The sequence below is a fragment of the Erinaceus europaeus genome, chromosome 8 (assembly GCF_950295315.1).
Source record: "Erinaceus europaeus chromosome 8, mEriEur2.1, whole genome shotgun sequence".
Taxonomy (NCBI): Eukaryota; Metazoa; Chordata; class Mammalia; order Eulipotyphla; family Erinaceidae; genus Erinaceus; species Erinaceus europaeus.
The window spans coordinates 79036168-79108256 of record NC_080169.1 but is presented as its reverse complement, the minus strand read 5'-3'; positions in this window follow the sequence as shown (position 1 = coordinate 79108256).

Sequence of the window (72089 nt, the reverse complement as noted above, 5' to 3'; positions counted from 1 at the left end):
TAGTAATTTAATAATGGCATAAAATATCATAAGATTATAGGTGTATAGTTCTACATAGCTCTCACCCCAAACCTCCTCTTCCCACCCCACCTTCCCCACTCCCCCCCCCCCCGGGAATAATTGTCAGTTTTTACATGGTTTAGAGACAGTCAGCTAGTTTTTATTACAAGTTTAAGTGTTTTGATTCTTTATATTGTACATATGACAAGGCCATCCAATATTTGTCTTTCATAAAAATGTGTGTTGTTTGCTAAGAGACATAAACAAATGTTTAAACATATACAGCAAATGGTCCTTGAACACATGAAAAAAAAATAGAAGGATAAAACTTCTTGACTTTATCTCCACCTTCCCCCACTTTTTCTTTCTTCTTTCTTTCTTTCTTTCTTTCTTTCTTTCTTTCTTTCTTTCTTTCATTCTTTCTTTCATTATTTCTTTCCTTTCTTTTCTTTCTTTCTTTCTTTCTTTCTTTCTTTCTTTCTTTCTTTCCTTCTTCTTTCTTTTTTTAAATGCAGAGCCAGTGTGTAGGAAGTAGCACCATCGTTATGCAAAAGGATTTTCAGCCTGAGACTCCTGGGTTCCTGGCTCAATCTCAGGTAATACCATAAACTAGAACTGAAAATTGCTCCTATAAAAAGAAGAAAGAAAAAAAAAATGTTGGTGGATAAACTCAAAGACTCTCGGATACAGGAGACAACTGAGCTGCCTCCTAGAACTTGATGACTAAATTAGTAATTTATATCTCCAATCATAGGAGAATACACAAATGTAAAATTATTTTATTTAAAGATTAGGCCATTTTTTTTTACTACTTCTATATATGTGTGCAACATTGATAAGAATCTTCTTAAAATAAAACCTTGCCAAGTATAAATGTCCAAGTCCTATCTACACAAAGAATACTGGACTTTTAATTGAAGCCTAGCTACCAAGTACAAATAACACCTACAAAGAAATGTCTGGCAAGTATCTATTACAAAATGTAAATATTACCTAAAGGCTGATGTGTGTTCAGATAAGAAATAACTAATGTCGGTATTTGTGGCATTGTTGTAAAAGCAAATCCTTTTTTGAAACATTGAAAAAACTTTTTTTTTAAACTTTTTACTCAATAAGTAATATTAAATTTCTACCAAAACTAATAATTTGAGCTACCAAACAACAAAATAGATAATTTCTGAAGACAAAAAGTCTACTAATTGAGAAAGGTTTATATAAATGCTTGGTGTTCAGGAGGCTATTAAGAGACCTGTGAGGTAAATTCATATACTATATTAGAACAGGTTTTAAGTAGATTCCAGTACTGACTGATTATTGGGGACAGCTTATCTCTGTATATGAGGATTATCTATGAAGCCACATTCTAGATTCCTTAGGAAAGAATGCATTTCTGTCTTAGCAAATCTGAGATACAGAGGTGGATAACATATTATTTAGTCACTAAATTTCTATTTATTAAAACAAATATTAGTTATCTAAGTCTAGTTAATATTCTAGTTAGCAATAATAAATGATAGCAATAGTTAAAATCAATAGCATTAAGTGTTTATTTTAAGCACTTTACATATATTATGTCGCATAATCTCAAAAGCCCCCTGAAACAAATACCATTATAATTTGTCCTTGTCTCTAGGGCTTCATTGCAGTTTTATGCCTGCACAATTTCATAGTTCCTCTCCTCTAAGGTCAAGAAAATTGTGGAGGTAGTTTAACTCCGGGTTGTCAGACTAGAACAAAAAACAACAACAAAAGGCAGCCTCTTAAGTACTAACCTTGTAATTACTAACAGATGCATTTCCTCACCAGGGGGCATGAATTTTAGATACAGCCTCCAGGCCAGGAGAAACAGCATAATGGTTATGCAAAAAAGACTTTCATGCCTGAGGCTCTGAGTTTCCAGATGCAATCCCTGGTAGCACCATAAACCAGAGCTGAGCAGTGTCTCAGTCTGTCTCATCTCACTTCCTGTCTATCCCTCTCATTAAAATAAAAATAAAATATTAAAAAAAATAAACACAGCCCTAAACAAACAAAGATGTAAATAGTGGACATCAAAGTCAATGGATGCCTTTTTCATGGCATCTTTTGCAATTAAACAGGCGTGCAATTAAACAGTGTTAGATTCAAATCGAAAGGCTGCTACTTATCAACTACAGGTAAGTCATTCAAATTCATGAAACCTCAGTTGGTAAGATAGATAGATTTATTTCAAATTAGCGGCTTGAAGCTTAAGTGTAACTAATATTCTTGGTACATAGAAAGGTTTCAAAAATGTTATTTTAATTATTTCCTCACTTTATTCTTTACTTCAGTCCCATTCTTAAGGTTTCTTAATTTTTCTCAAGTTGCTTAAATTTTCTGCTTAACTCTTTCATCCCTTCACATTTTTTATTGTGTGTGAAGGGGCTCTGAGCTAGCTAGAGTATTGGATTTAGAAGCATGAAGTCTTGAGTGTGATGCCTTTCTTTGCATACACTAGAGTGATGCTTTAGTTCTCATTTCCTTTTTCTCTTTACTATCTCGTGTCAATAAATAAAATGTTCAAGGAGAACTGAACAGAACATCCCTCTGTCATTTACGATATTCTATTTTTTATTGTTTTAACTTTATCTTTTTTATTTCGTAGAGACAAAGAGGAATCAAAAGGTAAAAGGGAGATGAAGAAGAAAAGAAAGAGAAATACCTGCAGCACTGCTTCACCACTTGTGAAACTTTCCTCCTGCAGGTGGGGATCAGGGGCTTGAATCAGGCTCCTTATGCATGATAATTATGTGCTTAACCAGATGTGCCACCACCTGGCCCTTTTAAATTTTTTTTCCCTTCTTACTATGCAATGCTGGGAATATAAATTAGGATCCCAGGTATGACAAACATATACTAACCCTAATCCATCCCCCTTGTTCTCCTTGTACTTTTTTTTTTAAATCATATAGATCCAAATTTCCAAATTTATTTCTTCTCCCCTGTCAGAAAAAAACTGATTAATATTGTTGTCACATTTTTATAATGTAAAAGTCTGATAATTTTAATTACTTCCCAAATGTTGACCTTATACTTGGAAGAGTGTTAAAGTATAAAAAGCAGATGTTAACAACTAAAAATTAGTGTCTCTTCAAATGTGATATACTGTGCAGTCAATGATTGATTCAGTCTTAGGGTGCAGGACTTGCAAGCATAATGCTCCAGGTTTAGTCTCCAGCACATCAAATCTTGTAATGTGCCATCTCTCCTTTTCACAAAATAAATGTTTAAAAAATGGTAAGTTCTAAATGATCATAGTATTCGGAAGCATTAGGGGTGGGGCAAGTGAGGGCAAAACTTTTCTTTCTTTTTTTTTGCCTCCAGGGTTATTTCTGGGGCTTAGTAGGTGCCTGCACCACGAATCCACTGCTCCTAGAGGCTACTTTTTCCCTTTTGTTGCCCTTGTTGTTTTATCGTTATTGTGATTATTATTGTTGTTGTTGCTATTGATGTCATTATTGTTGTCTAGAACAGAGAGAAATGGAGCGAGGAGGGGAAGAAAGAGAGGGGGAGGTAAACACCTGCAGACCTGCTTCACCACCTGTGAAGCGACTCCCTTGCAGGTGGGGAGCCAGGGGCTGGAACCAGGATCTTACTGTAGTCCTTGCGCTTCACCATGTGCGCTTAACCCTACCACCTGACACCCTAGAGCAGAACTTTTTGTCAATGAGATCATGTAATGTTATACATCCTGTGTGAATGTGATTAACAGTGACATAAAGTTCCTAACCTCTTGCTGTTTCCTCGGTTTAACTTTTAAAGAGTCCCCTTTAAGCATAACTTAGTTTGTGACAATGAAGTGACTTAGGATGTATCATGAAAATATGTAAACTATAGATGGATATGGACACTAGAAAACCAAGTGCTCAGGGACTGGCTGGAAAGTTTAGCCCCACTCACCAAATGTTGTGAAAGGAGGGGAGTACATGTTAAACTCTATAAAAAATTTTTGAGCAAGAGTTGATGAGTGCCCGTGTTGGTATATTTATCCATAAATGGGAGAGTAGCACACCCAATTCCATGGGGTCAGAAACGTCTACACTCTGGATTATATGAAGTATGATGCTATCTCCAGATAGTGTCAGAATAAGATAAGTACTTAGTGAATATGAAGACACAGAATGAGCTATTGCTTAGTGAAGATGAAGACAATGGTCTTATAAAGAGGTGTTTTCTCCTTATAAAAGTGCATTAAGAAGTCTGTGACCTGAAATAGACCTACTATCTATTTCCAAAACAAAGACCCCAAATATTCATCTGCAATATTCTAGCCTTTTGATTCATGATTAGTCAATAATTTGTTTGGCTTTATATGTTAACTCTTTTTTAGCACCCAGGTTCCAGATGCTAATATGATGCCAACCTAACTTCCCTGGGCAGAAGACTCCACCATTGTGTTGTGGAGTCCTACTTCCCCAGAGCTTTGCCCCATTAGGGAACTAGAGAGGCAGGCTGGGAATATGGATCCACTGGTCTCTCAACACCCATGTTCATAAGGGAAGCAATTACAGAGCCAGACCTTGCACCTTCTACACCCCATAATGACCCTGGTTTCATACTCCTAGAGGGTTACAGAATAGGAAAGATATCAGGGGAATGGATGGGATTCCGAGTTCTGGTGGTGGGAATTGTGTGGAGTTGTACCCCTCTTATCCTATGGCCTTGTCAGTGTTTCCATTTTATAAAAATAATAATAATTAAAACAATGTCTGTGACCTAGAAGAGGGTCACCATTCACCTTTTTGGCACCGTGATCTCAGTCTTCTTGCTTCCAGAACTGAGAAATATCTGTTGTTTATACATCAGTTTGTGGGAAATATTTACCGGCATTCCTAGTGTAACAAAAATAGCAGGCAAAAGACTCTCCAAACATTAGCAGAAATTAGCTTAGTCTGTTTTATATATTATATTTTTGTAATTTTCTTTCCTAAAGTTTATTCATTAACAAAAGAGAGAATTACAGTGAGAAAAACAGAGACCACTTGCATGCAAGTTTGGCATTCTACCTTCTGTGCATCTCGAAGGAGGATATATACATAATTTAGTTGATTTCCATTTACAGACTCTATTTGCCAAAAAAAGAGACATAAAATTTTACTTTATAGAAGGGTATGTATATATGTGTGTGTGTGTACATACATATATATATATATTAAAACCCAGCTGAATTTACCCAAGATTTATTTTCTATAAAAGCTGGTCATATTAAAGGGCTTATTAGTACTCTCTATAGGATTATATGCTATCTCCTTGTATGAGTCATAGTAGAAAGGTACAAAAAGAATCTTAGAGGTATTAGAAAATAAAATCTCTTTTCATCACTATACTGTAGCCTTCAAGTGGACCTCTTTAGAATATATTAGATGCCCTTGGTCTTACGAACTATTATTTTTTAGATTGTGTCTTTTACTTTCTATGAAGTTATGACCCAGTTTGCTCTATATTGCTTTTGCTTAAGAAATCTGCTTTTCTAAAAACAAATTGGGAAGAATGGAAGGAATGGGCATTTAATGACTAGCATGAAACAGATATGTAAAATAGGATACTGACTGTTCATTTCTAATCCAAGAGTAATAAGATAATTGAAAAAAGAAAGTACTTTTGGAGACCAGATATGAATACTGCCAAGTGTCCTGAGGTCTCTCAGAAAAAGAGCTCAAAGCAATAGAGGGAAATCTCTCTGTTCATCAGGTATATCTGAGAGATCTCTGGGTTCTAGTAAAGACATTATGATTGCACATATGTGGAATTAAGATAGAGCTAGACATCAGTAGGTAATACATGTGATTTCACTAATAGGGAAGAACTCCACTTAATATTTATTTCATAATATTATGCACATTAGCAAATTCTGAATTAATATCTTAGATTAATTCCTGATTATAATAAAAGAGACAGTTACTTTCAGGAAACATTGCAACTGAAATGTCAATAATAGATCTTAAGGGGAAATCAGCAATATATTAGATTTAGCAATTTTTTCCCCTATTACATGAAACAGAAGGAATTCTAGATTATTTTTCTTTTGTGGACAAAGAAACAGAAGCTTCCAAAGATTAAGAAATTTTCTTATGAGGCTAGGCAATGGCATACCTGTTTAAGCATATATACAATACAGTGCACAAGGATCCAGGTTCAAGCCCCTGGTTCCAGAGCACTCTTGCCTATGGTGACTGAACCTGGGACCTCTGATCCTTAGGTATGAAAATCTTTTGTATAGCCATTATGTTATCTCCCAACTCTGTTTAGTCTTTCCCACAACTCTTCCATTCAGTGCCTACCCATTCATCAAAACCAGTCTCAAAAGCCCCTTTCATTTTGAAAATTCTTGGCTCTCCAGTTGAAATTAAATCTCTCCCTCATCTGACTCTAATATTATGTTGATAATTCTTGAGAGAAACACTCATTTCATTGTGTGTTTCTCTCTTTTTGTATACAGTATATTTTACTTCTGTCCTTATGTTTCAATTATAATGTAAAGTCCTTGTGTGAGGTCATGGACTAACCTTGTTCTATCTATGGATGCTTCCTATAATACTTGTACCCTGGAATTGTACACTAGACAATGAGAGTTCTGTTTAGTTAAATTAGATCATAGGAACACTAGGGATCTAAAACAAACGGGCAACGGCATTGGTTTCTGATTTTATTTTAGCCATTTTCCATAAAGCAATTCTGTGATCTCTTTTAAATTTCAATTTCAATTCTATTTTTCAGCATCTCTTTCATCTTTTGTAGGCCCTTCTCACTGAATAAAGTCACTCTAGTCATGGAGTAAAGAACTGACACTTTTGTTCCAAAGCACTGATGTCTTTTGACATAAAGGCTAAAGTAGCCTTGAACTTGGAGTCTACCATTTCATGCCATGATTCTTTCCAATGCAATTAATACATCAAAGAGACACCGTTTTTAAGGCTTTAAGGTACTTATCTTTTAGTTTGTCCTCGCTTTGAAGAACAAGGGTGCCATAACTTTTTACTAGTCATATTCTCATTATGAGGCAGAGTCCAAGCTGAGTTCTACTGAATATAGTTCAATTACATTTCACTATTTAACATCATCTACCTTCTCTCTAACTGATTCTGAATTAGGTATGCAAATTACATGTAAAATTTCACTTTCATCTTTCTCATGTATTTTTTTTTTCAAACAGTGCATTACATTTGTGTGTGTGTGTGGGGGGGTTGATGGTCTCATTTATTATCATTGGTAAAGAGAAATAAAGGGGAGAGCAGTATCTAGAGAAGAGAAAAAGTGTTTTCCCCTTCTCCCATCCTCTGTGATGTCCAAGCCATTTCTCTGCAGGGGTTGAGTCCTGTGTGTACCCTCAGCCAGGTTCAGGAAAGGGGAGTAGCTTCTGCCATATTCAGTGGGTCACAGCTCTAGATGTCTGAAGAGCTCTCCTGGGTCTGTGGTGCAGGATGGACAGATGCCAGAGAACAAAAGTACAGAGGGGACCCTCACTTACCACAGGTTCCTGATACCCCTCATCCTTGGAGGTACTGACCCTGCTCCTCCTGGGTCTTCAGACTACGCACAATGCCCAGGTGGGCCTGCATCTTCTCCAGGAACTTCTCCTCCTCCAGGAAGTGAGTCTTAAACAAATCACAGAGTAGAGTTCCCAGTGTTGGAAGCATTTGCATAGAGAATTCTGACAGCTTGGTCCAGCATCTTCTCCAGATTCATGAAAAATTTCATAGCACCCAGTATTCCCACCCACTTTGGTGGCTTTGGATTAGGACTTGGGTAATATGAAGCCACAGTAGCATTATTTATGCACCAGCTTAATCAGCCTGAAGTAGCCTTCCTGCTTTTCCTCAGACAACACACAGAAGAACATGCCCACCTCATCCAGGGCATCAGTATCCTTTGGCAGCTACAAATTCACAAGGGAGAAGTGGAAGGCTTGGTGCTGCAGGCACATGAAGTCTTATATCCTTTTGTCTAGACCCAAGAATATGTGAGCAAGAATGTATGGTTCTATGACTGTTTATCATAGGTTTACAGGGAGGGGCTCTCAGAAAACTGAAGAAGGAGGTCCAGGGTCCTGTTCCTCTGAAAACCTGGAGCCAGAGCAGACACAAATGAGTGACTGCCCTTGTTGGTTCTTATGTTGCAAACACACACACATCATTCCCCGGGTGACATTTTTATGTAGATTAACCATAGTAAATTCAAACTGAATGTTCAAAATGTTACTTCACTTTCACTCTATCACTACTTATATAGATTGATGGACTACTTGGCCAAGTTTTCTTATTACTAACATATAATACTAAATGGGTTATTAGGAGAATATTGACTTGTAAGCAACTAATCAAGATGGTCAAACAAAAAATGTTATACTTAATTTTTCTTTTTGTAACTTCAGCTGGAGAATTGTTATTTTTTCACTGAAATTACTTTTCCCTAAGTATTATATATTTTCATTTTTCTAATGCTGTTGAATTTATGGATATGATTCATAATTTATAATCAATACAATTGTGTTGTAGTTGGCTAAACAGCAACTAAAGTTTAATTAAGTTTTCAGTCTCTATGAAAGAAAAATCATTCTTATAAGGCAAAGAAAAATCAATCACTTGGGAGGTTTTAGGAAATTAAAACTGATGCAACTATTTGAATAGGTATTATTTTCTTGATATGTGTTCCAAAATAGCCATAAGAAAATTGTGTTTTTCAGTGCCAGAATTTGGTAATGTGCAAAAGAGAAAAGCAACTGATGTGCCTTGGTCTTTTAAGTTATAAAATTAAAAGAATAGCTATTTTGCTGGTCTGTTGTGAGAAGCATGAGTGATATTGTAGAACATTTGTGACATACCGGGTTCTATAAAAATATAAAAATGATACCCCTTTATCAGTTATTCTGCACATGTACGAGTACATTATATTTAGATTTAGGAACAACTTTATTTTTTAATTGCTACTCCCAATGACATCTTCACTCATTATGTGTGTCTTTATTTTTTTATTTTATTGATTTTTTAAAAAAAATTTAAATATATTTAATTGAATGGGCTATAGTTGTATTATATCTGCATTTGTTCTGTTGTCTTCTTCTACTTTTTTAAATTGAAGTAGTATCCACATAACAGTAACCACTTGGAATGTACAAATGTGTGGGGCTTTTTTCCCTTTATTGGGGAACATAGACAAGTCTATTATATTTATGCTCAATATTTACTGGTATTTTAATATTTTAAATGGTCTGAAGGATCAGTTCCACTAAACGCAGATGAAAAAATCACCTAATAGAAATAAAAACTTTTTCTAGATAGGTAAATCAAAAGTTATTTGAGATAGTAATTGATAATGCAAGATTCTGTGTCAGACCCAAGTTCAAATACTTGCTGTAGTATTTACAAGTGGTGTGACACTGGACAAATAACATAGTAAATGCCTACCCCATAGGGCTGTAGTAAGGTTTTGTGTAAATTATTTAGTCCATTGTACTCAATAAACTGTAGCTAATACACAATTGTTAAAATCAATGTACCATTCTTTTTCCAAACTATGTTGTTTATTTCTCAAAATGTACAGGGCAGATAGAATATACTGACAACCCTTTGATCATGCTTGCTTGCAGCCCAGAACTTTCAATTTTCTACTTCTGTATCTAAGCATAGCATATCTATTTAGATATGATACAGGCACATCAAAACCTATTAGGCTGTCAGAAAAAAACATGATGTTATTTTCTATGCAAAACTGTGTTGCAATTTTTTTTTCTGACAACCCAATATAAATTAAAGGCCAATCCAATGTAGTAACTTCATCAACCCTCTGTTCTTCTTCTTCTAGCGTTTGCCCTTCTTCCGTAGCCAGTCAACAGCGTCAGGTTGAGCCTGATGTCTGCTTGTTGCTGGCTTTGAAAGTGACTGGGATCCATGTGGATTCAGTCGGCTAGGAAGGATCGTCAGTTTCCCCAATAAATGGGTACTCACGGGATGCACCACGAGAAGGTCGATCCAATGCATCCCAACCCTCTGTTTATGCCTCACCTCTGTTCTTATGAATGACTAATCATTTTCCCATCTTGCCCCATCTGGGATTTAGGGAGTCAAGTCTGACTTTACTGCTTCATTTAGCCCCAGGTTAATTCAACTAATTAAATGAATCTAGCCAATATATTTCTTTAGTGCCCCTTACAAAATTGCTAATTTTGCTATCTCATGGTTGCAACCTTAGTTCAGGGCTTTGCTCATCCAACATCAGCTTCCAGCAGGTTTCTCTAATCCTTACTAGCCTCCCCACTGCTGCTACAAAAGTAAGCTTGTTAACATACACACGAACCTCTTCATGACTTGTTTCTTGCTAGTTTCGGTAATATTTAATCCCTTACCATTACCACTCACCTGCATCCTTTGCTCAAGTTTTATAGAGTTAATTGGAGTTCTCTCAAATATAACATATTGGTTCATGTCTTCAGAAGTTCGTATTTATTTCTTCAACCTAAAATGCTTTTTTAATTATTTCATTTTGCTACTTTACTATGTAATTTTAATATAGTGATATATATGTGCATATAAAATTAACCAACTTTAATGACTTGTCAATTGATAAATGTTTGCAGTTATGAAACTACAACCACAGTCACAACATGGTGCATTTTTCACCTCTCTGAGAATTCTCTTTGTTTTATTAGGGAAATTATATGACAGTAGTTACATGGCTATAATTTCTCATCTGTCTTTGATGGATATCTATATATCATTTCCACCACCAGCCTAGATGTCCTACCACAGCTGAGTGGTTAAGAAAGCTGTGGTATAAATACACAATACTATCAAAAGTGATTCAGTCATCTCCTTTGTCTCATATTGAAAAGAACTTGGAGGAAACATGTTAAGTTAGATCAGCTGGAGGGATAAGGATTAATACTAGGTGATATCACTTATAGATGGAACCTAAGAAACAAAGGGGAAAGGCAAAACACAGGGAAAAACTTAGACTAGGCATGGTCTTTTGCAGAAAGCTCAAAATATTGGGGTGGGGTGGCACAGGAAAAGGTGTTTGCTGTAAACCCAGTGCACTATGCTAAGGAAGGAATGCTTTTTATGTATATTTTAATATAATTAGAGAAATACACACACACAGACACACTCACAGAGGTGTGGGGGGCCTGAGAACAGAGGACTGCTCAGCTTTGGCTTATGATAGTATTATGGAGTGAATCTTGAAATCTCAGAGCCTTGGGAATAAAAATCTTTTGCATGACCGTTATGCTGTCGTCACAGATCTACTTTTTATTTTTTAGTCACTTCTCATGAATTCTATTTGTGTTTCAAAAGTTTAACTTGAGACTATGCTCTTTTACAAGGAATCTGTTAATCCCACTAGAGTTTTAACTGTCCCTTTGGGCATTAGTAATACACTATATTTATATGTATCATGGAATTATGTAAATGTTTTACTGCTGTGGATAATTGAATAATTATATGCATTTTGAAAGCCAGTATAGATTTGTTGTCTTTGTCTATAACCAAAAGTATGTAAATAAATATTGAATTGGTGCCTTTATGAAAGAATAAAAGTGGGAGTCAGGCGGTAGCACAACAGGTTAGGCGCACATAGCGCAAAGCACAAGGGCCGTTGTAGGGATCTCGGTTCTAGTCCCCTGCTCCCCACCTGCAGGAGGTCGCTTCACAAGCTACAGGTGTCTATCTTTCTCTCCTCCTGTCTTCCCCTTCTCTCTCCATTTCTCTCTGTCCTATCCAACAACAACTTCTATGACAACGATAACAACTACAACAAGCACAACAAGGACAACAAAATGGGAAAAATAGCCTCCAGGAGCACTGGATTCATAGTGCAGGCACCGAGCCCCAGCAGTAACCTTGGAGGCAAAATTAATTAATTAATTAATTAAAAAATTAAAGAATAAAAGTGTGGTTTTTTGTTTGATTGTTTGTTTTACCAGAGCACTGTTCAGCTCTGGCTTATGTTGGTGGAGAAGACTGAACCTGTGACTTTGGAGCCTCAGGCAATAGAATCTCTTTGTATAACCTATATGTTATCTACCGTCCACCCGCACCCAGATTTTTTCATTACAATATATATTACTATATGAGTTTCCCAACTCCTAAAACAGAATATTTTCTATGTACTTCACAAAGTGGACTATAGGAAACTAACTACTATGATATACTTTAGTGCAATAGCTTGGCCATCTCACAAGTAAAATGTAAAAGGAAGAAATAATAAACTAAAACCTAAAATATTGTTAATACCACAACAGACTATTTACACCACTTAATTCCTACAGAAAAGCCATACCAGAATATTAAAGTAATAGTTATTTTACAAAATATCCTTTATCCTGTTTATTTCATTTTATTTTACTTTTTTCCCCTCAAACTAATCTAGATTTATTCTACACAAAAATTTACAAGTCTTCAGTACACACACACACACACACACACACACACACACATACACACACACACACACACACACACACACACACACACACACACACACACACACACACACTCTCAATATCTGCTCCCTACTCCCACTGACAGGCCTACCCAGGCAAGGAATGGCTTCCACAAAAGGTCCCTGTAGAGCTCTAAAAGTACAGGAAGGTGACTTCTGTTCTCCTTACCCATAGGGCCTGGTGGTCATCAGTCATCATTGTTCTCGCTGGTCCCCTCTGCTGGATCCCTATCAAGGGCTCTCTCTCTATAGTGATTCCATTGAGTTCTTTGGTGACTAGTTTCTTTCATTCTTCTGGCAGAAGGCACTCTTGGTGACTGTGTTGGAAACGGTGTCCCTGTCATAGAGATATCTGTCAGATCTTTTGCTCTTCTTCATCCTTAAGCCCAAGGCCTTTTTATGCTTGACCAACTGAGGAATTTGATCGAGTTCTTCAATAATCGGTAATCTTATGGTACTATCCTTGGAGGTAGACAAGATCCATTTCTTGTTGGCACTGATGGCAATATCCATCACATAGCCGTATTACCATGTACAAGGACCTGGGTTCAAGTTCTGGGTCCCGATCTACATGGGGGAAGCCTCATGAACAATGTCTATTTATTTTATTATTGTTATTTTTTATTGCCACAAGGGTTATCTTTGGGGCTCAGTGCCAGAACTATGAAACTATGGCTCCTGATGTCCATTTTTCTTTTCCTTTCTATTTCATTTTTGTTTGACAGAATTTCCCCCATTTTTATTGGATAGGACAGAAAGAAATTGAGAGGGAAGGGGAAAATAGAGAGGTGGAAAGAAAGACAGACACCTGCAGACCTGCTTCATTGATTTTTACCTGCAGGTAGGAAAGCAAGGGAATCGAACTGAGGTCCTGCACTTTGCATTATGCGCACTTAACCCCCTGTGCCACTGCCCGACCCCCATCCCTTCTGTTTTAAAAAATATAGTAAGCTATTGTGAAAATAGTAACTATAATGCAAAGTGAGTTGTGTTTCTCTTTCATATTTCTGATAAGCAATTTTTTTCTAATTTTATTTGTACTTGGATAAGACTCTAAGAAAGAAAAAAAGGCAAATATTCAGCAGTACAGCAAAACATTATACTAGAAATATATCCATTAAATCAGTGAAATATGAATGTAATGCAGACCCTAGTTGTAAACTTCCTTTCTCAGGTTACTCCAGGTAGCTAAAACAACAACTGAATGTACCAACACTTTTACACCACATAGGTGGTCTCTATTCAGTAAGTTTAGGAACATTTACTAAATGTCTCATTTTTAATCTGCACACTGAAGATTTGGGCTCTTTTTAATTTAATCACTGAGAATCTATTGAAGCAAACATGAAATTTGCATCCCTTCAAGTAATAATTTAAGAGGCTTCTTGGGTTTTATAATTATCAGCATATGCTTTTTTTTCATGTATTCTTACATCTATCTTATTTTATTTAAAATGGTAACAAACTGAGATCTAAGAAATTATATAATTTCACACTTATGCTAATGATTAGTAAGGTGACATAGTATTTTATGCATTTTACTGGTATGCAATAATGAATTCTTACCTAAGGCTTTGATTACTTCTTAGCTCAATTGAAAGTTTCATCTCAAAACATTCTCTATCTCTCTCTTTTATTTCCCTACTGGGTTTTTTAAATAAGGTGAAAAATTTAAGGAGGTGAAATAATTACTGTTCTTTTATAATGAAAATCTTTTTAAACTAAGGATAGAAATTTGAGAGCATAGTTTACCATCATCTGAATCAAAGCTATGTCTTGGGTAAAGCAGATGTCCCAGCAAGATTCTTTTCACAGCTCAGAGGAATATAAATTTCAGTGCTGGGAGTCAGGCGGTATTGCAGCAGGTTAAGCACACATGGTGCAAAGTGAAAGGACTGGTGTAAGGATCCTGGTTCAAGTCCTTTGCTCCCCACCTGCAGGAGTTGCTTCACAAGCAGTGAAGCAGGTCTGCGGGTGTCTTATCTTTTTCTCCCCCTCTCTGTCTTTCCCATCTCTCGTCATTTCTCTCTGTCTTATCCAACAATGACAACATCAGTAACAGCAACAATAATAACTGTAACAACAATGAAAAACAACAAGGGCAACAAAAGGGAAAATAAATAGACAAATAAAAATTTTTTAAAAAAGAAAGTCTATAAAAAAATAAATAAATTTAAGTGATTCCCAGTCAAAGGAACTGTAGCCTAAAGACCATATAAAGTTTGAGTTTATGCATGCAAATACATATATGTATACATGCATATAAATATGTATATGTATGTATACATATACACAGACAAAGCTCTTGACAGTCAACGAAAATCATGAAACAGTCTATGTGCTTTGAAATCTGAATAAAGTTGGGCTGGATTTCATATTCTAATAGATACTGCTAATTTAGTCCAGGAGCCATGTTCCCATTTCTCTGTATACCTGTTTCCTTAAATTTCTCATCTCAGAAAACAGAATTGTGTTTAAAGTTCTCAAAAACTGACAAAAACCCCATCTCCTGAGGATGACACTGGAAATAGTGGATAAGTACATTATGAAGTGTTCTAAGATTTATTGTTCACATTAATTCCAATGTTTCATTGATTGCTATGAAGGATTTATTATTTTTTTCCCACCAGACTTCTCACTGAAATTCATTGCCTATACAATGACTACCTCATAGCAGCTTTGCACTTTCTTCTACTATAGATAAGGTTGGGGTACCACCATATCAGGATTATTTTTGTTGCTGCTGTTAAGAATTTCTGGTCTTTGGGTTCCTGTATGAATCATTGAAAAGCCCAAGATTTGAGATTATATAGAAGCATATTCTGTAAGAATAATGTGGATATGGTCTTTGCAAAGACATGAAAAATCATCCTGAACATTATTTTTTTTCAAATATTGCTGGTAGAGTGGAAATTATTTTTATGTGAATCAGTTATCACTATCTCATTAGTAACAGAGTGTAACTTCCCACTAGATATTAATACTAAAATGACCTGTGGAGGGGGGCAGGGAGTGGCACACCTGGTTAAGCATAAGTGGTGAAGTCAGGCTGCAGGTGTTTCTCTCTCTTTCCCTCCCTAACTTCCCCTCACATCTCAATTTCTCTTCCTCTATTGAGTAGATAAATAAATAAAAACTTTAAAAATATTGATTAAAAGTGTAATGTTTCATAAAATAAATAAGATTTCTACAGGCCTTTTTCTTATCAAGAAGGTTTTGAATGTGTAATTTCTAAAGACCAAAAGACAATGAATTTTAGTTGTATAATCATCATTGTTATGCGGTATTTTACTAGGAAGTCCCTAAGAAATTAATATAAAGACATGAAATAAGGATATTTAAGTAACTAAATAGATTAAATTATAATAAAAATCACAAGAATTAAATAAACTATGAATAAATAGAAGTGATATGGCCAGGGAGAGAGTTCAGCGTTAGCAGTATACTAGCAGAAAACATGCATGCCTGAGGCCACAGACCCCCTGGTTTTATCCAGAGAACACTGCATGCCAGAGCTAAGTAGTGCTCTGGTTTCTCATTCTCTCCCCACTTTCTCTATCATAAAAAAATAAATATAAAAAAATGCCATCAAATAAAAGGAGGCTTTAAAAGTCAAAGTATAGATATCAGTTAAAATGTCCATTTACAAGCTAAAGTTCATGCCAGAAATTAGCAAATAAATTAATATCAATATAAAATAAAGCTACCATGAGACTGAGTCACTATAACACATACACTAAACTAGGTGTGCCACCACCCAGCCCCTCTTTTTCCTTTTTAAAATGGCAAAAATAATGAGTGACAAGATAGGTGTTACCACAAAAGTACAGTTAATTCCCTGTGATAGATGTTTGATTACTATGCCTACTACTAACTGATGCCTTCCTCCATATTAAGCACTGAGTTGTCAACTCTCCATTACCCCCACCCCCCCATATCCCTTAGAGTCCTTGGCTCTGTCTTGACAGAACATAACTAACCTTCGGCACCCCATAAAGAATTTTGGCCCATACTCCCAGATAGATAAAAAATAGGGAGTTTTCAATAGAGGGGATAGGATATGGAACTCTGGTAGTGGGAATTGTATAGAATTGTGTCCCCTGTTATCATACAGTCTTTCTTGTCATTATTAAAAAAGAATAAAAAAAAATAGAACTCACCAACTGTGAGTTCTTGAGTTTCCAATGCTGTTGCCCCACAGAAGCTGGAATAACAGGAGGGAGACCCTATATTGGCATCAGGGACACTGACTGGGCCTGGTGACTCAGGATACCCCCCAAAAACCAACAAGATATGTAAACAGGGAAACTGAACACCTTAGACACAATGCCTCCTGCTGGCACAACAACAAAATCCACACTAAATGAGGAAATTTACAAATACAACGACAATAATGATAAAAAGCCCAAATGACCAGACAGACTCAGATCTAGAAAAAAAAAAAAAAAGACAGAGATAGAGTTCAGCAAACTCGTTATGAAATCAATTCAGGAAACTAAATTTAAGATTCAAAAACTCAGTGATCATTTATTGCCAAAGAATTGCAAAGTACAGGGTGACTAAATCCAAATAGAACTGCAGGTCCTAAAGGACACTTTGAATGCAGTTCAGATTGAGGTAAGAGGCATTAGAAGTAGATTTAATCTACTGGTGGTGGGAATGGTGTTTATGTACACTCCTAGCAAAATGTAGTCATATAAATCAGTAGTTAATTAATATGAGAGGGGGAAAATCAATTGTATGTCTCAAAGTTTCTCAAAACACAAACTGAATCCTTTTAATATATAGGCTATGTATTTGATATGCGGACTCTCTCAAAAGCCTAGACCAAGTAGATTAGAAGCATCCAATAGCACAGCTATATACAAGATACTGGATACTGTACAGCAAACCCTAACAAAAGGACTTTTCAAAGTTAACCCAATTAACAAATAATGTGATGATAACATTAACTATCGATTATCTTTTTGAACCCTAAGACAGCAGGAACCTCACATCTCCACTATAGAGCCCCTACTTCCCCCAGTCCTGGAACCCTTGGATAGGGCCCACTTTCCCGTATGCCTCTCCCAATCCATATCAAATAATATTGCATCCGCCGATCACAACCTAACCAAACGCAACGATTGCCACCTCAACATGCTTTACCTCAGACTGTGTCCAGAGACTTCACATGTGGAATGACAACCCTTCAGCTTCATTACTCGGGTGAGACCTTTCCTTTTATAGTACACTCTAATTTTATCTCAGGTAGTTAACTTTCTAACAAAGTCCCATAACCTAGATATACACCAGTTTCTGTGAGAGAGAGCTTATGTGCACACGTATCCATAAACTGCTGCAAAATATATACCTGAAAGCAGTAGTACACTAGAGTTTGCAGTGAGTATCCCCCTAACACTTCCTCTCCACTATTCCAAGCTTGGGATCCATGATTGCTCAACAAATTGTTTGGCTTCGTATGTTGACTCTCTTTTCAATCACCAGATTCCAGATGCCACCAGGATGCTGGCCAGGCTTCCCTGGATTGAAGAACCCACCAATGTGTCCTGGAGCTCAGCTTCCCCAGAGACACACCTTACTAGGGAAAGAGAGAGGCATACTGGGAGTATGGGCCGACCAGTCAACGCCCATGTTCAGCGGGGAAGCAATTACAGAAGCCAGTTCTTCTACCTTCTGCAACCCTCAACGACCCTGGGTCCATGCTCCCAGAGGGCTAGAGAATGGGAAAGCTATCATGGGAGGGGGTGGGTTATGAAGATTGGGTGGTGGGAATTGTGTGGAGTTGTACCCCTCCTACCTTATGTTTTTGTTCATTAATCCTTTCTTAAATAAAAAATTAAAAAAAAATAAAATAAAAAGGGAAAAGACTGAGATAGAGGGGCTCTGGGGTTCTGGTATATAATGGTGGTAAAGGATCTAGATTGGAGGAGGGAGTGGAGCACTTGGCAGCCACATATTATGGGTAGATGAGAGGTTGTACCTTTGTGTCAGCAACTGTATTATAAATCATTACCTCCCCCCCAAATAAAATGGGAGGGGAAGGGAGAAAACCATGTTTCTAAATGGCATATGCAAGAAACTATAATGACTATTAGCAATCTATAAGATAGTGTTTAGCTTTATTTCCCAATTTATTTCAAAGTTTCAGCCTCTACATGCCAATAAAATATCTAGCACAGGGAGGCAAGTACTCACTCTTGGAGTGTTTATGAATGTTGTGTTTCTCAAGTAGGTATAAAATTACCAGGTATTCCTACTTCATCATTTTGGTGACCCCAAAAGAATTACTGTGTCTTTCACCTTGTGGTTCAAGTGAGTTCAAAAGCAGAAGACAACATTACATGATGGAAAGGGCCTCATGCTCTCAATTAGATTAATAGACACTAACCTTAATAAAGTTTGATAGCAGCTAATAAAAGCAAATTATTGCCGTATAAGTAATAAAATAGTAAACATAGACATGTAGTGACCAGGATACATTTTTTTGTTTGAAATGTAAAGTTTCAACTACATCTGAGTAAAGAAAATAATAGTCACTAACAGTTATTGAATAGATACCATAAATAAGATCCATCATTATAAGGTAAAATCGATTTAGTATGCATAGTAACTAGCCTCATTTTATAAAACAGGGGCTTGAAATTTAGACTATGTAAATTGTATTGACTACATTTATACAGTTAGATTGTAAGACAGGCAAGCCCTGTTTTCCCTAAATTTTCATAATTGTTAATATTATTTAAAAAATGTTTTAAGAAAAAAAAAAACAAGTAGATTTAATCAGGTGGAGGAAAGAGTAACAACCACCACACTATGAATTTGAAACTCTTGTGAAGAAAAGGCTTAGAGAAAATGAAGCATCTCTCTATGAAATAGCAGATTCCATCAGAAAGATGGAAATCAGAGTTACTAGTATTCCTGAGAAAGAAAAAAAAAGGCAGAGAGGATTAGAGAACATATTCAAAGAAATTTTAGCAGAAAAATTTCCATAGCCATGTTCAAATATAGAAATCCAAGAAAGTAAATGCACACCTAAATCTTTGATCCAAAACTATACACACCAAGTCACATCACTGTAAAACTGTTCAAAACTAGAGACAAGGAAAAAATATTGCAGGCTGCCAGGGAAAAGGAGAAAGTCACATACAATGGTACAAGACATCCTTTTTTGAATTGAATTGTGTACATCAGGCTTTTATCATATTTCTCATCACAAACCCTAGAGGCAAGGTGGGGTAGATTGATATATTCAAAGTATTAAAAGATAAGAATTGTCAACAACAAATTCTATATTCTGCTATATTACCGTTCAAACATTAGGGAGAAATACATATACTTTTTGGCAACATCATATAAATCAGATTTCTAGATTCCACATATGAATGCGACCATCTAGTAGTTGTCTTTTATATCTATCTTATTTCCCTAAGCATAATCACTCCACTAGAATCTATTTTGTCCCAAAGGATATACAATATTATCTTTGTTGATTGCAAAGGGATATTCCATGAAGTATAGATATCCCATATCTTCTTTGTCCAGTTATCTTTTGGTGAGCATTTAGGTTTCTTCCACTCTTTGACTAATGTGAATAGGAGAGTTATGAACATTGCTATTGTTGGTGAGTTGCTGGTTCTTTTCTAATACGGATCATCTCATTAAATGCTGGAATTCCTTTGCTTCTTCTTTTCATGTGGGACTCCTGAGTAATCTTTGCAAGACAGGTTTAGTAATGACAAATTCTTTCAGTTTCTGAATGTTTGCAAAGGTCTTTATTTCTTCCTTATATTTTGGTAAAAAGAAAATTGAACACATAATCAAAAAACAGAATGAAAGAACCAATATGGAACAAAAAAGTGAAAATATTGTAAAAACATCTAAATTAAAGTGTAAACATTATGTTGAACCCAACTATTAATTACATATGGTTTGACTTAACATTTATGAGTGGAAACATTAAAAGCAAAGTAAATGTTTGTACACATTTGTCAAAACTCAATGTCTGAGCATTTCATTTTATGTAAATTTAAGTCCAGAGGTTGATTTTTTTAGAACAAATGGAATTAAATGTTATATAATAACAAGTTCAATAGAGACCAAATACTATACTTTAATCTATTTATATTGTTTGTGAAGAAGATCGAGACTATGGTTAATTTTATATATATCAAGGCCAAGGCATAGGTTGAACACCTTAAGGTAATCCTAAAAGATTTGAAACAGAATGTAAGCACCTAGGATACTGGGACAATGTATTCTTCTTTCCTTTCATGTGATTTAGAAACTATAACACAAGCTTAGAAATAAAACAACAGTGCCCGTTAAGAGGGGTCATATCCAGAAGTGTTATTACAGTTATTTAAATAAAAACAAAAATAGTGAGACTGTACAGACCTTCAAGGATATGATATAGATCAGAATTTGAAGGATATTTTCAAGATAATTGAAGCAAAATCTCCAAGTAACTAGTCATTTCATTGAGTGCAGATGCAATAGGGCTGGAATAGGGGCATAGGTGCAGATGTTGATATAAAAGAAGTCAGACTTAGGGGAATATATAAAGCCCTGTAGACAAAATGAGTTATAGATCACAGTTCATAGATGAATGATTGCAAGAATTTAGAGAAGTGGAGAACCTTTGGAAATTTCTAGGTCAGGCGCTTTATTTAACAGATGAAGACACTGGGGTCTAGAGAGGCTAGTAATTCATGCTACAACATTTGTATTACTGAACAATCAACTGCTACCATATTCTTGCTTCCAAGAGTAATTACATTTTTCACACCAGAGGCAAAGATTTATGTTGTACATTCAAAATGCCTTTAAAAATGTGTTATTCATTAGAATTATTTCAGTTAAGGTAGCTAATTGAGTACTTAAAGTAGTTAGTATGTTTGCATGCTTAATTAACTATAATTTATTTAAAAGTACTCTAATACCAAATTACTGTGGAATGCATTTGAGGCTTAAATTATTCTTTTAAGAAGTGTTATTTCATCCATTTTTCCAATATATAAAGTAAAACAAAATTTTTATTCCATTAAAGGAAAATCATCAAGTGGAACCAAAAACACTACATGAAACAAATGAATAGGAATAAAATGTCAAAACTAAATAAAAACAGATCATTAAAGACTCATTCAACGATTACAAGGAAAACAATTCAATTCAAAAAAGGATGTCTTTATAGTAAGATACTAGCAGCAGTGTAGTGTGGTATAAAATGTTGCAAATTAACATATGAATTTGGTAGCACTTTGTGGATATATCCCCACCTCAGTATTCTTCTCTGCATAATGGGTTCATGTGGTTACTTTCAAGTGTCAAAATACTAAGATTCTAATAGATTGGACTTGAGTAAATAAAAGTCCTTTTCTGCCAGTTTTATCAAAGGATACCTTTAATCAAAGTATTCAGATGCCCCATTATCCTCCCTTGGTTTATGGTAGAAAGTTCTTTGCATAGCTAAGAGAAACATTTGGAAGGTTTATATTATCCTTCTGTTTAGTAAAACAAATCCTGAAAGGAAGTGTCTTGTACAGTATGACTGGAATCTTTCCACATCTCCTCACCCATTATTGACAGTATCTTAAATATGGTTCTTTTAGTCCTTGCCTAAAGGCAGTCTTAAAATTCCACTTACTGTCTTGGTCAACCTATCTCCTACACTTCTTTTAGAACACTGAGTTGTTTAAATAGGAGTAATGGAGAAATAGGCATAGATCCTATAGTTAAGCTGTTTGGATCTACTTTAAGAATTTTATCTGGGGGAGTCGGGCTGTAGTGCAGCGGGTTAAGCGCAGGTGGCGCAAAGCACAAGGACCAGCATAAGGATCCCGGTTCGAACCCTGGCTCCCCACCTGCAGGGGAGTCGCTTCACAGGCAGTGAAGCAGGTGTGCAGGTGTCTATCTTTCTCTCCTCTCTGTCTTCCCCTCCTCTCTCCATTTTTCTCTGTCCTATCTAACAACGACAACAACAATAATAACTACAACAATAAAACAAGGGCAACAAAAGGGAATAAATAAAAATAAAATAAATATTAAAAAAAAGAATTTTATCTGAAAGTGATGATCAGTCATTGAAAGTTTTATATTTGCATTTTTAATTTTTATTTTTTAGTTCTTTAAGTTCAAGTATTCTTTATTCAAAGTTGAAAAAATGTACCACACTGCACTATTGCAAAACTTCACTTGGTACAAAACCCTTTGCAGCTGGTGAGAGAAGGCCATAATAAAAAGTCAATTAAGATTATTATATTTATTTATTTATTGGATAGAGAAAGCTACAAATGAAAGGGAAGGGGGTGATAGAAAGAGAGACAGGAGACACCTGCAACACTTCTTCACCATTCATAAAGCTATCCCCCTAGGTGGGGTAAAAAATTGATTTTTAAAACCCATTATTATAAATTATTCTTACTCTATTTTTGAAAATTCAGAATTATTAATTTTTGGCCTTGATAAAGCAACTTTTAATATTCATAATCTGTAGGAGGCTCTGAGCCAGGTAATAAGTAAAGTCTTTTTTTTATTATTTTTATTTATAGAAAGGAAACACTGACAAAAATCATAGGATAAGAGGGGTACAACTCCACACAATTCCCATCACCACAACTCCATATCCCATCTTCTCCTCTGATAGCTTTCCTATTCTTTGTCCCTCTGGGGGTATGGACCCAGGGTCATTATGGGGTGCAGAAGGTGAAAGGTCTGGTTTCTGTAATTGCTTCCCTGTTGCATATGGGCATTGGCAGGTCAATCCATACTCCCAGGCTGTCTCTCTCATCCCCTAGTTGGGCAGGGTTCTGGGGAAAGTGGGGCTCCAGGACATATTGGTGGGGTCGTCTGCCTAGGGAAGTCCAATTGGCATCATATTAGCATCTGGAACATGGTGGCTGAAAAAAGAGTTGACATATAGAGCCAAACAAATTGTTGACCAGTCATGAACCTAAAGGCTGAAAAAGTTCATATGAAGAGTTAGGGGGGGAGGGTCTCTGTTTTGTACATAGTTAGTAGGCCTATTTTGGTTATATTCGAAAGATTCTGTAACTATACTAGTCTTTCCTCTCTCTCTCCCTCTCCCTCTCCCTCTCCCTCTCCCTCTCCCTCTCCCTCTCCCTCTCCCTCTCTCTCCCCTGCCTCTTCCCCCTCCCCCCCCCTCTGTCTCTGACATCTGATATACAGGTGAGTCCAAGTTAATGTCTGGGGAGATGATGTCGTGGCTAGAAAAGGGACCTGAAAGCTGAATCAGGGAAGAGAGTAGCCCCCAAATATGGGAAAGGTGTATAAATATTGTTGACTGTAAAACACATCAATTTGATCTGATCTGGGGCCCATATTCAATTTAGGAGCCTATGCGACCTCTGCATCCCTATAGATCTAAGCTCATATTCCGTGGTTATGAGTAGGAATGTTCCAAGCTGCCCCAATTTCAGGACCCATCTTCCTCAGGTGTAGCATAGTATGTTGTCCAGCCTCCCTTCAGAGGATGGAACATTCCTACAGTTGTTGATCCATGTGAGGGCAATGTCCTATGGGGACCCCCAAAGGGGTCTGATCGAGATGACCAGTAACCATGGAGAGAGGGATCTATTTAAGATCTAGGCCTGTCATGTCTGTTCGGGAATCTCAAGAATCCTGGACTAGAGTCCCAGCTAATGGGGTGGCCTGATAGTGACTAAAAAAAGAGTCATTGTTAAAGTATGCCAGTCTCTTGCCCTTATTCAGCTTTTGTAGTCCTTACTCTGCTAAGGTTAGCTTTGGAGTGACGGAGGGAAGTATAATAGGAAGTAGGTGAGGAGGGTCTAAGTAGACCCTATTTCATGGTGTCTTTTTAGGTCTTTCTACTTGCTTGCTGCATATACTGACTCACTGCAGACTATTGTGCAACTTTCCTTTCAGGTATATATTTTGCCCAAATTTATGGATACATGTGAACATATGCCCTATCTAACCTGGTCTATATCTAGGTTACCTAGCTATTAAGTAAAGTCTGTTCAGCTGTGTCTGCAAAGTGGCCTAGAGAGGGCAGCTTAGACCCTGTGGAGAGGGCAGTCCACCAAGCACCTGGCATCACTGCAGACAAGAGCCCCTAGGCAGGCCAGCAGCTAGAGCTATTCCGGTGCAATCAGTGGCTCCCCCTGAACTCTCCAGACCTGGGGCCAGAGGCAGTGATCATGAGCATCTCCTACAAAAATAAATATCAATATCGTGGTTTTTCCACCACCCACCAGGGTTTTCTGTGCCTCTGGGGTAGGCTAACAGTTCAGTGTGTGTGAGGGGTGATGCTGCTGTGTCCACTCTGTGCTTTACAAGGATTCTAAACTTGTACTTACTGCTTTACCAGCAGGCCTAAGAGAAGCTGGACTTTCAGTTTCCACACTCCTTTGCATCTTGATGCACGCCTGGCTTTTGTTAACTCTCCTCCTTTAAATTGCACCCCTCCCAAGGTTCCTAGAACACTATGTGGATAATCACTGGAAGTATTTATACCGTAATCACTTGCTTTTCAGTTCTTCCCCCACTGGACTGTTAACCCTATGAAGTTAAAAACAATATTTTAATTGTGTTTTTCTTGTGCTTATCATAAGTTTTCTATATCAATGAATAAATATTTTGTGATTTAATACCTACAACTATATTTGTTAATGAAATATTCTCTCTTCAAACAAAAACTTTTATGCAAAATTCTAAACTACTCATATTTAAAAGTTTATCTTTTCTCTACAATATTGACATTTTATTTATATATAATTATACACAAACTCTATTTATGTATAATGAGCCCATCTTAACTGCAGAAAAAGCTAACAATGTTAGTGTATTTCTGCAAATACAATTTTTCATGAAAATAAAATAACATTCACTTGAAAAATGTTCTTATAGCTAATAAAATTATTTTTGTCAGCACCTGCTTTTCATGTATATTCTTCACTAAATAGGCTGTTTTTATTTTTTCCAAACTAGAATGATATTTATAATGTTGTTTACAATATATTGATTCATGAAATGCTAATTTTTAAATGCAGGTGGCTAACCTCTACACTTCCTGTTTTCATGACCATCATTAGACATCCAAGATATTCGCTATTATTGGTAGCAATAACAATAATTCAGTGATTATTTCTTATGTGTCTAACACTTATGTTTCAAACATTCTGCATATAAACATATTCATTCCTCAGGAAACACAATAAAACGAATAAAAAGGTTAATTCATTATGACTATGAGTAAACTAAGACATAAAAGGGATATGCAAGTGCAAAAAAAAAGTCATCTAGCTAGAATATGTCAGAGCCAGCGATAGTTTTAGTGTGGTTTGAATTTAGAGTTTCTCCCTCACACAACTTTAAGAGTTTCCGCCTAATGGACTTAATGTCACAATTCTGTTAATCCCTACAGTGAACTGTACAGTCTAGTACTTCACTTCTCCTTATGTTCTTGATCTTAGCCATTGACATTTCAATGACTTCCTCTAAAAGAGCAAGTTGTTTTCCAACCTCAGGACTTGGTTTAGACCATATGACCTAGTTTGGTCCGTAAGATTAGACAAAAATGACAGCTGTGTCAGTCAATATGCTTGTATTTTGCCCTTGCCACAAAAGGAATATGCTTAGTATAGATTTTGATCATAAAAGATAGATAAATAAGGTAGGGTTGACTGGCAAGACTAGTATAATCAATATACAAGGCCTTCTCAGATGCATGAGGTACCTTTAATTTTTTTTTCTTTATTGGGGGATCGGTGTCTTTTTTTTTTTTTTTTTAAGCCTCAGATAGTGCCACTGTGTGGTGCATAGCTAAGAAGATATACTCCTTATATAAGTACCTAGACCAATGACTGAAATATGAAACTTTTCTATAAGGATTAGAAATTATTAATTGCTATCTCTTTAGCTTCACCATTCTATTTTCAACTATTTCCAGTAGAACATATAATCAGTGTCTTTTTTTTCTTCTTCTGTGATCCTAAAGGTATCTTATCTATTAGCGCTCATTCCTTGTCATGCATAAGAGCCTGATTTAACACTGACACCTTATGGGAATGTAATGGCTCTGGGAGAAGCTCTAGTATCCTGGTGTCTCTTCTTTCTTAGTCTCTCTTTCTGAATGAAAATAGTCAGTCTGGAAGCAGTGAAATTATATATACATGTGTCCCCAGCTCCATAATTTCTCTTTTAATTATGAGGTAAGAGCACATAGGTACAGTTTTCAAAAAAACTGTAAATTAATTGAAGAGAAGAATTAAGCCAGCAGTAAACAAACTTTCTCTAAGAATTTGTGAGAACTATGACAGTTATGGTTGGGAAGGAGGTGTACAGAACTTTGGTGATGAGTGTGGTATGGAACTATACCCTGTAATCTTAGAAGCTAGTAAACCACTATTAATTAAAACCTGTTGGTAAAACTTTAAAGAATACTTAGTGTAAAAACAAAACTATCGATTATGTGTCTTTTAAAATCAGATCTTAAATCAACTCCAAAATGAGATAAGCCAAAAAGAGAGGAACAAATACCAAACTATCTCACTTATTAGTGGGAACTTAATAAAGTAGGGACAGAGAGGGAGAGCACCAAGTGAAACATGGACTAAACATGGTATATTGCACCAAGTAAAGGACTCTGGGAAGGAAGGGAGAGGGTGGATAGGAAGAAAACTTTGGGGCCTACTATATAATGAAATTGTATGCATATGTCAAGGATTGCATTCTTTTTCTTCTAGCATTTGCCCTTCTTCCGTAGCCAGTCAACAGCGTCAGGTTGAGCCTGATGTAAAGTTTCGAGACCTCTTTTGAATCTGGAGAGGTGGATGTCATTGACTATGTGGGTCATAGTCTGTCTGTAGCCGCAGGGGCAGTTCGGGTCGTCTCTGGCTCCCCAGCGATGGAACATAGCGGCGCACAGGCCATGGCCTGTTCAATAGCGATTGAGGAGGGCCCAATCATAACGTGCTAGGTCAAAGCCGGGTTGACGCTTGCAGGGGTCTGTGATGAGGTGTTTGTTCTTTACCTCAGCTGACTGCCAACTCTGTTTCCAAGAGTCTGGAACAGAGAAGTTCAGTGTAGGCATAGGGGACCAGATTGGGTGATGAGACGTCAAGCGTTGGACAGGGTGGGCGAAGATATCCGCGTATATTGGCAGGTCCGGTGGAGCGTAGACGTGGGAAATTAACTTAGATGATGCCGCATCCCGAGGAATATCTGGCGGGGCGATGTTGCTAAGAACTGGTAGCCATGGAACCGGGGTGGAACGGATGGTTGCAGAAATGATCCTCATGGAGGAGTATAATTTGGAATCGACCAAGTGGACATGGGGGCTACGGAACCATACTGGGGCACAGTGTTCTGCAGTGGAATAGCATAATGCCAGAGATGGTGATCGTAGTGTGGAAGCGCTCGCGCCCCATGAGGAGCTGGCCAGTCTTGCAATGATGTTATTCCTCGTGCCCACCTTTGCTGTAGTTTTTATGAGATGTTCGTGAAATGACAGAGTGCGATTGAGAGTAATGCCAAGATAGACTGGCTAGGCTTCATGCCGGATTGCATTGTAAAGCATTAACTCCCTCAGTAGTAAAAAAAAAAAAAAAAAAAAAAGGGAGTCCAGCGGTAGAGCAGCTTGTTAACTGCATGTGGCGTGAAGCATGTGGCGAGAAGCGCAATGACCAGCATAAGGATCCCAGTTGGAGCCCCGGCTCCCCACCTGCAGGGGAGTCGCTTCACAAGCGGTGAAGCAGGTCTGCAGGTGTCTAGCTTTCTCTCCCCCTCTCTGTCTTCCTCTCCTCTCTCCATTTCTCTTTGTCCAAACAATAACGACATCAATAACAACAACAATTACAACAACAATAAAACAAGGGCAACAAAAGGGAAAACAAAATTTTTAAAAGGGAATAAATAAATATTTTTTAAAGTAATGAAAGAGCTATTGTTTTTCATCCTCAAGTCTAATTTTTTTCTAACGCTAAGCTACTATTGTTAATAGTAAATTAGGACAAACACTTTAGAATCTGTTTAGCTATATACTGCATAATTATTAGCATTTCTTTGGGAGAAACTATTAAGAGGAGACTTTTATAATTAATTCCTTTCAATAATTTAAATTTCCAGAGAAAATCAACATTGTATTTAATGTGTTATAAAATTGTACCATGTTGCAAAGAACTTGATAGTATGCTAGAATGAGTTCATCTCAGCAGCACTGCTGCCAGTGATAAGGAGAACAGGTTATGAATCTATTGACATCTTATTCCTTCCAAATACTATGAGTATGAACTATTACTTCTAGGCTGTATCCAGTTTGGTCATATGAAAAAGGAATTCCCTGAGTTTCTACTTTGCATCTACTGAAAGATATAATTTTTTTCCTTAACTGTGAATATTTAAAGTGATCTCAGAAATGACTCTGCTTATACATGTAAATGTTCCTCCCTAGCCAGGTCCAGGCTAAATACTCCTGTATTTATTTATTTGTTTGTCTGCATGCCCAGCTTCTAGCTCCAACAATCATAATCATATCTATTAGTAAGTATCTGCTCTGGATCTCTGACTCTCTATGGCTACTAAATACCACTAGACATTTATAATTAAGTAAAGGTAAGTGTACAACTTCTCTTTCTCTTTCAAGTTTCCAATTTTTCTGGCTTTATATTTTTGTCTTTCAGAAAAAGAGATGCTAAATAAAATGCTTGTAGATGCCATCAGCAAACACTGCAGCACACTTTCTGATGATGATTCTGAGTTCAAATATTTAATAATCCTACCCTCCCACCCTCTGCCCCAGAAAACCACTGCCCAGATAGACACACTACAAGTCAGTGAATCTCTACTAACACCTTTCATTACAGAAATGATAAGAGCTATTTTCCCAAAGGGTAAGTGAGAAAGTGACTATGTCAGATACCTATATTGCTTTCCCTAAACCTGTTAAAGTGTTATGTATGAGACTTTAAACATTTTATAAGGGTTATTTATTTTTCATTTTTGTTGCTGATCCCTGTTGCCTTCTCCTAAGCTGAAGTTGTGTCTTGTAAGATGATTCACATGAAGAGAGGGTTATAAGAGTTACTGCTGAGAACTTCTATACATGGAGCCTATAAAAACACTAAGCAATTAGTGTTACTCAAAGTTCTTCCAAGTAGCAGAATTTTTATTGTCTCTACTGATCTGCTAAATAAATGGTAAAATTTAAGAGATAATCAACATAATTTAATGTACTTAATTAAAATTATTTAAGATCGAATTATAAAAAATTTTTTTTCTGTATCACCATTTCATTTCCCTACTTTTAGTTGTGTTCAGTTCTTTATAATTATACAACATGCATGTGTAAAGTAATTAAACATTTTTAAAAATTATTTATTTATTTATTATTGTATTGAGACAGAGAGACATTGAGAGGGAAAGGGGAGATACAGAGGGAAAGAGACAGAGAGACACCTGCAGTCCTGCTTCACCACTAGTGAAGCTTTCCCGCTGCAGGTGGGGATCAGGGGCTTGAACCTGGGTCCTTGTGCACTGTGATGTGAGCACTTAACCAGGTACGCCACCACCTGGCCCCCAGTAATTAAACATTTTAAGTATTAAGTTACTTAAGAAGTTACTAATAATAGTTATTTTATTTTAAAAGTTTTTTTTTTTTTTCTCACAGGCAACCAAAGAAAAGCCTTTAGTTTAAAAGAAAAGAAAAAAAAACAGTTTGTTGGGACCAGGAATACAGCTCAGTGCACATACTTTGTATATCTAAGGCTCTAGACTTAATCTCTAGTACCACCAAAAATGTATCAGTAGATAGTCATAGTTAAGGTATTTCCTGATTCTTACTCTAGAGAAAACTAATCTTCCAGTGAACAAGACAACTTGTAGGATTAAACAAAAATGAATATAAATACACCCTATACCATGGGAGAAGAACACAACACATCTCAGACAAAGGTCTAAACTTAACACACACACACACACACACACACACACACAATAGAAAATGGGGCCAGGAAATTTCATGGAGGAAGAGATCCAGAGGGCATCACACTTACAAGAAAGTTCTAAAGGGGTTTTGAAGATGTAATTAAGACTCACAGCAGGGGAGAAGTGATAGGATGAAAAGGGCTCTGAACTTCAGCTCCATCAGCACCCACAGAGAGAAGGAAAAGGAGAGGGACATATGCAAGTAGTTATGTTGTCATGAGTGGCTTGGAGGGAAAGAGGGGATTGAATCAGGAAAAAAAGGGGGGCAACTATATATAAATGTGGACAGATAGTTGTAGAGATGATGGTTGGCCCACGCCTACAACCTTAGGGTAACTATGGTAGACTGCAGTGGGAACAGTGAAGATTCAGTACTCTGGTGGTAGGAATGGTGTGGATTCAAACCCCAATTGACATGTAATACAAAAATAAATTTAAAAATGAGAAAGAACAGTAAACAAGTCTTTAAGACACTAATGGCTTATTAGTGTTGCAACTAATAGCTTAAAGAATCTCGAACAACTTAAACTGGACCAACACCTCAAGAAAAAAAGTGAAAGTTTCATTGATCAAACCATTCATTTGACTGTCAATTATTGGAAGCTTTGCTCATTAACTTTCTGTATGAGCCAAGCACAGAGCTGAATATTCAGGTATGTTATCTGCTCTGATGAAGTTCTTCCCTTATAAAGATGAGATTATGGCTTAGAGAACACAACTAACCTGCTTAAAAAAAAATGTAATTAAGATCCCAAGTCAGTTGGCCTGGTGTTCAAAGAGATATTATCCTCTCTAAATCCGACTCAATTCACCTTTTAATGAGAGGGAAGTTCTTCTGTATGTAGCATAAGAAGAATTCTTATGACATTTTACTAAGTGAAATAAACTGGTCACCAACGAACATTGTTACATGATCCTGCTTATATGAAGTATCTAAAATAGACATAAGAATAAGAGAGCTGACTGTTGGTTGTCTGGAGCAAAGGGAAATGGTGATGTTTTAATAGAAGGGTATGAACTTTCTGTGAAATATAATGAATCAGTTCTAAGGGGTCAGCGAGTGGCATACCTGATAAGCTACACAGGTCACAATGTGCAAAGGTCTGGGTCCAAGCCCCCAGTTTTCCATGGAAGGAGTGAGTGATGAAGTGAGTGATGAAGCAGTATTGCAGGTGTCTTTATATCTCCCTCTCTCTCATCCCCTTCCCTCTCAATTTCTTTCTGTCTCTATACAAAATAAGTAAAACAACTTAAAAAAAAAAGATGACTAAGTTCTAGAGATCTCTTGTACAACATCTAACCAAGAGTCAACAATACTGTATTATTAAAATGTTTGAGGAAGTATATCTCACATTGAATGTTTTTACTGATATACTTTCCACTTACTGGGAAAAATGATATTATCATTCTCATTATTTTCACCCTTAATAAAAAATTAGGCATCTTTACTATTTATATTCTGTGATATATATTGCCTGCAAGGTCATCAAAGACATCCTGTAGAATCAGTTTGAGCATCAATTATGCTAAGACTTAGCCTAAAGTTACATTTTCCACGCAAAATACTTACAAGCCCTGATCCAGTTCCACTCAGGGCTTGGGAGTTTAGGTTTAGATTACAGAGTCATGTCTTTTGATACAGGAAGTCTTGTCACATTAGTGAAAATTCTTAGACCTCAACCCCTGAATAGAGTGGATAACTACGCATAATGGATGGGTGAACATGCTCACACAGCCCTTCTTAGAAATATCAAAATTGTCCTTGAAACTCAGTATATATGAATAACCTTCCTATGCATATGTATACCTTCCCTATAAAGTAATAATGATAATAATAAAACACCTCTTTACATGTTGGGAAGCATGGTTTTGGTTCCAAAGAGTGCCTCGCTTTTTGCTTGTAAATTAATCAATAAACTCCTTTTGTAAATTAATCAATAAATTCTATCTCAAACTGGTGTTTCCAATGGTAAACATAAAAAAAAGGACCCCTGTATATTATATTACATTGCCGCAATAAAGTTAAAAATAAAATAAAATAAAACTTAAGGGAATAGGACATTATTGATATCACAAACTGGTGGCTTAAGAAGGCAAGCAATTGAAAAGCGAAATTGGTTTCTAACATTTAAATAGAATGAATTCAGATGAGCATGATAACAGGTGGAATGGGTTATATATCAGTTTATCTTTTAGTGTAAGTTTAAATAAAGCAGTTTAATTTGAGAAAAACTGTGTCTAATCAGAATAAGAAAATAGGAAATTCTATGACAACTTCATGTTCTTATTTTTTAAGAGTTATTTATTTTTATTTTTTCCCTTTTGTTGCCCTTGTTGTTTATCATCGTTGTTGTTATTGCTGTTGTTGTTGTTGTATAGGAGAGAGACAAATGGAGAGAGGAGGGGGAGACAAAGAGGGGGAAAGAAAGACAGACACCTGCAGGCCTGCTTCACTGCCTGTGAAGCGATTCCCCTGAAGATGGGGAGCCGGGGCTTGAACTGGGATCCTTAAGCTGGTCCTTGCGTTTCTTACCACGTGGGCTTAACCCGCTGCGCTACCGCAGGGCTCCCAACTTCATGTTCTTAAGTGTAAAAAGAATGAAAAGAAAAATGAACAAAAAAGAACTTTAAATTCTCAATTATCAACAATTATTTCATTTTCCCTAAAATACAGCTGCAGTTCATGTGCCACATAATTACTTCTGCTATGCGGTTTAAATTTTAGTTACTCAAATCAAATCCTATTTGCATTCTGTGATCTAAATTGCCAGCAAGATCATTATGGATATCCTGCCTGAAAGAACCTAGTGAATCAGATTGTTTTGGAGACTGCCTTTTTTTTTTTTTCTCTTTTTCTATATGATTCCAAATATCGTGAGACATTTATTGTGATGCACAATCTGAAATATCACTTACTTATTGAAATCAAAGATACACAAAGATTTCTATAAGAATGATCAAACAATTGTGATAGCCAGACCTATATATATAATCCACATATATTCTGTTGATACACATTAACGGAACAGATGTTTGAAATTAAACCTGTTAGGGGCAAGGTTGTGGCATACTCAGTAGAGTGCATGCATTACCACGGGTTAGAACCAAGGTTCAAGGTCCTGCTTCTCAGCTGCAAGAGATAAGCTTCAGTAGCAGCAAAACAGTGTTGCAGATATCTCTCTTTCTCTATCTCTCCTTATCTTGTCAATTTCTCTCTGACTCTATCACAGATAAAGAGAAGAAAAATTGACCACCGGGAGCAGTGGATTCATCATGCTAGCAGTCACGCTCCAACATTTACCCTGGTGGAAAATGAATAAACAAATATTTGAAAATAAGTCTATTATATTCAAACTATAAAACATCTCTGAGAAAATAAAAACATAATAGACATACAAAATAGTAATGACTGAATCTCAAAAACATTGTTAAGCGAAGAAAGCCAGGTACAGGGCGGAGAGTAGATAGCATAATGGTTATGCAAACAGACTCTCATGCCTGAGATTTCAGTGTGCCAGGTTCAATCCCCTACACCACCATAAGCCAGAACGGAACAGTGTTCTGGTTAAAATAAATTAAAAAAAAAAAAGACCAGATACAAAACTAACAATGATTCTACATACACATAAATCTCAAGAATAAATAAGGGACAAGTGAGATAAGTCACCTTTGAGATTACCTATTTTAAGCTCCCAGTACAAAACACAGTAAGTAGTATTATAGCACTGAAGCAAGCTCTGGTTCTCTGGTTGGTCTCCACCACTATACTCCTTACCCTGTGTAGCTATATGTGTATATATGTGTATATCTGAAAAACTGATCTGAAGTGATGGAGTTCCAGAAAAATATACATACAAATAAAACAATAAATACAACTTCACATATGATGATAGAATTCTGAATAACATTTACCTCCTGAGTGGGAGATTTATTGGAAAGAAGTCGTTTCTGGGAGTCGGGTGGTAGCGCAGCAGGTTAAGCGCAGGTGGTGCAAAGCGAACCCCCAGGTCCCCATCTGCAGGGGGGGGGGGCGCTTCACAAACGGTGAAGCAGGTCTGCAGGTGTCTATCTTTCTCTCCCTATCTCTGTCTTCCCCTCCTCTCTCCATTTCTCTCTGTCCTATCCAACAACAACGACAACAATAATAACTACAATAAAACAACAAGGGCAACAAAAGGGAATATATAAATATTGAAAAAAAACGAAGTTATTTCTGGGTTAATGAAAATATTCTACATCTTAACAGAGTAGTGAGAAACCTGAAAACAAGAGTTTATCAAGATTTTTCTGAAGTGTTAAGATTATATGGATGTGTTTACAGTGTATTTACTTCTGTAATTAATATTAAGATTAATGGCAGAAATTATTACAACATATACAAATGTGGAAAATGGGAAAAGTGTTCTTTGTATTTATTCAAAATATAAAATTTGCCATCTAGATCATCATCTTGAACACATTTAGAATTTCCAAATCCTTTTACATATTTTATACTAGACACTTTATTCTCTCTTCTTTAAGAGAGGTAACATTTAGCAATCTAGAGTCATTTTTCTCCTTTGCCATTCTATTTTTACCTATTGGTTTCTAAGTCTACCAGGGTATATTAGAGACAGATTGAAGAAGCAGAAAAGGAATATAAAGTATCAAGCACAAGAAAGAAAATAAAATGCACTGACAGTCTATTATTTTTTCCTTGGAACTAACATTTTTTGCAATAGTACCAGATGTCAAACAACCTAACAGCCATCAAACATACAATCCTGAGTCCTTAGAAATAAGCAGTCCCAACCACAGGATTGACTAATTGCAGTGGCAGCACCTGAGGACATAAATATTCTTCAGTAGAACTTGAAACAAGGCTGGCTCTTTACGTATCCCCTCCAGATAGATGAGGACTTAGCTGAAATGAAATGATGGTCAGAGCTAATGAAGAGTTATCAGTGTTACAAAATGTTGAATTTGAGTTTGCAGTTGACTGAATCTGGCATATTGCAGGTCAATCTGTATGAAAGCCAAGAACAGACAAAATACCTGGCAATTAATGATGGTCAGTTCAACCTGAATCACACTCCAAATCTCATCACCACTTGTCATTTGTTTGAAAAACCATTAAGATTAACATCTGCTTTATTATTGCCTGTATTTGCTATTTCCATATGCTACCACCTCTGTATCTGCTGCAATATCCTCTGTAGTATAGGATGTCACTGACACGAACTGCCCCTGCCGCTACAGACTATGACCCACATAGTCAACGACTGCCACCTCTCCAGATTGAAAGGAGGTCTCAAAACTTTACATCAGGCTCAACCTGACACTGTTAACTGGCTACAGAAGAAGGGCAAATGCTAGAAGAAGAAGAACTGACTAGAAAGAAACTTGTTTTGCTGCTCCAAATAATTATAGTTAGGAGACCATATTTTTGATTTTCTGGACAAAAATATTTCATCCCCCCCTGCAGGTGCTTGTTTATATAATAAGTGATGTAAAGAAATGGGGACTATTTTGAATTCAATAATATAGTGTATTTTGGTACATGACATAAGAACTTCTCTGAGTAAAGTTCCAAATATATTAAACTATCATTCTGAAAGTCTCACAAAACATATTAAGGGTATGGGTCTTAATAGATATCTTATGTACATAGCTTGTCATACTGACTAACAATATCTAACATTTTCCTAGGGAGATGTGAATTTTTCAATATGTAAGGATTTAAACAATATATATATATATGTATGTATATATATCAGGGTTTGTAATTAATCTTTTTGCCACAAAATCCACTTTTTTCATTTCACTGCTAATAGGTTGACTTTCTTAGATATAGAATGATATCATAACACCAAATCTTCCCCTAGTGCCATGGAGTTGGGCACAAACTTGAATCATGTGTATAGTAAATGAGGAAATCTTCCAGGTGAGTTATTTTGCTGTTATGTGCACAAATTTTCAAAAGGACAGCTCACTTTTTAGTGTTTTGGGTTTGAAGTCTATTAAAAAAAAAACAAACTAGGGCTCAGTGTTTGTCTTTGAATTTCAGGGATTTGCTTACACAGTTAATACCTCATTAACTGTGATAGTCATTTTCTTTCACCTGAATCCTATCTGGTTAGAGGCAGTACATGACAAACTCCTTGCTTCAAGTTCTACTAAAACATGAATTTTCATTTTTACAGTCTTAAGAAATGCAGGAAGCACATTCAAATTTGCTATGTAGGTGAACAACAGAAACAAAGCCTTTATTTGTAGATTTTCAGATACATTTAATTGTTTAATTTTTGTTGTCATTGCTCCAATGTTCTAGGTCTTTTTTTTTTTTTTATGAGAGAGAGAGACAGAGGGTGTGTGGGGAGGAAAAGATACTGAGGCACCAACATTTCCTCTAGTGTGGTGGAGGCTGGGCTGGAACATGGGTCATGTACATGACAAAGCTATCACACTGTCCAGGTGATCTACCTTGCCAGTGTCAGTTATATTTAAATCACAATCTATTTCAGCATGTCAAGGAACTCCAAGTACTCTTGTCATTATTTATGATTGTTACACTATCTCAGCAGACCATCCTAAAACTAAAGAAATGTTTTACTCAGATTAATTAATGATTTTTTTTTTCCCTTAAAAAACAGATGTTCTGACAACACTAGAAAAAAGACCTACTATATGACCCAGGAATCTCTCCTGGGCATTTATCCAAAGGAAACAAAAACATCTATCAGAAGATATCTATGCATACCTATGTTCATAGCAGCACAATTTATAATCACCAAAACTTGGAATCAACTCAAACAAATGTCTAATAATATTATGGCATATATATATATATATATATATATAATTACTCAGCTGGTCAAAGTGATTAAGTTGTCTTCTTTGCATCATCTTGGATTGAACTGAAGATATTGTGTTAAGTGAGATGAACCAAAAGGAGGACAAATACTGAATGATCTCACTTATAAGTCGGACCTAATAATTGATGAATGGAAGTAAAAAACAAAATGAAACATGAACTGGGCATGGTTTACTACATCAAAGCAAGGAACTCTTGGGAAAGTGGCACAGGGAGGGATAAAAGAACTGTGGGGGATGGTACATAATGAAATTATAGTCATTGACTGCATTGTAAAGTATTAATCCCCTCAATAAAGGAAAAAAAAGAAACAGATGTGACTGTAAATAACTTCCCATGTATCATCTATTAAAAGTTTTATGAAGGGCCATATACATTCCAGAAATTGTCAAGCAGTCTATACCACTAGACATTCTGAGGAGCTGGAACATTGACGATGAATGTATAGAAAACAGACAGTAAATGGAAAACCAAGAGTGACAAGTATATTAAAATTATACAAAAGTTGCTAACTTTATGAATTAAAAGGACAAATTTGAAGAATGAAGGAGAAACAAGTGTAGCAATCCAAGAGACAAGCTTTCTAAAGAGAAGAAATGCTAATCACAAGGACAGATGTATGAAAGAGTTGGTGAATTTAAAGACCAGAAAGGAAGTCTATGGATATGGATAGCAGTAAGTTATAAGGGATAACATTATAATATATAAACAGGAGAAATCACTAGCAAACCATCTAACAACTCACCGCAATCAACTAGTAGTGGAGCAACAAAAAGAACCAACAGTCAGCAGGAGACAGGAAATAGTCAAAATCAGAGCAGAAATCAATGAACTAGAAAACAAGAAGACCATTAAAGAAGATTAGTGAAACTAAGAGTGAGGTTGATTGTGGCAGATTCCTTTTTCTTTATTTAGTTTTTTATTATCTTTTATATATTTATTGGATAGAAACAGCCAGAACTTGAGAGGAAGGGAGAGAGAGAGAGAGAGAGACAGACACCTACAGCACTACTTCACCACTTGTGAAGCTTTCCCCTTACAGGTCTAGAGGTGGGGATCAGGGGTTTGAACCCTGGTCCTCGCATAATGTAACATATGTGCCCAACCAAGTGTGCCACCCCCCAAGCCCCTTGATGTTTTTAATTTTTTTTCTAACTTGAGGAGCCAGCTTACTTTAGAAAAGTGTCACATAAATATTACTGTATTTTACAATGAGTGATCTCCAAGACTTCACCACTGATTCTCCTCTGATCAAAGTGAAGGCAAAGTGGAGGGTGGTGGGGAGCATGGGAGTAAGGTTAGAGTGTTTTGCAGAAAACTGAGAAATTTTATACATGTATCTACTGTTAACTGTAAACACACGTATTTACTGTTAACTGTAAACCACTAATCCATCCATTAAAAAAAAAATAGAACTGAGATGAATTTCATAAAGCTTTAACTGAACATTGCAAGGACACTCTACTTAATGATAATACTATCATCAGTGATAAAAACGAAGATGGATGAAAGTCATGCTTTTATGACACAAAAGATCAGCATATTACTGACTCTTCAGAGTGCTGCCTGCACTTTGGCAAGTTGAAATTGTTTTATTTTTTTATTTAGTCTTCTTTGTAATTGGATTCGTTTTATAGAAGATGTCTTTAATATTTATATAGAAAAGTGTTCTACCCACACTTTTCTCTAAGTATTTGATAGTTTCAGGTCTAAAATCCAAGTCCTTCATCCACTTGGAATTTACTTTTGTGTTTGGTGAAATATGGTGGTTTACCTTCATTCTGCATGTTTCAACCCAATTTTTTCAACACCATTTATTGAAAAGACTCTCCTTTCCTCATTTGATAGTCTGGGCACCTTTGTCAAAGATTAGATGTCCATAGTTATGGGGGCTTACTTCAGGGATCTCAATTCTATTCCACTGATCAGTGTGTCTATTTATGGTTCCAGTACCAAACAGTTTTGATCACAATGGCCCTATAATACAATTTGAGATCTGGGAGTGTGATGCGTCTAGTTCAGTTCTTTTTTCTCAAGATTGTTTTAACAATTCTAGGTCTTTTATGGTTCCAGATAAACATTTGTAGCTTTTGTTCTATTTGCCTAAAGAATTTGGTTGGGATCTTGATGGGAATTGCATTAAATTTACATATGGTTCTGGGTAGTATATTCATTTTAATGATGTTAATTCTTCCAACCCATGAACATGGAATATCTTTCCACTTCTTTGTGTCTTTTTATATTTCCTTGAATAGTGACTCATAATTTTCAGTATACAAGTCTTTCACTTCTTTTGTTGAAAAATAAAATCAAAGCGAAAATACTTCACAGAATTTGGACTGGAGTTGGTGTACTGCACCAAAGTAAAAGACTGTGGGATGGTGGGGAGGGTTCAGGTCCTGGAACATGATGTCAGAGGAGGACCTAGTGGGGGTATTATTGTTATGTAGAAATGTTACACATATACAAACTATTGTATCTTACTGTTGACTGTAAACCATTACTACCCCAACAAAGACATTTTAAAAAGTTGAAATTGCTATAGTAAAAAGCATAGAAAATCATGTGTTGAGTTCCTAGAAAGAAGAGAGAAATTGATATCTGTTTGTCTTATTAAGAAAGAAAAAGATAAAGTCAAAGAAAAAGATCTTGCTAAAACAATCTGTCAGAAAACTAAAAAGAACATCATGAGATGTGAAGCTACCAAACATAAATTGACATTGTTTTGGGGAAAATATGCTCTAAGCAACCTGCATTTCTCTCTCTAGAAAGGCATTTTAAAAAAAATTACATGACTTACAAGTTACTGAGGCACATTTTTTTCTTCTTTTTTGGGAACCTACACTTGATTTCCTTAAAAATTGTAATTATTTGTTACAAGAAAGTTTGTAATGAATATCTATAAATATTCTTATTGTGAAGGAACCAACATGTAACATTGTTTTACTTTTTGTATGCAATACTTTATATGTATTCAAAACATGCATAGTTAGCACATTTGACAAAAAGTATCATTTATTACTATTATAATTCAATAGCATAAGTAATACTAACTACTATTTACCAAGTGCCCTGTACCAATCCTGTCCTTATGTCAGGTGTTATGAAAAATGATTTCTACCTATATCATTATACCTTAAAATTTTGCCTGTGGCAAAGTGCTTGACTATTTAAGTCTGTTTATTTTTATTATCACAAGTGTTATCATTGGTACTCTGTGCCTGTAGGACATATCCATCATTCCGGAGGCCCTTCTTTCCTTCCTTCCTTCCTTTCTTCATTTCTTTTTATAATACAGAAAACAATTGAGAGGTGATGGGGAGGTAGAGCAGGAGAGAGAAAGAGAGATACTTGCATAGTACTTCACCCTGTTGGTGGGAAGCAGGAGCTCAAACCTAGGTCCCTATGTGTGCTAACAAGAGTGCTCAGCCTTGTGCACCACCACATACTCTCAGTTCAGTTTTAAATAATACATATATTAGATTCAAGGATTTTCATGAATAAATTCAAGGTTACACAAATATCTAAATCTAAAGGCTATATTAATTATTAATGTGACACCAGGGCCTCACATCTGTGATACTACTGTTCCCAAACCAGATTTTTCTTAAACAAAACAAAACAAAAGGGCATGGTGGTGGCATTCTGGGTAAAGCACATATGTTTCCATGTGCGAGTACCTAAATTCAAGCTCCTGGTTCCCACCTGTAGCTATGATTAAGTGTTAAAGGCATCTCTCTTTCTCTCTCTCTGCGTGAATTCTCTGATAAAAATATCAAATAAAAGAAAGGGGGTTGGGGAGAAAAAATGGCCACAGGTATTTGTGTACTTATTACAGGCACTGACTCCAGGGATTATTATCATCACCACCACCAACACCACCAGTCATCATACATTTAGATCAAATGATAGAGAAAACAAGAGACATCATAGAACCAACTTACATTCTTCAGTGCCTTGATAACTTATGTGATACTGACTTGAACCCAGGATTTCACAAATGTAGATGGTCTCTACCACATGAGTTAACTGTTGGCATTAAAGCCTACTATTACTATTTTTAAAAGCTTACTATTACATATATTATCTCTGTATTGTTAGCTACTTAGGTAATTTTATTAAAATTCTAAATTACTTTATTATTTTAATCTAAAATTTTATATCATGCACAACCAGTGAACATTCTAAAACATAAATATATATATACTCATATATACACAATATGTTTACTTTTGTGTGTATGCTTGTGATTCACCAGTAATTTACAAGATTATGAGATTATGAAGATATAGTTCTGCACCAAACCCACCACCACAATTCTATGCTTTCCCCTCCCCTGTCCTGAAACTCTTCACCCCTCCAATGATAAGCACAATGATTTCACAAAATATGAGCAACATTTTGACTACTTTTTTTCTTTTTAACAAGCTCATGTATATCATTTATTTATATTGCATATATGAGTGAAACTATCTAGTAGCTGTCTTTCAGAGAAATGCAGGTTTTTTTGGTGGCTCTTGTGAACTATAGCAACAGGAGCTGTTGAACACAAACATCAAATAAAAGGAACTCATTAATATATACGATAAGAAAGATGAAGGGGGGGAAGTTATAAGATTAAAAAGTACCAGAGAGAATCACATCTTTTAAAAGTATATTACATATAAACACATAGAAGAGGGTTTTTTAAAAACTGTTCTTATCTCATCATTTTTTAATTGAACATCTTACATCCATTTCTTCCTCCTCTTTCATACCTAGAATTGCCTCATATTTCTATGAGTTGTGTTTCTGGGTCTATTTTACTGTGTATCACTATGTTACATGAGCCCTGTTATGTATTTGACTAAAGACTATAATTCTAAATATTTGAGGTAACTTCAATATTACATGTTCAGTGAATATTTGAAAATGTTTGACTAAAATGCTTATATTCTGATGAAGTATTTGAAAAAAAATACTCCAAAGTTATATATTTTTCAACAGGAATATGACACTGATATCAAACAAAGAAATAGAAGATTTTTTTTTTTAAATAAAAAGGAAACATTGACAAAACCATAGGTCAAGAGAGGCACAACTCCACACAATTCCCACCACCAGAACTCCGCATCCCATCCCCTCCCTGATGGCCCTCCCACTCTTTAACCCTCAGGGCGCAGGGGCCCACCATTATTGTGGGATGCAGAGAGTGGAAGGTCCCGGCCTCTGCAACTGCTTACCTGCTGAAAATGGGCTGTTGACAGGTGGATCCATACTCCCAGCCTGCCTCTCTCTTTCCCTAATGGGGTGGGGCTCTGTGGAATTGGAGCACCAGGACACATTGGTGGGGTTGTCTCTCCAGGAAAGTCTGGTTGGCACCATGACAGCATCTGGAACCTGGTGGCTGAAAAGAGAGTTAACATATAAAGCCAGGGGAGTCTGGCGGTAGTACAGTGGGTTAAGTGCACTTGGCTCAAAGTGCAAGGACCAGCATAAGGATCCTGGTTAGAGCCCCAGGCTCCCCACCTGCAGGGGAGTCGCTTCACAGGCGGTGAAGTAGGTCTGCAGGTGTCTGTCTTTCTCTTCCCCTCTCTGTCTTCCCCTCCTCTCTCCATTTCTCTCTGTCCTATCCAACAACAACGACATCAATAACAACAATAATAACTACAACAATAAAACAAGAGCAACAAAAGGGAATAAATATTAAAAAAAACATATAAAGCCAAACAAATTGTTGACTAACCATGAACCCAAAGGCTGGAATAGTGCAGATGAAGCGTTGGGGGAGGGGTGTCTCCGTTTTGTAATTAGCCAGTAGGAATATTCTGGTTACATTCCATAGGGCCTGTGGGAAAAAAAAAGAAAGAAAAGAAAAAAATAAATAGGAGATTCTGGTTTCATTTAAATTCTTTCCTTCTATCTTGAATTTTCTCAGGTAGGTGTTTCGTAGCTGTGTTCACAAATTTCAGTGAGTCACTGGAGTCTTTGATTTAGTACTTTTTCATATGAGAATCCAAGATTCAATAAATACATATAATATGGCAGGTCAAAGAAAAATTACACTGCATAGAGTTTGAGATTACTGCAACAGGAGAAATAAATTGAATTCAACTCCACTGAAACAAAGGGCTAAAGGAAGTGATCTAGTGCAAAATTTCTAAAAGAAATCAGAGGGAGAGTTGGTCAACGTGATCAGACCTCTCTATTTCCTTGCTATACTTGTTGAAGTCAGTTTCCTACTTTCTGACAGAAACCAGATAATAGGAGCATTATTTTCTTCCCTGAATATTCAGCTTCAAAGGGATAAATTCCATTATGGTTGTAAAACTGGCCAGAGTAAGATAAGATTAACATTTTAAAGTATCGGGAGAATTTACATCTGCAAATTTCCTAAATAAAGGATCCAATAAAAGGCAGAAATGAGGGCTAGCATTAGAAATCTGTAATGGCTTAATCAAATTGAAGGAATTGCTATGGTTCTTTTCCTAGACAGGTATATGAGGCAAACTCTCACTAATGATGTCTACATAAGACTTGAGCATGTATGTACTTAAGACTTGTTTCATATTATTTATTTTTTTAATTTTTATTTATAAAATGGAAATATTGATAAGAACATAGGATAAGATGGGTACAATTCCATACAATTCCTACCACCAGAATTACATATCCAATCCCCTCCCTTGATAGTTTTCCTGTTCTTTATCCCTCTGGGAGTATGGACTCAGGATAATTATGGGGTACAGAAGGTGGGAAGTCTGACTTCTGTAATTGCTTCCCGCTGAACATGAGCATTGGCAGGTGGATCCATACTCCTAGCCTCTCTCTCTCTGTTTCTCTCCCTATCTATCTATCTATCTTTCCCTCTCTCTCTCTGTCTCTCTCTTTGTCTCTCTTTCTCTAGTGGGGTAGGGATCTATAAAGATGGGGCTCCAGGACACATGATGGGGTATGATGATCTGCCCAGGGAAGTCAGCTTGGCATCATAATAGCATCTGGAACCTGGTGGCTGAAAAAAGTTAACATATAAAGCCATACAAATTGTTGAGAAGAGTATTGCAGATAAAGATTTGGGGCTTCTTTTTGGAAATAGATAGTAGGTCTATTTTAGGTGTAATCCAAAGGGCCCACGACTATCCTAGTTTTTGCCTGAGCCTGATATCTAATATGCAGGCAGACCCAAGTTATTGTCTGGGGAATTGATGTCATGGCTAGAAAAAGTACTATAAAGCTGGATTAGAGAAGAGAGTAGCTCCTAAATATGGGAAAATATATAAATATTGTTAACTATAAACCTATTGATTTGATCTGGGGCGCATATTTAGCACGGGTGCTGGGCTAGTGTGAGGGTGTTATGCTCTCTGGGTTAGAGAGAACTCGACTGGAGGCAACCTAGGCTGCTGCTTACTCAGTGACGTGGGAGAGAGACCAGGAATTCATGGCAGAGCTGGAACACAATGTGTTTTTATTGACCAGAGACAACACTTTTATCTCTTAGAACCAGAAGTGGCAAGTTAGAAAAGGAAATGGCTAGGAAATGGGGCGGAGAAAAGAGCTGCCTCGGTAGAAACTCCCTTAACAACTGTTGCAAAGGTTTTAACAGGTAGGATTAATTAATACCCTGCAGGCAGGGCGGGTCTTGAGGTACAAAGAAGATAGATCAAAAGTGGGGATCTTTCAGGCAAAACAACGATTATGTAAATAGATCATAGTATCAGCAATGGAGCATGAAGCAGAGCGGGGGGGGGGGGGGGGGTGGCTTAATGCCAGACACATGGGAGCCTATGTAACCTTCGAATCTGAACTCACATTCTGTGGCCACAGCTAGGAACATTCCAGGCTGCACTAATTTCATGATCCTAGATAATTGAGATTAGTTTGATAAAATGGATTCCAATTTCTATACTCTCCCAGAATTACATGTAGATATACTTTATTTAAAAAATAATATGTAGTAATTTATATGTAAGTTTGAAGTGTAGAATCGTAGAAAAAAATGCATTTTCCAATAATCTCACCACTTTGGAAAATAGACACATAGATAAAACTCAATTTTTTTTTTTTTTTGGCCTAAAAACACTTCTCAGAGTCCTTAATCATATTACACATCATTGTGTGTCTGGAAGCTGCAGCAGTGGATAAAGCACTGGACTGTCAAGCGTGAGGTCCTGAGTTTGGTCTCCAGCAGCACATGTACCATATTACACATCATTGCATTATCGATGAACTATAAAATGTTAAATACTGATTTTCTTAAACAAAAATTTAAAATAGACATTTAAGAACTCTCAAGATAGAAATGAGAACTAGTCATGTTTCTAATATTTTATTTTAAATATTTTTATTGAAGGTTTCATTGTTTTACAGTGTAGTCTTTGGCACATGAGTATAATTTCATTTTGTTCCAGGCTTTCAAAGTTCTTTTCTGTTCCTCTTGCCCTCCTTCTTTGATGTAATATACCACACCCAGTATCATGCTACACTTCGTGTTTTCCCTCCCTTTCTTTATTTATTAAACCCATTATAACTGTGATCATTTAGTATTTGTGGAGGGAAACTGACCCAGTAGACTCAAATGGTCTTGGAAGCAGGAAGGACTAGTGGTGTAACTTTGATTGCTTTAGTTTTGCATAGAGTCTAAAGGGTTGCCTGCCCTATGTCCTCAATACAAGGATGCTGAGTCCTGTGAAGAAAGGTTCTGTTTCCAGTAAGCCTAACTGGGTTAAATGGGCAACAGTCTACAAGCAGAGAAAGCTTCTGGACATAAAGTCTTAACCTTATTGTGAGAGAGAAGTGTCAGTTAGCTACTGTTAATCACCAGTTATTCCTATGCTGAGTTAAATCTTTAGATACACTCACTACTCCCTATCTTGGTTAAGCCATTTAATCATGTAACATTTGTTTGTTCTGCATCCCTCTGTACACTGTACACCTACTCTTTTGTATATGGAATTTCTGATGTTTTGTAAACTTTGTTAATAAAAGGACCCTACACCCTAGACCTAAAAGAAGGCTGTGTATGTGTGTGTGTGTGTGTGTGTGTGTGTGCAGTGACAAATTCTGTCAGGCTAGCAATGCACGTGAGAGATGACCCAGGAACCAAGCTCATGGTGGCAAGGCAATTCAAGTCTTTATTCATCCAAACGCCCCAGAGTCCATAGGAAGGAGACCTTTAGTCATTTGTAAGACAAAGCAGAAGATTGATATGTAGATAATAAAAGGAATGCAGGGTGGAGCAGGCTTACTGTTTTAAGGAATGCCAACTCCTGGAGGCGGGAAAATGCAGGGTATTTTGTGAAGCAGGGAAGTCTGATATGGTGGGCAACCTTTTGAGGTTCCTGTGTCCCCTCTTTTGCTCAACCCCTCCCTAGAGAAAGGGACTAACAGGAAGGACTCACCTCTCAGGTCAAGCCCTTCCAGGCTCTACCACATCTCCACAATATCCCTACAAACTTCTATAGTGATGCATTTCCAGGGAAAGTTAACTCTGGGCTCTTAGTTAGACATCAAACTCATCTTAATTAGTAATCTTTCAGATATCTTGAATTTCCAGACCAACAGAGTGACACAAATTCAAGACTATTATTTCTGAACATTTGTTAGTATTAATAATAAGAAAAAGGAATAATTCTGAATATAAGTGATAAGAAAAGCTATACTGGGTAACCTCAAAAAATGAAGAAAAATGATCAGACTTAAATATGAGTAACAATTATGAGACAGCAAAACAGAATTAGGAGTTCAGGTGGCTGAAAAAAGATAAACTTGGAACAATTATTGTAATAATTATGAAAATATTTATAAATAAATGGAAAACCATCTTTAAAAATGGACAAAGGAAATAAAAGAATGAATAAACAGGAAGAATAATATATCAAGAAAACCTAAAATTTATATGAATGAGTTTAAACTAGGTTCAAGAATTCATTATATAAAGAAAAAATATATATATATACATACATATATTTATATACACACATGTATATATATGTGTGTTTATGGGTTAAAGAGAAAAATGAGATATAGAATAAATCATAAAACATTTTAGAAATGTATGTATATATATATATATATCATAAATGTATATATTTTATGTATATGCTACGTTTTTGAGAGAGAAAGAGAGGAAGAGACAGGCAAGAGATCCCAGCATTACTCTGTTATTAATTTTATTGGCCTTGGTTTATTTTCCTTACACTTGATAGGACAAAGAGAAATTGAGAGAGTAAGAAGAGGTAGTAAGAGAGATATCTACAACCCTGTTTGTGAACTTTGCATATTAACTTTGTGCTTGTGAAGTCTGCTCCCTATAGGTAGAGATCAGTGACCTAATCCTGTGTCCTTATAAGAGGGAAGAGTATCACTATACTACCCCTTACTCTCTCATATTAATGAGATAAAATGATAGAATTCAGGATTCCACACATGAAAGGCATATGCTATGGCATAGCTATCTTTCTTGCCCCATACTAAAAACAAACCATGAAAACAGACAATTCAAGCCCCTACTAGAAAAGATGACACAGAAAAATAATATAACTTACAATAAGAGGAAACAATTCATGGGATTATAAGGTAATAAAACAAAAATCAGTAATAAAAGAGGGAAATGACATTATCCTTAATTTTTCTATAACTAATGTTATATAGCAATATATGAAGATAAGTAAGAATGTTTTATGAAAGAAGAGAACATCACTGCAAGGAAACAAGGGGGTAGGGGTCAGTGGTGTGTGACAATGCTTTAATATTTATTTAAGCACAAATGACTTCAAGTATTAGGCATGACACAAAGTGATGACTATTCAAGACTGTCAAAAATATTTTATCTTTGAATTCATCTTCATCATACATATCCCTCTGATTCAGAGATTACTGTGCAGGACATGTATCAGAGTACATGTTTGGGGTCTATCTGAAGTGAAAAATGAAAAAAGTGTAATTGGCTAGAGGGAGAAGTGGGTTATTTTGTGGACTCTGCTCCTGGTAGCCCTTAGCCATTCAACAGGAAGCTATAAAACTAGAAGATTGATACAGAGTTGTCTGGAGCTTGGCCAATGTAATCAGGTCTTGATGTTCCCAGATGGATCAGTCATTGGATGAGGACTGTTTCAGGAACAAGGTGTGGTATTAAGTGAAGTAGTTTTTTTTTTGTTTTTGTTTTTTTTTTTTTTTTTTTAGGTCTGTCTTCAGTACTTTCTTCCTTTCTTTCTAAAATGGAATCATTGACCGTAGGATAAGAGATGTATAATTCCCATCACTTCAACTTTGTATCCCATACCCTCCCCTGATAGCTTTCCTATTCTTTAACCCTCTGGGAGTATGGACCCAGGTTCATTATGGGATGCAGAAGGTGGAAGGTCTGGCCTCTGTAATTGCTTCCCAGCTGAATGTGGGCATTGACAGGTCAATCCATACTCCCAGCCTATCTCTGTCTTTCCTTAGTGGGGTAGGGCTCAGGGGAAGCAGAGCTCCAGGGCACATTGGTGGGATCCTCTGCCCAGGGAAGTCCAGTTGGCAGAGGGATGCTGAAGAAATGTTTTCTTCTTGAAAAGCATTCAAGACATACGTACTCTTCTCTAAAAAGTAAATTCATGGTAAAATATATTAAATAACTATTACCTACATAAAACAATTATAAAATCAATGTTGTTTTTCTTTCTTTTCTGACAAAACCAGAAAGGCAGAGAAAGAGAGCTTGAAAGAGAGCACAGCACCAAAATTGTCTTCATTGCAGTGAGGGCCAGGCTGGAACCTGGATCATGCACATGACAAAAGAACATATTGTCCAAAAGAGCTATTTCGCCAGTCCTGAAATCAGTATTCGGATATTGTTAGTTCCTCCCAAATCTTCTGCCTAAATAAACTTGATATGTTTAATTCTCTGAAATGCATTTGTTGTTTAGATAAAGGAAACTGGGTGATATTCATATATCTATATATCTATAGATATATCTATCTATCTATCTATATATCTTATACTTAGTTATATATAATACTACTACAACTTTTCCTGTCTTTCATGAGCTGTTTCTTGGGTTGAGAGTCAGCATCTATTATGCAAATGTTATCATTAAGTGAGTCAATGTCTATCATTTACTGTCTTCTCTGTGCATGTGTATTCTCTCTAAGCTTGTTTACATTAGCAATAAACAGCTCCTGGAGAGCAAAATGATACTTCTATTTCCATCAAGCACTGTGATCACTGCTTTGGTCATAGCAAAATACATTCTTGTACTGAGTTAAGCTAATGACTTCTCAAAACAGTGTAATAAAAACTCACAAATGAGAGTTTATTCAATTTTCCATAATTGTGGGTGAAATCTCCCATGAATGCAAAAAGCAAGGCCTTCTGAGTTTATGGTTATTTTCTTGCTTTTAAATTAATTTAATTTGCTGTTATATATTAGATATATTCTTATATTGTTTAAATATCCTGTTTCTTTTTTTCTTTCTTAAATTTTTACTTATAAACTGGAAATATTGAAAAGACTATAGAATAAGAGGGGTACATTTCCACACAGTGTCCACTCCCAGAGCTTCATATCTAATCACTTCCCCTGATAGCTTCCCTATTCTTTATCCCCCTGGGAGCATGAACCCAGGATCATGGGTGCAGAAGGTGGAAGGTCTGGCTTCTGTAATTGTTTCTCCACTGAACATGGGTTTCCGTTTTGGAAAAGCTACTAAGTCCATTTTAGGTATATTCCAAGTGGCCTATAACTTTACTAGTTTTTGTCTTTGCTGACATCTAATATGCAGGTGGACCCAGGTTATTGTCTGAACATCTGGTGTTGTAGTTGGGAAAAAGGACCAGAAAGCTGGGTCAGGGAAGAGAGTAGCTTCTAAATATGGGGAAAGTATATAAATATCTTTAACTGTAAACCCCATAGATTTGATCTGGGAACCATATTCAGCACAGGAGCCTATATAACCTCAGAATCCCTGTATGTCTGAGCTCACATTCTGTGGCCATGGCTAGGAACCTTCCAGGCTGCACTAATTTCAGGACCCATCTTCCTCAGGTGATAGGTAGAGTATGTTGTCCAACTTGCCTTTGAAGAATGAAACACTCCCCACCTTTGTTGATCCACACTGAGGGCCAAGTCCTATAGGGGCCCACAAGGGGGCCCATTATGTTGTTCCTGTTGGAGATGACCAGTAACAATGGAGAGAGGGATCTATTCAAGGTCTAGGCCCATCATGTTTGTGTGGGAATCTCAGGACTCCTGACAAGTGCCCCAGATGATAGGGTGGCCTGATAATGACTAAAGAGTCATCACTAAAGTATGCCAGTCTCTTGCCCTTATTCAGGTTTTTATTCTTTGCTTTGTCTGACAAAGTTAGCTTTGGAGTGACTGAGGAACCTGTGATAGGAAGTAGGTGAGGAGATTATCTAGGTCTAAGTAGAAACTGTTCCATTAGGTACTTTAAAGTGTCATTTTAGGTCTTTCTACTTGCTTGCTTCATTTATTGACTCTGCAAATTATTGTGCACATTTTCTTTAAGGTATGTGTTTTCCCTTAACTTATGGATACATGTACATATGCTCTATTTCATGATCCTTGTCTATATCTAGGTTTTGAGGTTTTGTTAAGAAGTGTGCCACCTGAAATGGAATTAAGAAGTCTTATGAGCTAGGAACGATCTCACTAAAGTAATGAAGCTGAAGAGTTGACATTCCATTCCTGACATCTTTGGACACATTCCAAAGTGAAGCATGCCAAGGTGGTATTCACTGCATTGATTAGGTTGGCATCAGCAGATGCTGTATCAGTTGACATGAATTGAGAGAAGCATAAAGAAAGGTGAGCCCCACCCTAGAGGTTTCAGAACTGGGAAATGTATGGGCTTTAGAGAGAAAGGGGTAGGTTCTTGTTGTCTAAGGATTTAAGAAAGCAATAAATATATATTGCTATAGCCAAATCATTTGGAAATTGGGTTAACTTTGAAAACCCAGTTGTTAAGATTTACTGTATTAATATTCTATTTCTAAAAAGAAAATAAATTCAAGGTATAAATTACACATAAATCCGTGTACATGCTGATGAACTGTGTTATTTGAAATTTTATATGCTTTTGAAAAAAAAAGATAATTGTTATTTTATTGAAGTTTTTAATAATTTATAGTAGAGGCTTTTAAACATAGGCACAGCTTTTCTTTTCTTTTTTTGTTATTATTTTTTTATTGGAGGATTAATGGTTTACAATCCACCATAAAAAAACAGTAGTTGGCACATGTGTAACATTTCTCAGTTTTCTACTTAACAGTCTCTACCATCACATTTCAGGACGTGAATGCTTCCTCCCTTCACCCTCACCCACCACCCTTGGCCCCAGAGTCCTTTACTTCAGTGCAATACATCAAATCCAGTCCAAGTTCTGCTTTGTGTTTTCCCTTCTGTTCTTATTTTGCATCTTCTATCTATGAGTGATATCATTCCATATTCATCCTTTTCTTTCTGGATTATCTCACCTAACATGAGTCCTTCACATTCTTTTTTTTAATAATTCTTTTTAAAATTTATTTTTATTATTTATTTATTTTCCCTTTGGTTGTCCTTGTTTTTTATTGTTGTAGTTATTATTGTTGTTATTGATGTCGTCGTTGGATAGGACAGAAAGAAATGGAGAGAGGAGGGGAAGACAGAGGAGGAGAGAAAGATAGACTGCTTGTGAAGCAACTCCCCTGTAGGTGGGGACCCAGGGGCTCGAACCGGGATCCTTACGCAGGTCCTTGCACTTTGTGCCACATGCGCTTAACCCGCTGTGCTAAAGCCCGACTCCCCATTCCTTCACATTCTATCCAAGGTGAGGTAAAGAAGTTGAATTCACCATTTTAAGTAGCTGAGTAATATTCCATTGCGTATTTGTACCACGACTAAGCCATTTATCTGTTGTTGGGAACTCTAGGTTTTGGCTATTACAAATTGTGCTGTTGATAACATATGTATACACAAATCTTTTCTGGATAGGTGTTTAGGCTCCTTATATATATCTTAGGTATATATAGAGGAATTGCAATATCATAGAATAGTTACATTTCTACCCTTCTGCGAGTTCTCCAGACTGCTCTCCACAGGGGCTGGATCAGTTTACATACCCAATGGATGAGGGTTCCTTTGCCCCACAGCCTCTCCACCATTAGTTGTTGGTATTGTTTCTGATGTATGACATTCTCACAGGAGTGAGCATTTCTCTGATAATAAATAATATGGAGCATTTTTTAATATCTCTGTTGGCCTTTTAGATCTCTTCTTTAGTGAGTATACTGTTCATATCCTCTCCCTGCTTTTTTGTTTGTTTGTTTTATTTTTTATAGAGTCACTTTTATTCTTTTCACTGAGTTTGTTAAGCTCTTTATGTGTTTTTGTCATTAATCTCTTTTATGATGTATGGCAAGTAAAGGTCTTCTCTGATTCTGTCAGGGGGTGTCTTTGCTTTTGTAGTTTTTTTTTTTGAGGCACAGTCTATATCACCCCCTGACTAGTGTCTAGGAGGTAAAGTAGGACCCCAATGTCTCTTCATCCTATTCCTTTCTCTCCTTCACTTACAGTCCTTTGCTGTGGTGCAACACACCACCTTGAGTCCAAGTTTCACTTTGTTTTCCTTTATTGTCCTTTATTCTTAATTTCCAAACTATAAGTGATATCATTAAGTCTTGGTCATCTTTCTGGCTTGTCTCACATAATATAATGACTTTAATTAATGATCAAAGAAATTGGCATCAATTTTAAAAGCTGCATAGTACTCTATTGTGTATATGTATCCCAAGATTCTAAACCATTCGTATGTCATTGGGCATCCTGGTTGCTTCCAAGTTTGGGCAAATACAATCTGTGCTGCTATGAGCATGGGTGTACATAGGCCATTTCAGATAGTGTTTTCGTTTTCCTTATGCAGCATAAGGTAGGTCCACTTCTGTAGTTGTGAAAAATCTCTAGGCTATTTTCCTGAGGAGTAGATCAAGTTACATTCCCACTAATAATGTAGCAGAGTCCCTTTCTAACCACAAGCTCTCAAATAGTTGGCGTTTCAATCTTTTCTAAAGTATGACATACTCACAAGTGTAAAGTAATACATGTTTGCATTTTCTTTGACCGTCAGTGACTTTCAGCATTTTTCATGTCTATTGGTCCTTTGGGTCTCTTCAGTGGAGAAAATTCTACCATTAAGAATTAAATATCCTACCAATAAAATTCTATGGGGATGTCTGTCTTTTTTTTGTTAAGTTTGGTGAGTTCTTTGTGTATTTTGGTTATCAATCTTCTGTTTGATATATATTTTATTGATATATGACACAAAGATATTTTATTGATTTAATAAAACAAGATCATAGGATAAGAGGGTTAGTACAATTCCCACCACCAGAGTTCCACATCCTATCCCCTCCATTGGAAGCTTTCCTATTATTTATCTCTCTGAGAGCATGGGTCCATTTTACGATGCAGATGGTGGAAGGTCTTGCTTCTGTAATTCTTCTCTGTTGGACATGGCCTTTGACAGGTCAATCCATACTCCCAGCCTTTTTCTTCTTCCCTAGTGGGGAAGGGCTCTGGAGAGGTGGGGGCCCAGCATATAATTGTAAGGATTTCTGTCTACCCAGGGAACTCAGGTTGGTGTCATGGTAGAATCTACAACTTGGTGGCTGAAAAAGCATTAAGATATAAAGCAGAACAAATTGTTTAAAATGAGGAAACTAAAGGTGAGAATAGAGAAGACGAGATTTGGGGTCTCTATTTTGGAAAAAGCTAGTAGGTCTGTTTTAGGTATTCCAAATGGCCATGACTACTAATTTTTGCCTGACCCTGATATGCAGGTAGGCCAAAGGTATTGTCTGGGGATATGGTGTTAGAGTTGGAAATAGGACTAGAAAACTGGATCAGGGTAGAGAGTGGCTCCTCAGTATGGGAAAAGTATATATATACCATTAAATGTAAACCCCATTAATTTGATCTGGGGCCCATATTCAGTGCAGGAGCCTGTGTAACCTCTACATCCCTATAGGTCTGAGCTTGTATTCTGTGGTCATAGCTAGGAACATTCTAGGCTGTACTCATTTCAGGACTCATCTTCATGGTATTAAAATTCTATTAATTACATCACATTCAACTTCAAGGAAACTTTTATAAAGAAATATTTCTCCAGTTAACTGGGTGGTGGTACACCTGATAAAGTGTACACTTTATTGTTGGGAAATTTTGAAGATGTGGTTGAGCTCAGCAGGGCTCACAAAGCAGCCTGCATTCCTGATACTATGGCCTATCTACATAAGCACTGTTTTGCCTGAAAGATCCCCACCCATTCCATTCCTTTGATCTATCTTCTTTCTACCCTCAAAACCAACCCTTCCTGCAGGTTAATATTAATCCTACCAGTTAAAAACCCTCACATCAGTTGCTAAGGAAGTACCTACCATCCCAGTCCCTTTTGCCTTTCTCCGCCCCTTTCCTAGCCATTTCCATTTCCTACTTGCCACTTCTGGGTCTGCCCTTTAAAAGCCTTGGCTCTCTGATCAATAAGAATTTGCATTGCCTCGCTGCCACATGTTTGGTTCCTCAGTCATCTCGCTCAAGTAGCTGAGTGAGTAGCAGCCCAGGCTGGCTCCAGTCAAGTTCTCTCCAATCCAGAGAGTAAGCTCCCAGGAAGAGGCACTCCCACACTAGCCCGGCACTTTATCAAACAAGATAACTTAGATCAAGGCCCTTCTGTCGGGGGAAGCTTCATGATAAATTGAGCAGACTTCAGACATCTCTCCTCTTTATCTCTCCTTATTTTTACCCTCTGTCAAAAACAAAAAGAAATAGAAAAAAATAGCTGTCTGCCAAGAATGGTGGGATGGTGCAGAAAATAAGACCCAGCAATAATCCTAGTGGCAAAAAAGATAATAAAAGGAAGAAATATTTCTTCTTGTCAATTATTTACATAATGTGAGAAATTTAATTTATACATTTAATTTATTTGATGCTGCACCTTTATTTACTACATTATGAAACATTTAAGATGATTTAATCCAGATTATTTATTTATTATTTTTTTTTCTTGCCACAAGGGTTATTCCCAGTGTTTGGTTCCTGCAGGACAAATCTACCATTCCCAGTGGCCATTTGCACTCTTTCTTCCTTTCTTTCTTTCTCCCTTTCTTTCTTTTGTCCTTTCTTTTTTTCTCTATCTCTTTCTGTCTTTATTTCTTTTTAATTTGACAGGATAGAGAGAAATTGAGAGAGGAGCGTATATAGAGAGGAAGAGGGAGAGAGACACCTGCAGACCTGCTTCATGACTTGTGAAGTATGTCGGCTGTATGTGGGGAATGGGGGCTCTAACTCAGGTCCTTGCACATGGTGATATGTGCACTTAACTGCTAGTGCCCCCCCACCCCAAATTATTTAATTTGCTTGTTAGTATTGATTGATTCATTTGTTGGTAAAATTATTGAGAGTTGATTTTTTTCCCCATTTTATTTTCCCCCACATGCATTATTATGATTATTTAAAGTACCAATAGATATGTACCAATATACAAACACTAGAGGCATACTATGAATAAATAACTAGGCAAATGTTTTTTATATAATTATATTTTTCTTCTCAGCTGGACTCTAAGCTCCTTGAGAACAAAGATCCATAAATATGCTAACTCTATATGTCTAAATCTAGCAGGGAACCTAGAAATACCTAAAAATGTGTGCTATGTGAAAGAAGAATATCAGAAAGAATTCTGAGAGACTGAAAAATAAAAGTCATCCATCTCCTTATGTCATAGATAACATATCTGAAACTGAAAAGTTCAGTGAGTCAGATAGTAATAACCATTCAAACCAACATTATCTCATTCCCAAACCTTAAAGTTTATTCATTTTCTTTCACTGATTGTTAACCTTGTTCAATGTGTTATTTCCTTAGTGTTACAGTAAAGCATGAAGCAAAGATGACATTAAGAAATACATTCCTTACTTGAGAGGCTCTCTTTTTTCTTATCCTACTGCCACATTCTCTGTGCATCATTTTCAGCTCTAACTCCAAGAAAACTTAGGCTCCCTGTCCCCCACCTCACACCACTCCCAGGGTTTTTTAATGTCCATTCAAGAAAGTTACCACCAGCTCTCCTGTAAAGTTTGTCTTCATTATGGGTGTCAAGAGAACTCTATTATAAACTACAGGGTCACATTAACACATTTTCCCATATTTTTATCAATAGAAAAACATGAAACTGAGCTCACAGTTTAGCTTCTCACAAATGATACACAGTTAATGTTACATCAGCTGGAGTTGACTAGTCGATAATATAAACACCAACAATATCAGACCAGGAATACTCCTTTCCCACTACTTTGTGAATTGTTTCCAGTGTTATGGGTTAAAAGTATGGGCCCAAAAGAGAGTTAACATACAAAGCCAAACAAATTGTAGAGCAATCATGGACCCAAATGTGGGAATAGTGGAAAGGAAGTGTTGGGGGGGGGGGTACTCACTGAAAACTCTAGTGTACTTTTGCTTTCAGGTAAATATTTTGCAATAGTTTATGGATACGTGTGAACATATGCTCTATCTCACAGAACCTGGTTTGTTTGGCTTTGTATGTTAACTCTCTTTTCAGCCACCAGGTTCCAGATGCCATCAGGATGCTGGCCAGGTTTCCCTGGACTGAAGACCCCACCAATAGCTTTGCTTCTCCAGAGGCCCACCCTACTAGGGAAAGAGAGAGGCAGACTGGGAGTATGGACCGACCAGTCAACTCCCATGTTCAGCGGGGAAGCAATTACAGAAGCCAGACCTTCCGCCTTCTGCATCCCACAACGACCCTGGGTCCATACTCCCAGAGGGATAGAGAATGGGAAAGCTATTGGGGAGGGGATGGGATATGGAGACTGGGTAGCAGGAATTGTATGGAGTTGTACTCCTCCTATCCTATGGTTTTGTTAATGTCTCCTTTCTTAAATAAAAAAAAAAAAAAAAAAAAAAAAAAAGTATGGGCTCACTCACCTTACTACTCTAATATAACATAGCTGACAAACAAAGAAGACAATAGTAGATGAAAAGGTGATGAAATTTTTGCTCCTCCTCTGCACACTCTCCTTTATTCAAAGAATATTTAGTTTTAATTTCCCGAGAGCTTGAAGATTCCCAGCTCAAAAACAATACAGTGATAATGGCCAGAAAAATATCCACAGAAGGAGTATAAAAAGCTTCAGAGACATTTAATTGATCTAAAATAAGAATGGACAAGGTATTTTAGCACTTCCTGAAAGTATTAGGTAGAGCTATATCTACCTAATAAAAATTATCTGTTTTGTTACAAAAATAGCATAAGGCTTTCTTTAAGCCAAAGTGATTACCTAATTGCTATCGAATGAAGATAACCCAATTTCCAGAAACACAACACATTTTTCCAAAAGCAATTTGATTTATGCCTGCAGTCTGTAATAATTTTAGCCATAAAAGGTACTAGTGGAGGTAAGAATACCCACAAGAGCCTTTGAAAAACCTAAAACTACAGAAGAAAGCACTATTGGTAACTAAGACTAAATATTCAAAGAGAGGAGAAGAAAGTTTCATGGATTGAGTAAGAGAAAGAAGTCAAAAGAAAGTAAGAAAAAATTATTGTGTGATGTACTAAAGAACAGTATCCTTCTCATTGCCATTCAAGGAATACAGTAAGGTTTTGGCACCATAGATGTTACTACTCTTTCTTGAGAATTAAATAAAAATATATAATGAGCTAGACAAATTGCCGGTAATATGGTAACAATGTTAGATCCTTTTCTTCCCCCAAGAGGGATATTTGTGTATAATCTATCTAAATATAAAATGTGACTAATTAGGATAACAATAATGATAATGTTCCTTTAATTGCTGGGAGAGCTTTAACTAGTAAAAGCTAAAGCTTCCAGGAAAAGTCTGTCCTGGTAGACATATCACTTTACTATTATAAACCATAAACCATAAACCATGTTCACACTTTATGAATGGTAGTTCTTAGTCTTGTATCAAATTATTGGGAAAACGATTTTATTACAAGCATGTACACACACACACACACACACAGTCTCTCAAGGTTTGGAAGAATTATACATTTCCTAACTGAACTCTTCTTTACATTATAGCAATTATCTGTTTATCTGTTGTAGTCAAACACATAAAGTAAGTTGAAACATACATTCCCAAACATCATCAATATTTTTTTCTTTTATTAGTGATTTACAAAATTATGGGGCGGGGGATGGGCAGTGCCACACCTAGTTGAGCACACATGTTACAGTGCACAAGGACCCAAGTTTGAGCGCCTGGTCCCCATCTGCAGGAGGAAAGCTTTGCAAGTGGTAAAGCAGGTCTACAGGTGTTTTGCTGTCTCTCACCCTCTCTACCTCCTTCTTTCCTCCTGATTTCTGATTGTCATTATCCAATAAATAAATAAAGATAACAAAATTATAAGGTAATAGAGACTATATTTCCACACCATTCCCATCACCAGAGTTCTTTTCTCCCATCCCCTCTACCAGAAACTGCCATAGTTCTCCCAAGGTCATAAATATAAGTTGGCTATACCTATACCTATACCTATACCTATACCTATACCTATACCTATACCTATACCTATATCTATACCTACCTATACATATACCTATACCTACCTATCTATATCATCTACTTACCTATCTTTTTCTTTATTTTCCCATTTTTATTCACTTATACAGCCCTAGTTTCACTTTTCTTTGTTATACTACACCTATTACTATTTTTGCATTTACTTCTATTTTCATCCTCCCTCTCAGATAAGCAAAACAGTGCGAGGCTTCCTCTGATGATTTCCAGATTCTCTAGTGACAAATATTATGGGTCCCAGTGGAGTTGGGGTTCAGATTCCTAACATACCCCTTCTGGGAGTATGGACCAAAATTCTTTTTGAGGTGTAGAAGGAAGGAGTGCTGGCTTCTATAACTGCTACTGTAATTGTTTCTCTACTAAACATGATAATTGACAGGTCTATCTTTATCTCCAGTATGTCTCTGTATCTCCTTAGTAGAGAGAGAAATTATTAGAGGAGGGGGAGGTAGAGAGGGAGACAGACACCTGCAGTCCTGCTTCACCACTTGAGAAGCTTTCGTCCTGCAAATGATGACCAGGGGCTTGAACATGGGTCCTTGCACACTGTAATGTGAATGCTTAACCAGTAGTCAATTTAAATATATATATTTAAAGCTAGAGAGCATAATATTTTTGCAAAAAACTTTCATGCTGGGCTCCAAGGTCCCAGGTTAATCCTTTGCACTACCAGGAGCCAGAGCTGAGTATTTCCCTGACCTCTCTCTCTCTCTCATTAAAATGAAATAGAACAAAATATTATAGAAAGAATATAAACATTATTTATGGGGCCAGACAGTAGCTCACCTGGTTAAGTGTACACAATACAGTTTGCAAGGACCCATGTTCAAGCCCCTGGTCTCCACCTACAGGAGGGAAACTTTATTAGTGGTGAAGCATGACTGCAGGAACCTCTCTATCTCCCTCTATACTCCTCCCTTCCAAATTTCTTTCTTCTCCATTCAATAATGAATAAATAAAAAATTTTAAAAAGAATATAAACATTTAACACAGCTTCTGGTAAGACAGCTGAATATCATGAATATAATGGATATTATGAATGGCAGTTAATACATTCTCAATCACCAGTTATCTGTTTCTTTTGTTCAAATGGCATCTATATTGAGAGGAGGAAATCTTCCTCAAGGATTGATCTATATCTTGAATAAGCTCCGTGTATATGCCCTCAAATGACTTGCCTTTGTATTACTGACTGAGGTGTAACTGCTGGTGCATTGTGCTCACTTTCCATTCAGAGACAGACATAAAAGAAAGGGAATTTGTATTAGGAAAGTCAAAGATTTATTTCTTTTTGTCAACTTCTTAGCATTCTGCTTTTTCTAGGTGCTTATTTAATATCATGGAAGAAAAATCTTAGCTTCTGGCTGATAATATTGCTTGGAAAAAAAAAAAGTTGTAATGTGGGGAGTGAGCCGTATCCACAGTCACATATACTCTAAACGTCAATTTTATTCATTTTCCACAAGCAACAAGAGCAAGAATAATTTGCTTCAATGTGGGGAGATCAGAGAAGAGAAGAGGAGCCTCACTATGTATGGAGATGGGAAGTGACTAAATGTGATGGCAATGCTGGCAAGTGATGCTTGTCACAAAATGGAGAAGGGCTGGAAGATGAAACGGAAGTTGAAAGTGGTTTCTGTGAGTCCTGCTCTGACTATGGTGATCTCTGTCTTACTGTGAAACATGCTGAAAGAAGACCTCCAGAGAGCTGGGCATGGACGTTCTGTAGACACTGAGAAATAAGTTTCTTAGAGCAGAATTGGGGGAAATGTCTGTCTGTCAAAGGTAAGGGCACATAGGTGGGAGAATAAAGACCAAAGACTTTCACAGATGAGTGCTGTGAACTCTGCTGATCAAGCAGCATGACTACATACAAATGTACCTAAAACAATGTGTAAGTGTGAAGAGTGTCTCCGTACATGTATTAACTTATTGCTTATTTATTTACTTGTATATTATTTATTGAATTCTTCAGGTCAGTTATCAGAACTTTCTTACTGGCAATATAATTCTCTACATCAGTTTTTTGAAGTAGGAACTATTCTAATTATTTTCTTTTTTTAAAATTTTTTATTTAAGAAAGGATTAATGAACAAAAACATAAGGTAGGAGGGGTACAACTCCACACAATTCCCACCACCCAATCTCTATAACCCACCCCCTCCCATGATAGCTTTCCCATGGACCCAGGGTCATTGAGGGTTGCAGAAGGTAGAGGGTCTGGCTTCTGTAATTGCTTCCCCGCTGAACATGGGCCTTGACTGGTCGGTCCGTACTCCCAGTCTGCCTCTCTCTTTCCCTAGTAAGGTGTGTCTCTGGGAAGCTGAACTCCAGGACACATTGGTGGGGTCTTCAATCCAGGGAAGCCTGGCCAGCATCCTGGTGGCATCTGGAACCTAGTGACTGAAAAGAAAGTTAACATACGAAGCCAAACAATTTGTTGAGCAATCTAATTATTTTCAGATGGGGATATAGAGGTCTAAAGAACAGTTCTTAGGGGGTCAGGTGGTGGTGCACCTGGTTAAGTGCACACATTACAGTGTGCAAGGACATGGGTTTAAGCCCCTGGTACCCACCTGCAAGGGGTAAAGCTTCATAAATAGTCAAATAGAATTGCAGGTGTCTCTCTGTCTCTCTCCCTCTCTACCCTCCCCACCCCTCTCAATTTTTCTCTGTCTCTATCAAATAATAAATACATAAAATAAGGTAAAAAAGAACAATTCTCCTTCATGAAGAAGCCATTTTAAATACTATTGTTCTAAAGGAAAACATTGTGAAAAATATATAAAATTATATCTATAGTAAGTAAAAATGCCCATGAAAAATTATGCTGGGTTTTACAAGTTTACTTAACAAAATTCACTCAGGTGTTAAAAAAAAAACAACTTGAACTCCTCATCAATGTATATACCTGGAAAAGGAGCAAATTTATTGAATTGTTTTTTTTCTTGTTCCTTCAATTATTTAAAAAATAAATCAGAACAGCTGAACTTAAACTAAATTGTCCAATCCTGAGAATGTAATCTGAGCTTGGAAAATACTAAAAAAAAAATCCTCCACTTCACCATTTGTACCATCTGCAGTGCTAGTGTCATCAGGGGAAAGAAGTATGCTCCTCCCTCAGGTACTGTTTACAGAAGTCACTCATCTATTGATTCCTGATGTTGCTGGTCTTAGCAAGATAAGGCTTCTAATCCATCTACCGAATGTTACTCTGCCAGAGATGAAATAGCTTTAATGCCAACAAAGATTACTGTGATGTTAGGCAGGAGAAGATTGTGTTGTCGGAATTACAGTAGCCCCAGGAATACTTGCCATCTCGTGTTAATGCCATATTGAGGTCAAACATTGACTCTACCTCTCTTTCTACTCAGTGAGTAAAGCAATCATATTTGGGCACTAAACTCTGGTTAAAAGTGTTTTTTTGCCACTATAAAATATGGTGATTTCTTTGAGCTTGCTTTTCCTTATGTAAAAATATATTTTGCTAAGACTGTAATTTCCTAAGAAGTTATAGATTATAGTTATAGATGATAGTTATAGATGATAGTTTGAAAAAGGAAGAAATAATGAATTATATATGCAAATCAGTGTAAGGTGCATGGCAGTATCAGAAAAAAATAAATATGTAACTCTTAGAATTGAAGTATGTGTATATATCATTTTATTACATCACATGTATAGACATTGATGCATGCATACATAAATTAACTAAATACATGCAGAATAGAAACAAGCAGCAAAAAGGTTAAGGGCATAGTGAAAATTATATTTGCATGTCTGTGAACACATATATTCCTGATTGCTTGTTTTCTTGTTCTTATTTATTTATTTACTCATTTTAGATCAATGTCACATAAAGATGATGTTATAACCTGAAGTGCTATGCATATTCTGTGTAAGGAGAAGTTAGAATGACATCTGCTCACAACACTAATTAATGTTTTAATTACCAAAGTAATATTTTACAAAAATTACTAACAGCATTGAGAATAGCTTTCTTATTTATCTTAGATTTTGTTGCTGTTTTGCATAGAGTGAAATTGTAGAGTAAGTAATACCATGAAAGATCTAGAAAATTTTGAATGAACCAGTAGCTCCCCTCAGATTTTCAATAGCAAATAGCAAATCCAAGGAGCAAGAGCCACAAAAAAAGTTCACATAAGCAGTAAGAGCATATACTTAAGTGCAAAGCAGAAGGATCTGAGACCTAACCACAGGAGGGAAACATTGCCCCCTTCACATTGCATTCCATGTGGCATACTTACAGTGCTTCTGAAATTGTCAACTTCCTCAAGGCTCTATTGTGTCAAGTATTACTAATGTTATATAGCAATATATGAAGATAAGTAAGATACCTGTTGCTGCCAAAAGAAGTTTACATTATGACTATTTGGATAAAATAGATACACAGTTAAGGTTCTCAGTGTTGGTATTCTTTTAAAAACCCCTTCTGTTTCATTTGGTTTAAATCCCCCCTGCTTAACACTATTCTATTTACATAACCACTTCATTCTATTTACATAACCGCTGTTAACAAGCACCACCCTCCCTCCAGGGCATTGGTTCAATCCCCACTGTTTCATGATATGTTTTTGCTCTGCCCCCTCTCCTTGTCACACTCTGATTTTCACCAGTCACTTTTCTCTCCACCCTCTCTATGTCACATCCTGTTCACGCCCTACTTGGGAAGTATATATAAAGACAACATTGTTCGTGTTAGTAGAGTTTAGCTTAGCTCGGCTTAGATTGTGCTGCGTCCTGCATGAATAAAGAGATACTGCCTACAGCTTAACCATGAGTCCCTGGTCGTCTGTTACCCGCCCGTGAAGCCAGCCTGGCGAAAACAACATAGCCTGGTGAAAACAACATCTCAGATGCTCAATAGAAAGAGAAAATAAATCTAAGGATGTTCACTTAAAGAAGAGAATTCAGTCTGTGGGAGACAGAGTAAAACATATGTTTTTGGGAGGAAGAACTTAACATTTTTTAATAAATCTTTTAAAATCTTTATATTAATTTATTTATTCCCTTTTGTTATCCTTGCTGTTTTATTGTTGTAGTTATTATTGATGTCATCATTGTTAGGACATCATTGGATAGGACAGAGAGAAATGGAGAAAGGAGGGGAAGACAGAGAGGGGGAAAGAAAGATAGACACCTGCAGACCTGCTTCACCACTTGTGAAGCAACTCCTCTGCAGGTGGGGAGCTGGGGGCTCGAACCAGGATCCTTACGCTTTGCTCCATGTGCGTTGTTTTTTTTTTTTTTTTTTTTTTTTACTAATACCTATTTTCAAAAAAAAGTTTAGTTGGTTAAGAAGGTATTCATAGAGTACAAGGACTTTCATGTGTGAGGCTTAGGTCCCATCCTCATCACCACACATGCCAGAAGAGATTGGTGTTCTGTTATCTCTTTCTCTTTATCTTTATTTCTCATTTTATCTTGTAAAATAAATTAAAGTCTTAAATGAATAATGAGTTTATCATTGGCTAATTATGAGTTTATAATTAGCAGTGCACAATAGATTAAGAGACAAAGGGATGATATTTAATATACAAATAACTATTGAGAGCAGACTTTGTACAAAGACTTTGACTATTAATATAGCTATGATAGTATTGCTATAAGTCCTGTCAAATACCCTTGTCCTCTGTAGCTGCCCAAATTGTTTCATGGTTTCTAACAGATTCTGTGAAATTCTTGCAGGCTCATTTGTTGGCTAGTAGGAAGCAAAACACTGCAGAACTTCACAGACCCTGACATAGAGTACTCAAAATCAGGTCTTTCACCCAAGTATTTCCCTATAGACTTGCCATATGGATACTAATTATCACACCACAGTCAGTCTTTTGATTAAAGAAAGCTCCTGTAAATTTGTAAATATATTATCTCTAAAAGCTACCGCAGTGAATCATTAAAACTTAATTGCTAATTGGCTTATTGTTTAGTTTGTGAAACACTTAGCAAAAGCCATTTGTAACAGAGAATATTAGGGTAAGTTTGGGTAGAAGTTATAGTCTAGTGCTCATAGACTCCTGTGCTAGATATATATATATATTTTATTAGGCTTTTTCAAGGCTCCTTGCTGGCAAAATGACTCCACCAAGGGCTTGAACTACCTGGCTCCTTGTGCATGGTAAGATTTACTGTCCTACCAGGTGTGCCACCACCCACCCACCCACTGCTAGACAGATTTCATAATAGAAAGCAATGATTCCTGATTGTGGTGAAAAAAATACATACACACACACACACAAATAATATAATGTAGTATATAATACAGATGTGCATTTTCTCCATACTCTATTGAATATCTCAGATGTAAAATAAAAAAGCCACTTTTACCTTTTAAATATAAATTCATCCATAAATGGTTGTGTTGTGGTCCTGAAAGACAGGTCACCTAGAAGCATATCTACTTTGTCAGGTGCCTGACCCAGATTTGAGCTTGACACCTGGAGCACTGGTAGAAGTTTCAATACTGTGTTTTCTCTCTACTTGTCTCTTTTCTGTATGAAAAAGTCATCTCAGAATGGTGAAGCTCCACTTACAACTGCAACAACAAAAAATGAGCAATTTCAATATATTTGCCATTTTTTAACTGTTTTATAACAGAGTGAGATACCCTTTCTACTAGAACATTTTGTAAATTACACTAATAGAAACATATTTTGCTGACTCCTGAATCTTTCCTTCTAAATTCTTGACCTTCTCCCATAGCCTCTTCCCTCCTGCATCTGTCACAGGAACTTAAATATTCATCAGAGGAGCTCAAAATATACCGTGCAAATTGTGTACTACTCTATCAACAGAAATATGTGAAATTGTAAATTTATACTGTTGTGTTAAACTTAGTACCTCATAAGTAGTATGAAAAATGAGATCGTGAATCCCAGACTATGTGAAACATTTAAACATCAAAAGGGTAGTATACAGAATGTCAGAGTAACTCATTCAACAAACATTTTATTAATGACTGTTTAGCACGTCTAAATAACTTCACATTAGTCATTTTCTAAATAAGGCCCTGTGCAAAAAAAAATAAAGTCATTGTTTCATTTAATGTGTTGCTTTATTTGTATGGTAATTTTTTTGGTTTCTCTTTTTGGCCTAACCATGTAAATTGTGAAGAATTGAAAAGTATGCTATTGATTCATTACAGAAGAACTGAAAAATCAACACACAAAACTACAAACTAACAAAATAGTAATCTAAAATTTTTTAGTATGTGCTTGAGACTATAAATGGTATATAATATTATTATTTCATAAAAATGTTAATCCCAAGGCAATTTTTATTTTGAGTTCTAATACATGTTTACAAATTGCATTTATGAGAACAAAGTATGGAAAAATTTTTTTTTATTTTTGCTAAGTTATTGAGTATCTTATACTAGGCTACTCAAAAATTGAAGGTAAGTTTCTAAAAGTAAATATTTCTTGAATTAAACATAATAAAGATTTTGATAGGATATTGATAACTTTGCTCTATAAAACTATAAAACTGAACAGAATTGTATATATTATTTACAGTAGTATTTGAAATATGATTTCTAGGAACTTACAGTGCCCCAGGAAAATTTGAGATCTGATGAAAAAGTGCTGATTCCCTGCCATAGTGCAGATACTTAGAGTAGCAATTTTTTTTTTTTTTGGTCATCCTTGTGGAAAATTTCATTTCTACTGAAAATGGTCTTCTAATGTTCCCCTTATTAAGCATGCCAGCCATATCTTCAACCCAAATATTCAAGAAAATGCCCAAGTGATGACACATATATTAGCTTGATTTATTTTAGTCTCATAACAACTACCACAGTGAAACATCCTTATAAATAAGAATATTTTATTTTCATTCATAATATTATTGTAAAGACTGATTTATGAGAAAGAGAGAGAGAGAGAGAGAGAGGGAGAGAGAGAGAGGAAGAGAATGGGTGTCAGAAAATTACACTGATACATAGGACACTGAGGACTGAACTCAGGACTTCATGCTTAAGAGTACATCCACTGTGCTACCTCCAAAGACACCTACATAAGAATTTAAAACCTTCCGTTATCATGTTTGAGCCAACTGCTTATGAAATGTATCTGTATTAATTGCTTTCAAAGTTGAGCTGCAGAATATGATTGTAAATCTGAAGCTAATTTTAGTAAACTATACACAACTATATACTTACTCAATTTATGTTTACTATAGAATGCATAATTTCATTGTTGCATATCTAGAAGTATCTAGAAGATACTTTAAAATTATTTTCTCTTTGTCAAACTCACTTTTTTTTATTTTCTAAAAAGCTAGTAGACTTTTAAAGCATTTTACAGTGTTGATTTATCCTTTCTCCTTAAAAATCTGCTCAACTTGGCTTTTATTTTTTATTGTTTTTTTCATTTTTTAAACTTCTTTATTGGGGGATTAATGTTTTACAGTTGATAGTAAATAGAGGAGTTTGTACATGCATAACATTTCTCAGTTTTCCATACAACAATACAACCCCCACTAGGTCCTCCTCTGCCATCATGTTCCAGGACCTGTACTCTGCCCCCTAATCACCCCAGAGTCTTCTATTGTGGTGCAATATACCAACTCTAGTTCAAGTTCTAATTAGTGTTTTTTCTTCTGATCTTATTTTTCAACTTCTGCCTATGAGTGAGATCATCTCATACTCATCCTTCTGTTTTTGACTTACCTCACTTAAGATGATTTTTTTTTTTAATTATTTCATTTATAAAAAGCAAACACTGACAAAACCATAAGATAAGAGGGTTACAACTCCACACAATTCCCACTACCAGAACTCCGTATCCCATCCCCTCCCTTGATAGCTTTTTTATTATTTAACCATCTTGGAGTATGGACCCATGGTCGTTGTGGGATGCAGGTGGAAGGTCTGGCTTCTGTAATTGCTTCCCCGCTGAACAAGGGTGTTGACAGGACGATCCATACTCCCAGCCTGTCTCTCTCTTTCCCTAGTGGGGAAGAACTCTAGGGGAAGTAGAGATCTAGGACATATTGGTGGGGTTGTCTGTCCAGGGAAATCTGATAGGCATCATGCTAGCTAGCATTTGGAACCTGGTGGCTGAAAAGAGAGTTAACATAGAAAGCCAAACAAATGCTGACTAATCATGAACCTAAAGGCTGGGATAGTACAGATGAGAAGTTGGGGGATCTCCATTTTGTAGACAGCTAGTAGGCATATTATAGTTATATTCCAAAGAGCCCATGGCTATACTAGGTTTTTTTTTAATGTGACTTTTATTCATGTTTCTTTCTTTTTTAGCTGTTTCTTGTGAAGATTAAGAAGCATCAGCTATTTTTATTCCTCCAACGCTTCACTATAGGTATTTAAAGTGACCACTCATAACCTAAACTATCATATTGTCTCCATAATCCAAGATACCACCATATGCCAGTCACATAAATTAGAAATCTTAGTGGCACCTTCAACTTTCAATTGTTACCATATTTAGCATGATGCAAAACAATGGCATTTGAAGTCAGAAAGACCTTTATCTAAATTGCGTTCTTTTTCTTGAGTTGTTTAGAATTTATTCTGTGGAAATATGAAAAAGCATGCATGTAAAGATGGGATTACTATGCATGCCAACATGTGGAAAATTTTTCAAAAATTAATTGATGATGATGGAAAATTGTGCTTCAGTCTACCTAAGGGAGAAAATAACAAAGAAAGCTTAACACAAGAGAGAAATTACTTTTTTTTTCCCCAGTAGAGATAGAGAGAGAGAGATGGCAGCATCAGATTAAGTCAGAATTGAAATTAAAATTTTCAAGTGTTTAAGTGAACAGAAAAATGAAACAATAGTAAGAAAGTAGAATAAACCAAAGCAGGAGGGAGAAAAAAGAGATCACATAGTGATAAACCTAACATACAAGGGGTGGCGGCACTACTGTGGCTCATAGGGTCTCATTAAATATTGCTGAGTTGAAGAGAGTTCAATCTTCATGACATGACAACAGACAAGCTGAATTAGAGGGAGTAAAGATCAAATTTAGAGAGTCCACTTCAGAGACTAAGTAGGAATGTGAAATATTATTAATTTATTCAACTGTAGTTTTGAGCACATATACTCAGAGGAAGAAATCATGACATATCAATGAAATCTTCTCACTGGCTCTTAGATATAAATACTGACAATCCTAAGAGCTCAAAACTGAATAAACAGCATATGACTTGCTGCCTCTTTCTTTTTTTTTAAATTTTTTATTTAAGAAAGGATTAATGAACAAAAACATAAGGTAGGAGGGGTACAACTCCACACAATTCCCACCACCCAATCCCCATAGCCCACCCCCTCCCATGATAGTTTTCCCATTCTCTGTCCCTCTGGGAGCATGGACCCAGGGTCATTGAGGGTTGCAGAAGATAGAAGGTCTGGCTTCTGTAATTGCTTCCCCGCTGAACATGGGCGTTGACTGGTCGGTCCATACTCCCAGTCTGCCTCTCTCTTTCCCTAGTAAGGTGTATCTCTGGGGAAGCTGAGCTCCAGGACACATTGGTGGGGTCTTCAATCCAGGGAAGCCTGGCCAGCATCCTGGTGGCATCTGGAACCTGGTGATTGAAAAGAGAGTTAACATAGGAAGCCAAACAATTTGTTGAGCAATCATGGATCCCAAGCTTGGAATAGTGGAGAGGAAGTGTTAGGGAGGTACTCAATGCAAACTCTAGTGTACTTCTGCTTTCAGGTATATATTTTGCAGTAGTTTATGGATACGTGTGCACATAAGCTTTCTCTCACAGAAACTGGTGTATATCTAGGTTATGGGACTTTGTTAGAAAGTGAACTACCTGAGATGAAATTAGAGTGTACTATAAAAGGAAAGGTCTCACCCGAGTAATGAAGCTGAAGGGTTGTCATTCCACACGTGAAGTCTCTGGATACAGTCTGAGGTGAAGCATGCTGAGGTGGCAATCGTTGCGTTGATTAGGTTGTGATCGGCGGATGCAATATTATTTGGTTTGGATTGGGAGATGCATTGCTGCCTCTTTCTATCCTTAGAAGAAACATTCCTAATTAAATTATGGAAAAAGATTAGAAATGAGTTAGGAAAGAGACAAAAAGAACAACAGATCTGTGTCCCTCCACCCACGCCAATATAGTGAAGCTGAAAATCTGCCCTCTCCCTTCCCCCACCCCCCAGAAATTTTTACTTTGGCACCATACTCAAACTCAAATTCTGCTTTGTGTTTCCCTTTCCATTCTTCTTTCTCAACTTGTGTTTGTGAGTGGGATCATCCCATACTTGTCTTTCTCTTTCTGACTTATCTCACTTAACATAATTCTTTCTAGCTCCATCCAAGATGGATGGAGAAGGTGAATTCATAATTCCTAACATCTGAGTAGTATTCCATTGTGTATATATACCACAACTTTCTCAGCCATTCATCTATTTTTGGGCACCTGGGTTGTTTCCAGGTTTTGGCTATTATGAGTTGTGCCATGATGAACATAGGTGTACATATATCTTTTTGGATAGGTGTGCTTGACTCCTTAGGATATATCCCTAGAAGAGAAATTCTTGGGTCATAAGGAAGGTCTTACTAACATGATGCCAACCTGACTTCCCTGTGCAGACAACCTCAGCAATGTGTGCTGGAACCCCACCTCTCCAGAGCCCTGGCCCACTAGGGAAAGATAGAAATAGGCCGAGAGTATGAATCGACCTGTCAATGCCCATGTCCATTGGAAAAGCAATTACAGAAGCCAGTAGTGATCTGCACTCTATGATGATCCTGGGTCCATGCTCCCAGAGGGATAAAGAATAGGAAATCTTCCAATGGAGGGGATGGGATAATGAACTCTGGTGGCTCGAATTGTACCCCTCTTATCCTATGGCCTTGTCTATCATTATTAAATCAATTAAAAAAAAAAGAAAACAGAATAAAAGAGTGAACATAAAGTTCAGTGGGTAGGAGGATGGATTGTGGTACACCTGCTCCAGGGTCCAACACCCTTCTCCCTACCTGCTGGGTGAAGTTTCACAAGCAATGAAACAGTGATGCAAGTGTCTGTTTCTAGCTCATTTTCTACCCACTCCTCTCAATTTCTCTATATCTTCTCAAACAAACAAAAACATGGGGAGCGGTGGACTAGTTATGCTGGCACTCACTGAACCCGAACTATAACCCTCATGACAATGGGGGGGGGGTTCATTGGAAACACACAAGATATAAAAGGACAAGGGAATGAAAAGATGAAAATGGAGGGAAATTAAGGAAGACACTGTCTTTTAAATAACTGGGTAAACTACCCCACAAGGCTTTAGGAGAAATGTGCTTACTTCTGTTGCTTTATATATTTCCAATATTGATACTATAAATATGTTTTCATCTTACTGAGTAGGACAATAAATTCTTTGGTCTAGTAACAGAAGTACTTTAACCCTCAGGTTAGGTGTAGCGCTTTTTGATCAGGACAGGATTGCTTCTTTAACCAAAAGTGAGAAGATTTTAGAGAAAAACAATGTTTATTGTTGAAATTTTTGTAGCTTGTAAAAATTTCAAATTATAAATGAGAGGAAGCTCTATATGAAAAGCATAAGTAAGTGTTATATTAAGTATTAATGTGCTAGATGCACCACATGTGAAGGCACTGAGTTAATAGCATCACTTAACCTGAATACTTCATTCCACTAGTTTAACCTTGATACCAACATACTTAATATATTCAGCTTTTGTTTTCAATTATCTGTTATTTCCTGCCGTGGGTTTATTGTAGACACTGTGATAACTATTATGACCCCTCAAACACATAAGGCAATTTTCTTCTCACCAGGATATTTTGAAAAACTACATTCAGTTTTAACATAAATGTGCCTTTGATTTTTAGTTCTCCAGATTTTGAATAATAAAATTCAGTTACAATTTCTAATATAACTATCATATCATGTCACTAAATTAGGTTAAAATTCCTGCAGAAGGTGAGAACTTTCTGTTTTTGGCTGATTTTACCTTCTTTTCTTTCAAGTTTTTTCTTCAAATTTGTTCCTAAGCCTAAGGACTACTTTGAAGTACAAGTATTATTTAGGGTTCTTGCAATAATTCTGTAGTTTGAAAAGCTAGGGTTATACCACCTCATCTCTGTTCTCATTACAAAGCGTTGCTACGGCTTGCAATAATTAAAGGCTGTTAAATTTAAGATTTTTATGATTAGCCCTATTATGGTTCATTGAGCCTAAGTTTTGAAATTTTGTACGGAATCCAAGATGAA